Here is a 66,560-nt window from a genome sequence, read left to right as displayed (position 1 = left end):
TGGCTCGCCGAGCACGGCCGGGCCTACAACGCGCTCGGCGAGCACGACCGCCGCTTCCGCGTCTTCTGGGACAACCTCCGCTTCGTCGACGCGCACAACGCCCGCGCTGCCGACCACGGGTACCGCCTCGGCATGAACCAGTTCGCCGATCTGACCAACGACGAGTTCCGCGCCGCCTACCTCGGCGCCAGGCTCCCCGCCCGGAGCGACCGCGTGGTCGGGGAGAGGTACCGCCACGACGGCGTCGAGGCGCTGCCGGAGGCCGTCGACTGGAGGACCGAGGGGGCCGTTGCTCCCGTCAAGAACCAGGAACAATGCGGTGAGAAATTTTCATCATCCTTGTTCGGCTTATGTTGTTTGATCCATCTCACTGTTACCAACTAGATGCGATTCCTTAGTTTTTGGACGGTAACTTCGGATCTGTGCACGCCAATTGCATCTTGATCTCCTAGGATCTATATTAATCTGGCAAGTGCTGAACTTGGTGTTGGCCTTTTAATCGTTACAAAGCTGCTCACATATCAGACCGATGCTTTAGTTATTTTCCTAAGCACACTATTTTTGGTGAAAAGGATGGATTTTTAGGTAGTTGGTCTGAAAAACTCAAGTAAAGTCCGATATTTCCTTTTAGTATTTATGAGGTTTAGGCAACATATTAGTTGCTCGGAATATGATGATTGAGATTTTAGTAGCAGATCCACCTTTGTGCTTAAGAATTTTTTTCAACGGGGTAAGATGAACTGTACAGAAGAAGGTGCCTTTTTCCCCTTCATTCCTTGCTTCTGGACGAAGCAAGGGCCATGAGTCGTGCTGTATAGAATTTGGACGGAACTGTCCCCACCGTTTCTTGGACTTGCCCTCCGGGCTGTGCTTTCCCTATTTTGAGGGTTACAGTTCAGCTATCTTCCAAATTGTTGTTCTGGTTTAAACTCTTTTACGTTATTTTTGTTGTGGTTTTCAATGGAAGGTCCTGTTGGTTGTGTTTACCAGTCTGCTGGGGACATGTTGACCACCGTGTCTTGAACCATCAACCAACGTTAGCCAAATTTCCTTTTCGAGGGATACATTAATTAGATGTTGCATCACACCTAGCCTGTTCTGTTTGACCATAGTGGGAATGTTTTTTTTTTTTTGCACTTCTCCGATTCTGGCCTGTTAGAAACCTTGTATGATATTTTTCTCTTGCAAGAAGAAAAATAACTATGATTGCCTGTAAAATTGCCCCACACGGAGAGAGAAAAAGAAAGGCAAACACGATATTTGACTGCAAATCACAGTTTATGTATATTATCCTTGAAGAGTATAATTAGGGTTGCAACTCTCATACAAGTCAGTACCCTTCGTTTGTAATTTGTTGTTATTGAATGATGGCATGCAGGAAGTTGCTGGGCTTTCTCTGCAGTAAGCACAGTTGAAAGCATTAACAAACTTGTTACTGGCGAGCTGATCACATTGTCAGAGCAAGAACTTGTGGAGTGCTCGACCAATGGAGGGAACAGTGGTTGCAATGGTGGCCTTATGGATTCCGCCTTTGAGTTCATCATAAAGAACGGAGGTATTGACACTGAAGCTGACTACCCTTACAAAGCTGTGGATGGCCAATGCGACATGAACAGGGTACATCTTCTAATCCCCTTCATATGCTTCCCCTCTTTCTGGTGATGTTGGTTACTCATGAAGATTGGTACATTGATCATTGCAGAAAAATGCAAAGGTTGTGAGCATCGATGGCTATGAAGATGTGCCGAAAAATGATGAGAAATCACTGCAGAAGGCTGTTGCTCACCAGCCAGTCAGCGTTGCTATTGAGGCTGGTGGCCGCGAGTTCCAGCTCTACAAATCGGTAAACACGCCTGATGCATCAAGCAGCCTATGTTTATCCAACAAATTTGCTGTCTGTCTAAACTTTCCCTTTGATCATTCTTACAGGGTGTCTTTAGCGGAAGGTGCACCACAAACCTTGACCATGGTGTGGTCGCGGTCGGTTATGGCACCGAGAATGGCAAGGACTTCTGGATCGTCCGCAACTCATGGGGTCCTAAGTGGGGTGAGGCTGGGTACATCCGCATGGAGCGCAACATCGATGCCACCTCTGGGAAGTGTGGAATTGCTATGATGGCATCTTACCCCACGAAGAAGGGACCCAATCCTCCCAAGCCATCTCCAACCCCTCCAACACCGCCTCCCCCTGTCGCCCCTGAAAATGTGTGTGACGAGAACTACTCCTGCTCAGCAGGCAGCACCTGCTGCTGTGCTTTCGGCTTCAGGAGTGTGTGCTTGGTCTGGGGTTGCTGCCCGATTCAAGGTGCTACCTGCTGCAAGGATCATGCCAGCTGCTGCCCGCCGAACTACCCTGTGTGCAACATCAGGGCTCGGACTTGCTCAGCGGTAATTATTCTTCCCTCTCTTTAGTGTCTTCACAATCTAGGGCCTTGTTTAATTTGCCCTGATCCTGTTAGCTCATGCAAAGCAGGCATGCAGTACACTTAGGGTTATTGGCTTCTGGCGTATTAGGGTTTGACCCTAGCAGTAACTGACATGCTTCTTTGTTTGAATCGAGCAGAGCAAGAACAGCCCACTGAGCGTGCCGGCCTTGAAGCGCACCCTCGCGACGCTCAACACCGCCTGAACTCGGCAATATGGTCAGGATTGATCTGGAGCCCGCAGCTTGAAGATTTGGCTTTCATAGATCGTCATTGTATCTTCATGAATTTGCTATTCGCTGTAAATAACTGCTAGCTATCATTTGTACTCTGATTCCTCAAGGATATTATGCACCATTAATGGAGTGTTTTACAATCCAAATTCAAGGTTCAAGTTTATGCTCCCTTCATCTTGGGACTTCTACTTTGCTGTTTGTTTGGGTGGGAACTCGAATCTGTCCATAGTAGAGGGAAATTAATCGGACCAAAATCTGTTCCCATTTGGATGGAAGTGGTTGTAATAATGAATGGTTGATGCAGCTGCAGGGGTAGTTTTATTCTGTTATCGGGCTGCTGTGCCGTTCCTAATGAATGGTTCATTGCTGAAGCTAATTGGTACGCGCGCGCACTTTAGTAGGCACCAGTTATTTGACTTTGTGTCACAGAACAACGCAACACCACTATCATCTCAAGAATGCGCGGCGCACGCACGACGCAATCTAATCATGACAGCGGCAAAAGCGCTGGCAAATCGAACCCATCAGTTTCCACCACCTTGGGGATGGCCATGGCCACGCGCCGCCGCTGAGGCCGGCAGCGCGGCCTTGGCAGGCGGATGGTGGTAGCCGGGCAGGTCGCAGGGGATGTGCGGGATGAAGGGGCAGTGCTTGGACGGGTCGGCGTAGAAGGCGGCGCACTCGAGCGGCGGCCGCTGGTCGGGGAAGCCCAGGATGCAGTTGCGGCGCACGTCCAGGACCCGGCTGCGCACCAGCTCCAGGCAGTGGTACCCCACCGAGTGGAAGAAGTTGTCCGACAGGGACAGGTTCCGCAGCTTCCCCGTCTTGGCCAGCAGGCACACCACGTCGGGGACCTGCCCGTACAGCTGGTTCCCGGCGAGGTTGAGCTCCTCCACGTCGCGCAGGCACCCGAACGACAGCGGGATGGGGCCGGCGATCTCGTTGCCGCCGGCGTCGAACACGGCCAGCCCCTCCACCAGCCCGATCTCGTAGGGGAGGCACCCCGACAGCCGGTTGTTGAGGAACAGCACCTCCGACAGCGTCGCCGACGTGTTGTAGATGGAGCGCGGGATCGGGCCGGTGAACTGGTTGTTGGCCACGACCAGGTACTTGGCACCCGTGCTCCCGAAGCTGTCCGGGATGCGCCCGTCGAAGCCGTTGTTGTTGAGGAAGAGCGCCTCCACGGTGAGCGCGAACACGGGCGGCGGCACCGCGCCGGCGTACCGGTTGAAGCGGAGGTCCAGGAAGAGGAGCCCGCCGAGGGGCACCACGGCGTCCGGGAACGGGCCGGAGAAGTTGTTGTTGGAGAGGTCGAGCTCGTAGAAGAAGGGCAGGTGGGTGAGGTCCGGGACGTCGCCGGACAAGTTGTTGGAGTTGGCGTGGAACAGGGCCAGGTCCGGGAACTGGTCCACGAACCCGGCCAGCGACGGCGCGCACAGCCCGAAGCCGTTGAAGTCGATGGACGCCACGGTGAGCGTGGTGTTGGCGTCCGGCGGGAAGTCGCAGTAGAAGCCCTTGTACTTGGTGCCGTTGAAGTAGCTGCTGCAGAGGTCGGGGCCCTCCCACGTCGCCGTCACGCCCAGCGGGTCGCACGTGATCGTCTTCTTGAACGCCTGGATCACCGGCCACAGCGCCGCCAGCTTCTGGTTCAGGAACTGCCACGGTGCCGGCCGCGGCGCGCACCCGCACCCTTCCAGCGACCCCGACGGCGCCGGCGCCGGCGCTGGGCCATCATCCGCGCCCGTGCCGTTCGCGGGGGGCGCACGCAGCGACGGCGCATTGCCGCCGCGCTCGACGGCCCCGGCGGTGAGCTCGACATGGCTCGAGCTGCAGAGCGCGCCGTGCGCAGCGGCGAGCACGAGCACGACTACCACCGCGGCATGTCTCGACACGGGGACGGGCATCGACGCCCCCACCATTTGTCTCGGAAGCAGTGGTGTTGTTTGTTGTTGCAGAGGAAGTTGGCGGATACGGTGTGAAGACGCTGGGATATAAAGAGGAGAGGAGATGAAGACGCCGATCGAGATGGGGTCCATGCCATGCTTCCATGGAGGGAGGGACGCAGCAGCAGGGGCCAGGCACACTGACACAAGTGGAGCACAAGCGCGGCCGCTTTTGGAGTGGAAAGAGGTGGGAATCGGAGAAGAAGCTCTTTGTGTGGGGGCGCGGGATTGAATGGAGCGGAGTGGTGAGATGGCGCGCACGCAGAGCATGAGCAGGGTAGTGGGGTTGGCAGTTAGTTAGTCCCCGTCGGCGGTAGGAGAGAGACGACGACGACGGAGGAGGAAGACGAGAGAAGCCGCAGAGCGAGCGGGCGTGGCAGTGCAGAGTGCACCACCGCAAATGGCTAGCGAGCTACTCGTGCGGCTTTGGTCAAGGCTTTCCGGTACGGCTGATGAGTTCTTGAGGCTGCTGTGCCCAGTGGGGAAGACGACGGAATGATCGGAACAGCGCTGGGAGTGTCGGCTTTCCTCGACAGAAGGGCAGGTACATGCCTTTTGCTTTGAAAACTCCTGCGGCTCAAGGCATTATCTTGTTGTGCTCACTTGCACGTTGCCCATAAACCCATAACATAATTGGAGTCACTAACCGGAAGTGTTTATGGCCAAGAAAACTATAGTGTTTTCAGAGTCGGGGATATCGTCATCTTCTGATCATGCTTCGAGCCTCTGACGACACCCAGATACGGAGTCACGGCCGGACGAGTGGCCCTGCATTTCTGCGAACCAAGCCGTCCACAGTTAAACTTGCTGGTCGTTGTTCTAATGTGTTTACCGCGACGAACTCGATCAGAGATGCAAAATTTAGGCTCCAGCCTCTGATTACTGAACCTGTGTTTGGTACAGACTACAGATTGGAGTGCATCACCTAGTGACGACGGCTTTCAGGGGTGTGCTACCTTCGCTTTTGCCTGATCGACGCTTATTTCATCGACAGCTTTGGCAAAAGAAGGAACACCATGCCACATTGCCAGCTTTAGCTGAACAGCAAAATAAAGAAGCTCCTAATCCAAAGCCCAAAGGTATGCGTACAGTAGCCTGTACGATAAAGGGGAGCAAGCCGCAGCACAAGCAAAGAGATGTACTAATGTGCCCTGGCTCACCAAACGAAGTGTTATCCAGGATTTCTTTTCTTGAACAATTTGTCACGAGTTCTATGAATTTCATAAAAAAAATAGTGTAGCGACAGAAAAAACAAGTGTCGGGAATGGGTATCAATGTATCATAATGCTACCAAACTTGAATTACCCTTTTGCAAAGGCCGAACCCATTAGTACCTATAATTGCATTGCCTCTGCAGAGGCTTTTTAACAATAAAGCTTGGTTGAATCAGTTTGTTTGAGTTCAGACTTTGAACTAAACTACGCTTTAGGACCCCATCCCCCACGGATATGCTTTCAGTTCTGTCGCTCAACCATTTCTTTTCTTTTCTTTTAATTTGCCCCGCCTTATTGTCCGGTCGAATTTTTGAGAATGCAACTTCACATTTTTACTGCATTCCAAGAGCTATACCCCCAATGAATACAAGTCGCAGTAATCAGTACGCTTGTCTAGTAATATTCCGTGGATTCATTTTTTTACAAATCCTTTAATACAATATCGATTTTTGTAGGAGTAAATGAAATATTGCAGTAAATTTAATGGTCAAATTATACTTCTAAAGATCTTCCCTTGTAAAAAGAAAAGGGATGGAGTAATACAAAGTACAGGTACAGCCAAACAGAACCGTGAACAAAGATAATCAGCCATTCACACGACACAACTGGCCAACTACCCATGTCAAATAGGTGTGGTTCTTATTAGGTCTTTCATAATACGACCTACCAGCAGTTGGGCATAGCCGCATAGAGCGAGCTCCACAAAGTTCCTCAGGGGGAGTTTAAAATTAAAATCAGTGACGACAAGATCGTATGGTTAACTGCGCAAGCAGCCGGCATTCTTGTATGTACGAGTTTGCAATATCCAATATCATTGCGAGTACGATATGCGCCCATAGTAAACCTCATGTTCAGAAAGAAAAATACACAAGCCACCTCATTTCTCAGCTTGAAAACAATGCGCATCAAAACCTCAGATCAGCATATCGAAAATTAATTTTAGTGGAGATCATAGATATGGATAGTCAAAGATGAAAGGCTCACGTCAACTCCACTAGAGAACCGGAGATGTTCCTGACAAGACAAAATTAATAATTAATATGAGAAGCTGCAATTATCAGGAACACATACGACTTAACCTCCAGCAATTAAAAAACCATCACAACTATAGCAATAAGTTGTATATCAGAATGAAACTACATAGGGCAAAACAGTTGCTGTTGAACCTTAGTCCAAATAGCAGTAATTTTGAGGAGTTGAGTCCTGACTTACACTCTGGGCGAAGCAACAAGCTCTGGAAATTCATTAGACTTTGTTCATGTAATAGTTTGTACAGTCAGTTCTAGAACACAAGTCATCTTATTCAAAATTTGGTGTCACGAACCAGGGTTGGTAGGTTCAAAGTGATCGTGAGACTATTCAAAACATGTTTACAGCCAACACACACGGTTCTGTAAAATATTATAATAGTCTGACAGGAGCTCTTCGGATTATTATTACTTAAAATATTTTGATTTAAGAAGGGTTTGTGGTAGGTTGCACCTACAATACTTGGTAGCAGTGCCTCTAGTTTGATATCCTCTCACTGCTGATGTCTGTTGTTCCTAGAATGCAAGATAAGCTCTTATGCTATCGTATTTTACAACATTTTTCTTTTGCTTTCTAGAATTTTCACATACGCTTGAAACCTTAATTTCTCACAATCAAATTATAACCAAACACTATATGCTACTTCAACAATTAAATAAACACACATATATCATGTAAAAATTAATTTAGCTCAGGACAACCCGCAATATCATGTTAACAGCATGAGTAATACACTACGAGACATAACATGGAAGCTGTTCGATTGAATTTGTTTCATACCACGAACAAGGAATATATTTCACGTCAGGTAATGTTAAAACTCACCAGAATACAGCCAAAACATTTCTTTTACTCAGTTTTCTTCTGCTTGGCTTGCCCCGCCCTGGTAATGATGGTATCTATGTGCCTTGATAGTACACTGTGTGCTACACCGAGCTTTTCATCAACATGATCCTGGTACTTCTCATACAGTGGTGGAACCAACAGAGAAAGCATTACCCCTAGAAAAAAATCCAAAACAACAAGCTTAGTATGCACATTGTGCAATAATAAGAGAACAGTATATCCATGAACCAACAATTCACAAAACTAACCAATGTAAATGAGCGTAAGGAAGTTGAAGAGCATTCCAACATACGAAACCACCCAGAGTATTAATATCACCTTTTGAACCAAGGAGAACAGGAAACAGGATGAGCACACATAATTAGGTACAGACACAAAATAGAGCGTGTGTGAGAGAGTAACTGAGAATCTCAGAGAAAGAGACAGACCCTTATAAAAGTTTTCCTATCTCTCTTGATGGCAATATCATGGCCAACAGCAAGCACTCTATTGATCCATACAAGAGCACGATCTGCAGCTTTCTCAACAACCACATCTGAAACCTCTAGATTAGGAAGAGGTGGAAGAGGCCTGCAGAGAAGCCAAAAAAACTTGTTTAGTGTATCACTATGAACGAACAACATTAATAGTGCAATTACAATGGAAATACAATGTGCATTGCTTATCCCAACACATCACGTGAAGTCACACAAATCTAAATATCAAGTACTAGTAGGGACATTGCAAAAAAGAAGTATAACTCGATTCCTGGCAATAAGGAAATTGTTAGATTGCTTAATAAAAATTTAAAATGCAACCAACTTTATCAAGTTAACAGATAATGTGCAATGACTTAGTGCTATGAGTTCTTGAAGCAGAATATGAACCGCATACAAATAGAGGCACAGAGCACCCAGTATAGAGTGGTGACGGAAACATCTAGGCTTACAACATAACTACAGGCTATGGATAAAAATACCACATGCTAGCGGAATAAACATGATTATGTTACCTTGTGAAGTAAAGCCAAGTCGTTCCTTTGCAGAGAAGGGATGATGTACTAATTGATACACATGATTACTAATGTGATAAAGGCGCGATAAAATCCCCTGCCTACTTAGAAGATAGATCAAGCCTTGATTACCATTGAACTGAGCTTAAGGATTAGCTCCAGAGTAAGTCTTGAAAATGCAGCATACACTGAAATCGTTGAAATCACTAAGCCATATGCCCATACACTATTTTGGTTGGCAGTGACCTACTCGAAGAAAGTAATGTACTACATCCAAATTACAGAGAATTGTCCAATTTTGTGATAATCCATTACAACCTAAAGCAAACAACTATCCATTAGAGGCCAATCAGCACGCCAACAACTAAGGCAAACTCCATATCAGATCTCAAGATATATTTGCTCCAGGGGAGAAGCGACCAGGTCAGATTAACCGAGTAACCCACCTGTTGAGCAGCGACGCGGACTTGGCCCAGAAGAAGAGGATGGCGACGAGGAGGAGCAGGGCGTTGGCCAGGACCGAGGGGAGGCTGTAGCCCGCGCGCTCGAAGACGAACCAGACCGCCGTGGCGCCCACCACGGCCGCCGCCGAGGCGTTCCTCCGCCGCCACAGCAGCACGTCGGCGACTGGAGCGGGACTCGCGGGGAGGTCAGGAGCGGTCAGAGATCGGCGGAATTCCAAGGGACGGCGTTGCGGAACAGAGGAGGGAGGGAGTGCGTGTGGGCGCGCGTACCTGCGCCGCCGCCGAGCCGGGCGTGGAGAGATCGCGGGTGGGTGGCCATGCGAGATCGCCGGGGCTAGGGTTCGGCGACGGTTTGGCTGATTCGAAATGGGGAGGAATTTGGTGGCGCTCCGGTCAGTGGCGGAGCACGCGCGGGGCGGCGGCACCACACGCGAGATCTGTGTCTACCACTCCGGCACTCCGTGGCTTTTGCCTTTGCTGCATCGGGATTGACGAACAGCGCGAACCATCGGTCATTGACATGTGGGCCACAAGCGTGCGCCCCTAGCTACCGCCTCACGTCGTACATCACGCGTGATCCACGCGGCTGTGGCCTGTGGGAGAGGATCGCCACGCAAAGACCAGTAGTTTCATAGCACAGTTAAAAATTTAGATAACTTAAGTCCAGTTTAGATGCAAAATTCAAATTCTAAAACCACCACATCAACTATTAAATTTAGACGAAATAAAAAAAACCAACTATATAGTTTGCTTGTAAATCACGAGACAAATTTAATTAATCTAATTAGACCATGATTAGATATTAGATTGCTACAGTAAACATGTGCTAATGATAATTAGTTTTGTGTTTAATCTATATTTAATACTTCAAATATGAAAAGATTTTTTTCCAAAAGCTTTACACCTTGCATCTAAACAAGGCTTTAGAATGAAACTTCTTTCTTATCTTACAAAACCTTATGTTACTTTTTTTCTCTCGTTATATCAGCAAAATTGATGGTGTGTATAAAATTTAATATAATAGAACTTTCATTGCTAGTCTAAAGATAATCATCGTGCGAAAGAGACAGCAGCAACCAAGGTCTGTTTCTTGCTGCTTTCTTCAAGTGCTCACCACTTTCGTGCTGATCGTTGTAGGCTACGGACCTCTTCCATGTTGTTCGCGAATGACGTGAGGATTAGCTGGGGCGTGATGGGAGCCCTGATCTTAATCTCTGAAGAAAAATTAGACCTGGGGCTGCTGGGGCCTTGGATATCTCTGAACGCCACGGGCATCTGCAGCACTGAATGTTCTGTTCTTCGGTCACAAGATGAGGGCCCCGCCCGCGGAATCATGTCTCTTCTTATCGAGAAGAATAGCGTGCAGCTAAGTCATGGGTCGATCATATTCCACCTTATCGACTCGTTGAATTTGTAAACTTGTGCTCTCAAAAATTGTGATCAACCGTAATAAGGACAAATCATGCACCAGAGAATATGGACTGTTCCCTTTTACCTTTAGAGTTTGCAAGGCTAACATAAAACACCCTCTGTTTGATGAGTGATTTTTTTTTGAGGGCAAAACTTTTGGGGAGTTCCCCACAGCACAAAGGAAATATATTAAACAGGGGGAGTTCGAAACTTACAGAGCTAGAAACAAGAAGAAAGTGGGAAGGAGAAAAGCTGAAAGAGAAAAACTGGAATCTGACAGAGCTATAAACAAGAAGAAAGTGGGAAAGTGAAAGAGAAACTTACACCCTCTGTTTGATGAGTGAATTGATCAGTAAGAGTAGACTACACCTGTCACTCTTACAAAAACGTGGACATATTTTCATCAAAGATCACTTTTGCTGATAATGTGCTACTCTACACATCCGCAAGCTTTGCATTTACCTGCTGCTAACTTGTTTAACCATGTCCCATTTGCACTGATTTTTTTGGAGTTCATTTTCATTGGTGCCGAAGTCTGCGAGCAAGTCTTTGCCTGATGTCAATTCAGTTCGACACTTCAACTGTTGGAATTTGGAAAGCAGGCAAGAATCCGGCGTGCCCACCCAAAGGCCAAAGCTACTCTGGTCGTCCAGGTTCAGTGAACGGAACCGGCTCACATAAACCCCCAACCCGAGACAGAGGATTCCCACCGCGCTCTCCCTGGCCTGTCCGTCCACTCCCCTCCTCCGCATCTTTCGGCCGGCGCCCGCATCGCCCCAGTCGCCGCGGCTTCAGGCATGGCCGCGGAGGCGGAGCAGGGCTTCCGCCCGCTCGACGAGGCGTCCCTGGTCACCTACATCAAGGCCACGCCCGCGCTCGCCTCCCGCCTCGGCGGCGGCGGCTCCGTCGAGATCAAGGAGGTCGGCGACGGCAACCTCAACTTCGTCTACATCGTCAAGTCCAGCTCCGGCGCCATCGTCGTCAAGCAGGTCCGGCTTCTCACCTCACCTCAGCTCACCATCGCAGCTCCTGATTTAGTTAGTCCTCGCGGCCTCGCCTCACACCTGACGGCCTCCGCGCGGGCGAAATGGAACGCAGGCGCTCCCGTACGTGCGCTGCGTGGGGGACTCGTGGCCCATGACGCGGGAGCGCGCCTACTTCGAGGCCTCCACGCTGCGGGAGCACGGCCGCCTGAGCCCGGAGCACACCCCCGAGGTCTACCACTTCGACCGGGCCATGTCGCTGATGGGGATGCGCTACATCGAGCCCCCGCACATCATCCTCCGCAAGGGCCTCATCGCCGGCGTCGAGTACCCGCTGCTCGCCGACCACATGTCAAATTACATGGCCAAGACGCTCTTCTTCACTTCCCTCCTCTATAACAACACCACGGATCATAAGAAGGGAGGTGAGCTGCTTCATTGCTTGCGCGTTGTCTTTAGCCCCGAATTGGGACGTGATTATGCCTGGACTGTACGGGGGAGATGTGTATTAACTTGACGGCGTTTGCAATGGGATGTGCTGTCCGTGTCTGCAGTTGCTGAGTACTGTGCGAATGTGGAGATGTGTAGGCTCACGGAGCAAGTTGTGTTCTCAGACCCATACCGGGTCTCCAAATTTAATCGGTGGACCTCGCCGTATCTTGACAAAGATGCTGAGGCGGTTCGAGAGGACGATGAGCTGAAGTTAGAAATAGCTGAGTTGAAGTCAATGTAATTAGCTTACTTAATAGGCACTATTGCCACCTATGGTTCGTTTCTTTACATGGGAATGTGACTTATTCAATTTACAACTGCAGGTTTATCGAGAGAGCTCAGGCTCTGATTCATGGAGATCTCCACACTGGTTCTATCATGGTGACCCCCAATTCAACTCAAGTCATTGATCCAGAGTTTGGGTTCTATGGGCCAATGGGTTTTGACATTGGAGCCTTCCTAGGAAACCTGATTTTGGCATACTATGCACAGAACGGACATGCTGATCAAACAAATGATCGCAAAGTATGTATGAATCTGTTACCTTTTTATTTTTGCACCCTTTATAACTCATATAGTAGTATGCCTATTGATGGTTTTTGTGGCTACTAGATTCTCCATTTTTTTTCTATGGTTTTTTTGGTGTCAGATGTAGGTGGGTTGTTTTGTGTGGTTTAGCTCGTTTCCAAACTACTAAGGTAATGACAGCCACATGTCCTTTGGTCTACTATTTATGGTGGATGTGGAATATGATGCTTATATCTTTTATCTGATATCTGGGGGTAATCAAGTTCATTTTTAGCGTAAAGAGGACACTGCTTGGCAGAGACAGACAAAAGTTTACCAGCCCAAAACATGCCTTGCATTGAATAGATTTAATACTTGATTGCATTGTCAGTAGTAGTATTACTTAATGGCAGTGGCAGAATTGTCAGGATATTATAGAGCACGATGCATGTTCACCATGCCACATTCAGAACCTATTTTCATGATGTTCCTGGTATGAACTAAGTGTACCCTGTCTTTTGCAGGCTTACAAGAAATGGATCTTGAAGACAATTGAAGAGTCGTGGAATTTGTTCCAAAAGAAGTTTGTTGAACTATGGAATAAACACAAAGAAGGGAATGGGGAGGCGTACCTACCTGATGTATACAACAACTCAAACCTGTTGAGCCTTGCGCAGAAGAAGTACATGACAAACTTATTTCATGATAGCCTTGGGTTTGGTTCAGCCAAAATGATCAGGTAACTACAGAGTAAATTTGTAAATAATACTTTTTTATCTTAAAAGAGAAGATTTCAGGATAAATTCACTCTCTCTTACTTTCTCGTGGACTGCTATGAGATATGATAATGCCTTTCGAACTGACATAAAACCATGCGTAGGCCAACTAAAAGGTTGTGGCTTTCAGTTTTGATGTAGCAATTAGCCAATTAGCATCTCTTTTTTGCAACTATGCATCATAAGACAAAAGTTTCTGAAGGCAGCTTTGATGAAAGCCAACTGAGAAGTAAAAAATGGTTATATTTGGGGCAGTTTAGCCATGTTGTGCTGTGATTGAAATATATAGAATTTAAAATGTTTACCACCTACTTTTCCCAATGAATGACGCCCAAAAGAACTATAAATCGCATTTTAACATCAGTTTCGTAAACTTCATTCTTTTGTATGTAGGAGAATAGTCGGAATTGCCCACGTTGAGGATCTGGAGTCAATTAAGGATGCCAGCAAGAGAGCAGAGTGCGAGCGTGCTGCCCTCAATTGTGCAAAGACGATCCTGAAGGGTAGGCGCCAATTTGAGACCATCGAGCAAGTCATTGAGCATATTCAATCGTTTGATCGGGACTGAGAAGATATCAATCTATTCGGCGTTCAACGAGACGGATTTTCGTTGTTAACCTATGCACACCTGAGTATTGATGAATTGTTTGTTCTGAAGCATATCCATTTCTGGCCCCTTTTAGTTTGAACTGTGTACACTACTAGAGTAAAGATCTTATTAAAGGATATTAGCCAGGAGCCGAATAATCAAATGTACGACATTTCTCCAAGCTTATCTCAGTACATATAGACGTGTGTATTAGCAAATAAAGTTAATTCTGATGTTTTTTTTTGCCAACTACTGCCTTGTTATTTTCTTCATAATCTAGATCCTTGGAAATATGGCCTGTGGACGTTCATGTGGCCCGTGGAGAGTTTCCGGTTGGAAAAGCCTTTTGCATCCGACTGTGTTAGCGTTGTTCTTGGGATGGAAGCGATGGAATTCAGTAGCAGAACATTGGCTATCGCATATCAAAGCAAGCGAACAGACGAACAAGACGAACCGAGAGTAATTTTCTCCCTGGCGCCAACTCCGCCGCCCCTATCCTTCGTAACCCAAAACCCATTGGCATTGCGCATGGCTATCCAAGCGCCACCTCACGGGCGGCCGACGGGGGCCACGCACGCGACGGTCACACAGCGCGCGCCAATGGCTGCGTCCCTCCGCTCGCTGCCCCCGGTCCCCGCCGCCTTCCGCCGCTCCCGCGCCTCCTCCTCGCCATCGTCGTCGTCCTCGTCCGCCCCCAAGGCGCGGTTCGTCGCCCGCCGCTCCGAGTCCGTCTCCGTTCAGCAGCTATCCCGGCCCCTCGCCCTTGGTACCGCCTTCTTCCCCAGCTCTCCCCAAACTTCTTGCTCGCCGTGAGGGGAAGCTCGAGATATAATGTCTGCTTACTCCTGCAGCGGAGTACGTGAGCTTGCCGACAAGCCAGTGCTCGGTGCATAAAGGCGGCCTCTTCTGCCCCGTTCCTTTGCGTCCATGGCGTGGGGAGGGCAGCCGCGGCCGGCGGCGATATGCAGGTCGGCGAGCGACCGGACGCGCCGAGGAGCCAATGTCAGCTCCCGCCGCGGCGCCCGCCGCGCAGCCGACAGGCGCCTCGCCCGGCAAGGCTGTCGTCCCGGACGACGAGTTCTCCCTCGCCAAGGTGCGCGGCCCCGTCTATCTCTGCTTCTCGGAACATGGTCGCGGCAGGCGGGCACCTTGGCCATTGTCGCACCGAGCGATCGTGTCCCCTAGTGCTGAATCGCTTGTCCTTTGCAGGTGTCCTTCGGTGTCATCGGGCTGGGGGTTGGGATCTCGCTCCTTTCGTGAGTTCTGAATTTTTTCCAGTCTTGTCAGTCTAAGAGATTCAGAATGCTCTGTCGCGGTGATCATGTGTTGTTGCATCTCAGGTACGGATTCGGGTCGTATTTCAACCTGCTTCCCGGCTCGGAGTGGTCAGCTCTGCTGCTAACCTACGGGTTTCCTCTCACAATCATTGGCATGGCCTTGAAGGCAAGAACTCTCTGCCTATGTACATGTACTACAGTACTAGACATTACCCAAAGACGTCTTTACGGATGATCCTATTACTTCCATACTGAGTGACCTCTAACAGTCCCGACTCTTGAGATGCACTTTGCTGCGGTATGTTTTTGTTCTGAATTTTCTATATGCAGTATGCAGAACTGAAACCAGTGCCCTGCACGACCTACGCTGATGCTTTTGCTATAAGAGAAAAGTGTGCCACCCCTATTCTGAAGCAGGTAATATTTATTCATACGATCAAATTATGACGTGGTGAACTGTTTATATTCTGTTATATTTTCGTTTAAGGTTAAATTGAGCTATATAACCAGCAGTTAGCTGAAACTTGAAGGCAGAGCTCCAATGGATTTGAAATTTGTATGAAAAGAAGTATTCTACATAGTGTGGACATGGGAACCACATCTGCTGTTTACTATCATAATACAGCATGATGGCACATGTTCCCATCTTGAGGATTAAAATAGAAATGCTTAACACTGAGATTCTTACTTAAGTTCCAGCAATCGACATGGGGGATCTTACAAAGGTGGACAAATAACTCCTTGATTGATTTTTAAGTGATATCAATCACCACTATTTAGCTACAACAAATTTTGACATCACAAATATCGCTTAAATTTACCTCCTAACAATCACAATCCCGGATAGCTAATACAACCAAAGCTTGATGACTATTTGATTCTGATGCATCACACACTGGTAGCTTAGAACACTGATTAATTTGTCATATTTATAGCAATCCCACAATGGTTCAACACATGTTTTTGAGCTAATAGCGCATTACTTATTGAGCTCTTGCACTGGACTGAACTTGGCCTTTTGGTCAAAATAATAGTGTCATGCATTTGCAAGAAAAGAAGTCAAATTTTGTATTCTGAGCTGACAATATAACTTATAAAGATCAAGCACACAATCAAATAGTAGCACATTTCTTCAGTGACATTTGGTAATCTGATATCTTTGCTTATCTCTAGGTTAGGAGTGATGTTACACGTTATAGATATGGTGATGAGCAACATCTGGATGAAGCACTACAGAGAATCTTTCAATATGGTTTGGTAATTTCTCATTTTGACTATTTTCAGGAAATGAATATTGATTTACTTTATTCATATCGATAATTTTCAAGTTCATATAATGGTCATTGGTAATATGTGTCTTACAAAATGTCTCTCTATCATTGTAAGGACTTCTATTGTTTTATCTTATGCCTTCCTTTTCCCCTAAATGACAGGGTGGTGGCGTTCCTAGACGTAATGCACCTATATTACAAAATATTCGAGAAGAAGTAAGTTCGCTGTCTGTTTCTTTTATTCTTTGAAGTAGTATTCTCCATATTGCAAATTATGAATCACATATTTCATTTTGAATTTTGTATTATGTACTGATTTTTAGGAGTTTAGTAAAATTCATAAAAGTTCAGGGATTTACAAGTACATAGTACAAGATAACTTCAGACTGTTCACACTACTTGTGTGGTGCAAGTCATTGTGGATTTGACACTGGTATCATTATAGGATGTACACAAAATTTAGCCAGTCTCATCCCTATGCCTTTTGGATATTGCAATGGATTGCTTTTCTGATTGGACATCTTCAGTTCTTTCAGTCCAAATATTATTTAACCTACAAATTATCTGCATGAATTACCAAATGTTTAGCTCAATTCCCTTGGCGTTTTTTCTGTATTACAGGATTCACAGTGTCATTTTGAATGTAGGTAACTGAAGATGGGAAATACAGTTTAGTACTCGTATTTGAAGCCAAAGCATTGGAGCTGTCTGATTTTGAGAGGAGACAGGTGAAATTACCTCTTTTGTTTACCTTTATTGGTCTGAATCGTGAAACAATACTGATCTTGTGTTATAAGTATAGAAAATATTACAAGCAGTTTGGGTCTGAAATAGATGAGTTTTTTTTGGATAATCAACTGCTTCAATAAATCATACCTTAGAACCAGGTTTTTTAAATAAAAACAAGGTGATAGTGTAAGTATGAAGAAATACGCACCCAAACTTGAGTTGAAGACTCGAATATGGTGGCAGGGGTGTACATCCACAGCCCTGCCACCCTACTTAGCCTAGCTCAGTTACTTAAACCAAGTAGGGAGTTATTTCCCCAACCAGGACAGTGGCCACCCAAGTTTAGCTGAAAATTATAGGATGTTGTAGAATAAAACTTGCTGCACAAATAGCACAACAACTCAAGATATTGGACCTGCTGATAAATAAAACTCTTCAAATTTAACAGCAGAACCATCAACAGCTCAGGATACTTCATCTTTGTGGGGATGCTGCTTGATATTACTTGTTGGCATGTAGTGTCTTGGATAGCTAGGCTGTGAAAAATATGTCTTGCATTTTCACCCAAAATCCAGAGAAGAATTTGGTAGGTAAGATTATCTGAGTATTTATTCCTTGCACATATTTGTCTGCAGGCAAAATTCACCTCGTTTTTTGGTCCTGGGATTAAGGCGGAAATTGGTGAGTTTTGTTAATTTTTGTATTGCTCCAGAATAATTTCAGGTCCATACTCTTATCTCAACCATTGTCCCAACATTATTGTACGGATGCAGGAAAAGGTGGCGATGATCTATATGAAGTTCGTCTTATCTCGGAGACTGCATAGAAACAAACTTTGGGAATTTTCGCTAATGCAAAATTAAGATAATTTCTTCTTTTTCTTTGACCCACCGATTTTGCATATATGATGTTAATAGTGTCAGATTTTACCCTTATTTTTTTGTTTTGCCTTCTGAGCTTTGATATGTATTGGTTGTTGACTCTTGACTACAACCTAGCACTTTCGTACATTCCATGGGCATGTGCAAAGAAAAAGCTGTTGTGACATAGATGTAAATGGAATGGGAACGCTATCCATATATTTTGAAAGGCATGTACCTTTTTTTTTTTGCATGGAGCTCTTGAGGCTATGCACCATTGCCCCCCCCCCCCCCCCCCTCTTTTTTTTTTTGGGTTCATATGAGAAAACTAGTGCCACTATCAGTATCACACAGTTCACTTGTGCGGAAGGCAGTAACAGAGCATTTAGACATATTCAGTTCTGACATTGTTTCTTGACCGTGGAGTTTGTAAAGTTCTTCACTGGTGCAGGCGTCAGGCGATGCAAACGCGCCAAGAGTCCAAGACCTCCATTTCAGCTCACAAGGAGAACCTGATGGTGTGATCACTCATGCGGTTGGAGGTTGCATGACGCGTCCTTGTCCCACACCACTTCCTCAAAGGCACATCATCAAACACTGAGTCTCAAATTGTTAGAGGATATTGTTTGCCCACATTGGGCTGTGCTTGGTTCGGCCCCTTTGAGCCCATGGCGCCTGGTCTCCATCCTTCCTGGATGTGAGCCGGCCCTAGGTTAGGTGCTATCATGTGTACATGGCAAGAATTCCTTGATTGATGTTGGGTTCCTTGCCTATATATGTAACCGGCTATTGCCTCTTGGAATGTATCTACAATTCCTAGCCATATTCTCTTTCATGGTATCACGAGTCCCGGTTTTCTCTCCGATTCAACTTCCGCTGCCCTAGCGCGCCGGCCCTTGCCGTGCAGCGCTCACGCGCCGGCGTCTCACCGTGCCGCATCCACCCTCCCCTCCTGTGCGCCTGCGCGCCGGCTCCTTGCTGTGTCGTGCCGCGCCGCCACCCTATACCCATGGCCGGATCTCCTACCCCCTCTGCCGCCGCCGCCGCCGAAGCAGAGGCCGCCAAGGCTGCTGCCGCCGTTGCCGAGGCCAAGGAGCAGCGCCGGGCGGCGCGCGTGGCTGCCCTAGTCTGCGCCGCCGAGGGTGAGGCCCAAGCCGCCGCCGCGGCCAGGGAGCATGACGCCGCCGCTGCTCGCGCGCGCGACGCCCTAGCGCGCGTCGAGCGCGAGCGCGATGCCGCCCTTCCCTCCGACGACGAGGATGCTGACAGGGACGCCCACGACGCCCCTCCTCCTGATGCGCGCGATCTCCACCATGCCCTGCTGCTCCACGAGGCTGCGGCCATCGTCAATTTTCACGCGCAGGCAGTGGCAGTCCAGAACATCCGAAGCCTGATCCCCGTCGTCCTTGACGTCTCCGGCAACTATGCTCGCTGGAGGGATCAATTCCTCCTCGTCGTCGGCAAGTTCTCGCTGCGCGACCACGTCCTCTCCGACGCTCCCCTCGCTGCTGCCCAACCTGACTGGGCGCGCATGGACTTTGTCGTGAAGTCCTAGATCCTTGGATCCATCTCCGATGATCTCACCGACACGATCTCCGCAGGCGCCATCTCCGCGCGCGATGCCTGGCTCGCTGTGGAAACTCAGTTCCTCGGCAACCGCGAGACGCGCGCCCTCTACCTCGACACCGAGTTCCGCGGCTTCTCTCAAGGTGATCTGTCTATTACAGATTACTGCAGGCGGCTCCAGCGGATGGCCTCTGACCTTGGTGCCCTCGGCGAGGTCGTCTCGGATCGGACCCTCATCCTCAACCTCATCCGCGGCCTCAACGAGCGCTTCGCCAACATCGGCCTCCACTTTTGGCAAAGTCAGCCCTTTCCCTCCTTCCTGGAGGCCAAGGAATCCCTGCGCCTAGAGGAGCTCACCTTCGCGCATCAGACGACAACACCGACAGCCCTTGTCGCCACACAGCCAACCGCGCCCCTCCTGCTGGCGGCACAAGCAAGTGCAGCGGCGGCTCTGGCTCCGTGTAACAGCCCAGGGCTTGATGGGCTGGGGCAAACTGGTCTGTTACTGTAGCAGCAAGGGGATTCGGGTACTGTAGCAGCCCGGGGGGGCACTGTAGTTATGCGGGATTGATCCAATACTGGTTACGGAAGGGAGTGCTGCCCAACTTAAATACCAGCCCAGGGAGAGTTAGTTAATTCCGGATCGATCCTTTTGTGCGAAGCGAGGACGAAAGCGCAAGAGAATTAATTAGCAGGTGTGGTTTACTCAAAATATAGAGTAAATCTTAGCTGTTCTCCCGGGCCGGGTCGTTACAGTGGTATCAGAGCCGACTCTCGCGGTTTCACGCCACATACAGGCAGAAGTGCGCGGGCATGAGCACGGGCGCGTGGTCGCAAATGCCACTGGCATATGGACGAGCGCGTGTGGGCACAGATGCGCAGGCATCGAGGATGCGCGGGCATCGAGGATGCGCCGGCATTGGACGCACGGACGTGGCACAGGGACCGTTGGCACTGGACGCACGGACGTTGTACATGGGACCGTTAGCACTAGACGTATGGGACGTGGTCAAGAGAGGAGATCCTGGTATTTATGTTGGTCTAGTAGTCGACGGGGACGTCGAGTCCTAAGGGGGGTTGATTGTAACAGCCCAGGGCTTGTTGGGTTGGGCCAATTTGGTCTATTACTATAGCAGCAAGGGGTTTCGGGTACTGTAGCAGCCCGGGCACTGTAGCTATGCAGGATTTATCCCATACTGGTTACGGAAGGAAGTGCTGCCCAACTTAAATACCAGCCCAGGGAGAGTTAGTTAATTCCGGATCGATCCTTTTGCGCAAAGCGAGGACGAAAGCGCAAGAGAATTAATTAGCAGGTGTGGTTTACTCAACATGTAGAGTAAATCTTAGCCGTTCTCCCGGGCCGAGTCGTTACACTCCGGGGGTGCTCAGGCGAAGCCCTCCAAGAGTCGCCGCAGCAAACGCAGCGGCGGCGGCGGGAACAAGAAGGACACCGCCTCTTCCTCTTCCTCTCAGCAGTCTGCCGGTGGCGCTAAAGGGGGGCAGCGGCCTGCGCTTTGGCCAACATACTGGAACCCTTGGGTAGGGTCTCTCTAGATGTGGCCAGGCAACCACCCTCCCCAGGCCCGACCTCCGCAGCAGGCGCAGCAGCACCAGCAGGCCCTGCTGACCGCGCAACCCTCGGCTCCATCGACTCCTACTGCTCCCTCCGGCCAGTGGTCTGCTCCAGCACCGGGTTATTACAACCCTCTCGCCAGTCTTCCTTCTTGGGACCAGCAGTCGCTCGCTTCGACGTTCAACACCATGACGCTCAACCCGCCACAGAACAGCGAGTGATATTTTGATTCAGGTGCCTCATCTCATATGACACCTCATGTGACAGCCATGTCTCATTCCCTACCACCCCAGTCTTTCACTCCCCCCTCTATTGTTGTCGGCAATGGTTCTCATTTACCTGTTACAGCAACCGGCTCCACTGACCTACACAGATCCTTACATCTTAATAATGTTTTGGTTTCACCTTCACTTATTAAGAATCTTATTTCTGTTCGTCAGTTCACTTCCGATAACAACTGTTCTATGGAGTTTGACCCTTCTGGTTGTTCTGTGAAGGATCTCCTATCCAGGAAAGTGATCGTCAGGTGCAATAGCTCCGAGCCGCTCTACCCGTTGCACCTTCCGGCTGCTGCTCACTCCATGCTCGCCACCTCCACCGCCTCCCTCTGGCACCGTCACCTCGGTCATTCAGGTCGCGACGCCTTCAGCAAGCTCGCTTCCATCCTCCCGGCGTGTTCCAGTGATGGCGGGTCCTCCATTTGTCATGCGTGTCAGCTTGGGCGCCATGTTCGCCTCCCATTTAGTGCATCATCGTCTCGTGCAGTTAATAATTTTGATCTAATACACTGTGATTTATGGACCTCTCCAGTTGTCAGTGTGTCCGGTTTTAAATATTATCTTGTCATTCTCGATGATCGCTCGCACTATCTGTGGACTTTTCCTTTACGTCTCAAGTCTGACACGTATGCCACCCTCACTCACTTTTCGCTTATGTGCAAACCCAGTTCGGCGTCACCGTCAAGGCAGTCCAGTGCGACAACGGCAAAGAATTTGACAACTCCAGCGCCCGCACGTTCTTCTTGACCCACGGCGTCCACTTGCGCATGTCCTGCCCCTACACCTCCGCCCAGAATGGTAAAGCTGAACACATTATTCGCTCTACTAATAATGTTGTTCGCTCCCTTCTATTCCAGGCGTCTGTACCTCCATCCTTCTGGGTGGAAGCTTTCTCCACAGCTACCCACCTCCTCAACCTGCTACCCACCAAAACACTCAACTCTGAAACACCGCACTTCGTCCTTTTCGGCAATACGCCGACCTACGATCACCTGCGTGTTTTCGGATGTACGTGTTATCCCAATCTCTCCACCACCGCTCCTCACAAGCTAGCTCCTTGCTCAGCCTTGTGCGTCTTTCTGGGATATTCTGCTCATCACAAAGGCTATCGTTGCCTTGACCTTGCCACGAACAAGGTCATCATCTCTCGCCATGTCATCTTCGACGAGGCCTCCTTCCCTTTCGCTGAGCAGCACCCCCAGCCTGTCTCCCCGGCGGCTTTTGAGTTCTTGGATAGCACTGACTCTGTGCCGGCTCCTGTTGGACCGTCACAACCCCCTGTGGTTGCAGGTACACCTCCCCGCTGTGCTGGCTCGAGCCCGTTGCTCGCCGAGCGCGCAGACACGCGCGCACCTGATGCTGCGTCGCCCCGCGCGGCCTCCGGCGACTCGACTCTGTCCCATGCAGCTGGGGGCGCCTAGGTGCCCCCCTCGCGGGACATTCAGCACGTCTACACCAGACGTGCCCCCCGTGTTCCGCCTGGCTTCGCGCCCCTGCCGAGCGCCTCATCCTCGCCGTCCTTACCCAAGGGCGCTGCTCCAACGACACCGGTGGTCAACGACCACGCCATGCGCACCCGCACGAAGAGTGGCTTCCGGATGCCACCACGACCGCTTCTTCATGCTGCCCCACTGTCACCAGTTCCGAAGACCTACCGCAGCGCCCTTGCCGACCCAAATTGGCGGGCTGCTATGGAGGAGGAGTTCTGTGCTTTGCAGCAGAACTCCACTTGGGAGCTGGTCCCGCGCCCGCCACAGGCCAACATCGTCACTGGTAAATGGATCTTCAAACACAAGTTTCAGGCTGATGGCTCTCTCGAGTGTTACAAGGCCAGATGGGTTCTTCGTGGTTTTTCCCAGCGCCACGGTATTGATTTTGATGAGATTCTCAGTCCAGTTGTGAAGCCTGCCACTGTTCGCACAGTTCTGTCGCTGGCTCTCTCCCATCACTGGCCTATCCATCAGCTCGACGTGAAGAATGCTTTTCTCCATGGGACTCTGTCTGAGACTGTGTACTACACTCAGCCCACTGGTTTTGAGGATCCTGATCACCCAGAGTTTGTCTGCCGCCTGAACAAGTCATTGTATGGACTTAAGCAGGCGCCCCGTGCCTGGTACAGCCGCTTCGCCACACACCTCCTCAGTTTGGGATTCGTTGAAGCTAAGGCAGATACTTCACTGTTCAACTATCGGCATGGGACAGATACTGTCTACCTACTCCTTTATGTGGATGATATTGTCCTGACGGCGTCTTCTGCTGAGTTACTTCGCCGCACCATTGGAGCCCTTCAGCAAGAGTTTGCAATGAAGGACCTGGGTAAGCTTCATCACTTCTTGGGCATGGAGGTTCAGCGTTGCAGTGATGGTCTGTTTCTCTCACAGCGCCAGTGCATGTTTGATATCCTCAATCGCGCGGGCATAGCTGACTGCAAGCCTGTTTGTACTCCGGTCGACTGCAACCCGAAGCTTTCTGCTGATGGCGTTCCTGTTCAGAATGCGACTGACTTCAGGAGTCTTGCTGGAGCATTACAGTACCTGACTTTCACCAAACCGGACATTGCATATGCTGTTTAGCAGGTCTGCTTGTATATGCATGATCTCAGAGAGACTCACCTTGCAGCGCTCAAGCGGATCTTTCGCTACATACGGGGCACTCTTCACCTTGGGCTACTTCACCGGCCTTCTTCGTCGACTGAGCTGGTTGTCTACTCTAATGCTGACTGGGCTGGTTGTCCTGATACGCGCAAGTCTACCACGGGCTTTGCTATGTTCCTCGGTGACAATATGGTCTCGTGGTCTTCTAAGAGGCAGCAGACTGTTTCTCGCTCTAGTGCAGAAGCCGAGTATCGTGCTGTTGGCAATGCTGTTGCAGAGGCTTCCTGGTTGCGACAGCTTCTCCAGGAACTTCACGCTCCTCTCTGTGGCAGTACCACCCAAATTAATCCGACTCAAGTGCGCTAACCATCACCATAAAGATAATCCCGGCTAACTCACACTTCAAACGGAGTAATCCGGCAGTCCAGTCGGGTAAAGTCCCGATAAAACCACCTGAGCTGCATTCGGAACCCAAAGCTTACATGCAACTCACACGAAGGTGAGTCCAGAGAGTACAACATTTCACAGATATATTATATTACAGAGTCTTAACTTAATTATTACAAACCGAGTTCGAAATCTCCGAAAGGTACTTGAAGTTCGAATTTAAAGTAGTTCAGAGTTCATTGCAGCAGAAATAAATCGAGTCCTAAACGACGATACATGATGTCATGATGAAGCCCGTACATGACATCACTCAGCATTGCCATCGCTGGCCGGAGTCGTATCCCACTCCACCGACCAACCAGGAGGTAAAACACACGGCCAAGTCAAACTAGCTATCTGATCTTCAAATGTATCACCTGAAACAAAGTGGAGCCACAAGCAAGGCTGAGTATACTAATACTCCGCAAGGCTTACCCGACTAGGATATTTCTAACCCTCTAACTAGACATGCAAGGCTTTTGGCTTGAGGGGTTTGTTTTTGCCGCAAGCAATAAAGAGTAAGTCCTTATTTCCTGATTTTAGCTTTCAAGTTCTAGTTTGATTAACCATTCTACATTAGCATCTATCCAATAGCATACATGGTGGACAAACAATTATTTTTCATCATTCAACCCTATTTCTCATCATCATTGTTCCACTTCTTACTCTATGTGGCAAAAGGGTTAAGCAGTCTCAATATCCGTGAGAGACGGACGATTCGAATCGAATTTGTTAACCTGGCCAGGCAGACCTAAACACACGCATGGGGAATGCAATCACCCACGCGACTTTTCCCCTTTTTCCCCGGGCACGAAACAGGCCCACCATCCTAGGGTGCCCTGCACCCGTGCGTGACCATAGACCAGACAGTGGGGAGTATATTCCATGGCCGGTTCCATCAGGTACTTAAGCTTGCCGATTACCATATTCTCGGCATGTGGTTAGTACGTTCAAACACTTAACCACCACTACCACACACCGCGGCCTTATCCATTTTGACTAAACGGACGGGGTATCACAAGTACAACAACCCCGCCCGTAAACCTTATATTGCAGTGTATAGTAAGCATTCAACTCCTATGAGCTCGCGAGTGACAGGAAATCACTCGACTTCTACCGAACCATTAGCGTAGCCAACTAGCGACCTACACATACTAGTGTTCAAGCATAGGTACCTAGGATCATGCAACTAAGGTTCCAAACAATTCCTACAACTTAAATGCACAATAAACAGGAATACAAATAGTTGCATAAATTAAAATAGGTAGGACATGCTCCGGGGCTTGCCTTCCTGAGCGGAGCTAGCCTTGGGCTCTTCTGAACTCTGGTTCAGGTCCTCAGTGGCTTCAGTTAGATTCACTTGAGCTTCACGCTGCTCACTCTCGGACTCCGGACCAACTCGTACGTACCGTCAGGGAGAGTAGTCGAATCTATATGAAATGCATATGTGTGAGTTATATCAGTGATACGAATTAATCAATTCTTTACTATAGAGTTGTAATCCAACACAAACTCAAGATGATTGGCAAAAGATTATGTTACATCATTTTGGACAATCCTTTATAGAGTAATAATCATTATAACTGACTCCACAAAGTAACTAGGGTGGATTGTACCCTTTTATTCTTATGCAGCAAAAGAAAGGATTTTTCTCATTTATTACTAGGTTACGCATGTCCTTATCACAAATAATGTTAAACAGAGATTCTGGGTTTGAAATTTTTATGCAAGATACACCTCTGAGTAAAATGCCTACTGTGAAATTTTTAGCCTATTTCATGCAGCCCACTAACCATGAAAAATAAAATAACCAGCTACTGCTAGAAGCAAAAATGAATTTTACAGGTCAAACTATGCAAGTACTGGTAATGAAATTTTAACTGAGTCTTGTCTACCTAAAGATGAGCCTGAAATAAATTTTTCACAATTAAACAAGCATTGCACAGGGTAAGAAAAATAGAGCAATGTATAGCTGCATGGATCAAAATTAATTTCTACAGACTGTTCTAGCAAGTTACAGAGTCTCATCTTTTACCAGAACGGTTATATACTCAAAATTAACCCCTAGAAAAATTATTAGAATTTTTCATGTACAGAACTATTTTTAATGATTTAATGTAGCTATCCTCACCAAAAATCATTTGGTCCAGATTGAAATAACTAAAAATTCTCAAACTTTTTCTGTAGACTCTTGGAACTAAAATACCAGTATTGTAAAAGTTTGAACCCAAGAAACATATCATAACAACTTGGATAAATAAAACTATTTATACTAGGCATACAAGAAGAGTTAAATAAAATGATAGCTAGGCATGTAAAATGCCCACGAAACTTTTACACAAGGTTAAACATCTAACATGTAACCTACTGACCAAAAATGGCTAAGAGCTCATGCTTGTAACTTGAGATCTAACAAAAGGTACATTTTCTTTGCATTTTAAAAGAAGTAGAAACTATTGAGAAATTGAAAAAATGCATGTAACAAAAGTTGTAGATCTCTTTGCAAGGATTCCAGAACAGTTGAGTTTGCATTTTTCTGATTTTTGTACAATTTTTAAACGAATTTACAAGTTCACTGGAAAAATCTAGAAAACATAAACTCAGATTTGCAAAGGGGCCCCTGGATCTTTCACAAAGCCCCCTAGAAACCTAAAACTATTTGCGCAGAGGTCCTTGGCCGGCGTTGGGGACAGAGGAGGCGGCGGCGGGGTTTTTCCGGCGAGGAGGAGGCTCGCCGGCGGCGGGGATGGGGTCCAGGGTGAGAGCTCACCGAGCTCTACCTAGGGGTGGGTGATGTGGTCGACGGGGATGGTCGGAGCAGGGTCGGCGGCGGCGCCCAGGGAGCGGCGGCGGCGGCTGCAGCGGGCGGCGGCGCTCCGGTGCGGGAGGAGGGGCAAGGGCAGGCCGGGGAGCTTCACAGATCCCTGAGGAAGCTAGCTCGGGGCTTGATTGGAGGCGGGGAGGGGCGGAGCAGGGAGGTCCGCGGCGGGCGGGCGGCCGGCGGTGTTCACGACGGCGGCGGCGGTGTTCCGCGGCGCTGGGAGGCTCCGGGGGAAATTGGGCGGGCCTGGGAGTTGCCTGGGGGTGAAATGGAGCTCGCTGCGTGCTCGGTGGGGGTGGAGGGGCGCTGAGCTTGGCCCTCCACGGGAGCCGTGGCTCGGCGGGCGGGAATGGGGGCGCGGCGGCGCTGCGCAGTGGCGCGGCGGCGCTGGCCGTTCTGGGCGAAGGGGTGGGGCGTGGGCGTGGGGAATGGGGTGCGGGCGAGCGGGCACACGCGCGGCGCGAGCTAAATGGGGGAGTGAGGGCGTGAGGAGGGGCTGGGCGCAGAAGAAGGGAGCGGCGGCGGTGCGGTGGCGTGCTTCGCCGAGCGGCCTTGATGGCGGTCAGGGCGCAGCGAGGGGAGGTCGGTGGCGTCGGTAGCGCGCGGCAATGAAGGCTGGCCGCGGTCAGCGGCTCGGCAGGGCACGGCCGGTCCGTTTGGGCTCCACGGCGGCGAGGCGGCGCGTCGCCGTGCGCTTGTCGCGGCGTGCGCGTCAACGGGCAGGGCGCGGCGAGGACGGCGTGCGCGCTCAAGTGGGTGGGGCGTCAGCGGCGCGCGGCCAGGCAGCAAGGCAGCGAGCGGGGGCAGGCAGCGGCGCAGCGCGGCAGCGGGCGCACGCGCGGCGTGCCTGAACGCCTGCGCGCGCAGAGAGGGGAGAGTCAGCGAGGGAGAGAGAGGAGAGAGAAAAGAGAGTGGAGAGAGAGAAGGGAAAGTCAGCGGTTTGACTCAGTCAAAACTCAAAATTTTTAATTAAAACTCGAAAAATTTCGAACACGAAAGTTGTTCAAAATTAAATTTCCTACAACTTTCCTTTTAGGCAAAAATTCAATTGAGCGATGGTTTGATGGTTTCAAATTTGAATTCATGTTTACTGATCCTGCTTGTTTTTTGGGGTTAACTCGAATTTTCATGTTAGAACTTGAAAAACTTTGAATGTGAAAGTTGTTTAACTAGTCAAACTCTACGACTTTCATGTTGGGCGAAAGTTCATTTGAGCGAATATGTGAGAGTTGACTTTTTGTCAAACGGAAATTCGGCTTTTACGCGATCACCAAAACAGGGTTTACTGTGTCATTTGATGTTAATGGCATTGTTTAAGTAGTGCTAAACACCGGAGGTGTTACAACGAGCCGTCCTGGTCTATTGTGACAACATCAGCTCTGTGTGCATGTCCTCCAACCATATTCAACATCAACGCACCAAGCACATCGAGATCGACCTCCACTTCGTTCGCGAGCAGGTTGCCACTGGTGATGTTCGTGTTCTTCATGTGCCGACCACGTCACGGTATGCCGACATCTTCACCGAGGGCCTCCCTTCATCGATCTTCGCTGAGTTCAGGTCCAGTCTGAACGTTTGCGGTGCGGCCGATCAGACTGCGGGGCGTGTTAGAGGATATTGCTTGCCCACATTGGGCTGTGCTTGGTTCGGCCCCTTTGGGCCCATGGCGCCTGGTCTCCATCCTTCCTGGATGTGAGCCGGCCCTAGGTTAGGTGCTATCCTGTGTACATGGCAAGGATCTCTTGATTGATGTTGGATTCCTTGCCTATATATGTAACCGGCTATTGCCTCTTGGAATGCATCTACAATTCCTAGTCATATTCTCTTTCACAAATGACCAAGTCTTAGCATCACCTTGCTCATTATCTGTGCTATCCCACTTACTGATCTGGTGAGGCATTAGACCGAACACGAACAGATGGTGGGCAGGATGCATATGGCATGTCTCTGCAAGTCTGTTGCACCGTGGTGATGCTGCCATCTCCATCTGTGTGGTAACAGTGTATCCTGTGTAGGACAAGAACACTTCACCCGTACATGATCTGCGAGACCGTTGCTGCCATCCGCGTGCTCATGAGTTTCCACTGGTTTTGCTGCTCCTCCCATGAACAGAAACTTCAGGCTTCCTTCGTCGTCGCTCAACACTCTCCCATCACGCCCGACATTTCCACAACCATTCCGGTGCTCCTCCTCTTCTCCTCCGCCAATCATATCTGCTCCGCTTACTCCTCCCTTCTCCGCTCCGGCGGCGGCTGGGTGCTCCCGCACGGAGTCTCAACTCTCAACTGGGCTGGAGGGGGCGAGAGCCCTCCCCGCCGGCAGTTCCCGCATCCCGGCCGTAAATGTTGGCCTCCTCCGACCCGGGCCACCCTACCCCGAGAGCCCCCTCATCAAGCAGTACAGCGCCGAGTACTGGCTCCTGGCCTCCCTCCACACGCAGCGACGGCCGCCGTGAGGGTCGTCACAGACGGAGGAAGCCGATGTCGTCTTAGAGCTCGGGAGGGGAACCAAGCAAGGCCGGCAAAGTCTCACCTCAAAGTCAAGTCAATGTCGCAAGTCAATACGCGCCATGGAAATTCAGTGGAACATGGCTATCGAATATCAATGGAGGCGACCAGACGATGATGCTGTTAGCTCAGCCAGCCTTACGGGGAGGACGAGAAGACGAACAAAACAGCAGCTTCCTCCCTGGCGCCATCTCCTCCTCCCGCCGTCGTCTCCCAGTTCAGATGGAGGAGGAGCGCGCGCCCGCCGCCGGGGCCGGGAGCGGGAGGGCGCGGCGCTGCGGCTTCGTGGTGTGGCTGCACGGCCTGGGCGACTGCGGCCGCGCCAACGAGTTCATCGCCGAGCACTTCTCCGCCGCCGCCTTCCGCGACACCCGCTGGGCCTTCCCTACCGCGCCCACCGCCGCCGTCACATGCAACCGTAGGTGCTACCAGTGTCGCAACGCCGACGGCTTGGTGTCGCTCGCGCTTCTTGCTCGTCGCCGCTGATCGCGATCCCGTGTGTGTTGTTGATTTGCAGGCGGCGCGCTCATGCCCTCGTGGTTCGACATCCACGACGCGCCCATCACTTCGGTAAGACAAATCTGTACAAAATCGAGTGCATCCGTCTTGCCCCTTGTTTCGTTGCTTGTTTGATCGTCGGTTTTGGATGCTCATGGGTCTACTGTCCGCGTGCGCAGAAATCCGTCAGGGATGAGGAGGATGTGCTGCGAGCTGTCCAGATCGTGCACACCATGATCGACAGGGAAATAGCTGCTGGAACAAACCCGGAAGACGTACTCGTTTTTGGCCTGAGCCAAGGAGGTAGAGCAACCGTCCTTTGTTCCTTTTCCCCCCTATTTTCTTATTCTTACTACTTCTTAGATTGAGGTTACAGTTACACATATATTGCAAGTTTGCAACACATTTCTTTAGGTGCCTTGAGCATAGCAAGCGTGCTGACGTACCCCAGAACACTGGGCGGTTGCGCAGTCTTCAGTGGCTTCCTCCCCTTCGACTCTTCTTCATTCGCAGCGAGAGTAACAGACGACGCAAAGAAGGTAGTACTGAATTCTACTCTGTGTGATCACTGCAGATAAGTTGCTCCTTAGTGCTCCCTGCTGATATCTGTTTGTTGCTCCTCGATAGAGCGGCAACCGATAGGTCACCCAATCGGCGTCGTTGTCTGACAGATGAATAGCTTCTGAATTTGCCGAATTCTGATTCAGCGATAACCATCTTATTGACTTGCAGACACCGGTTTTGTGGATCCATGGGGACGCTGACTCGCTGATCCCGATCCAGGAAGGGCGAGACGGAGTGAAATTCCTGCAGGGGCTCGGCATGGCCTGCGAATTCAAGGTACGAGATGTGGCGAAACTCTGAATATTGGCATCGTTTGAGCTTGTCCAAAGCTGCGTGTCTTTAGAGTTTTGACCAATTGACCTTGTCGCGAGCGCAGGTGTACGACAGGCTCGGGCACACGCTGGCGCCGTACGAGCTGGAGTACTGCGAGCGATGGGCGTCAGAGAACATCCTCAGCGAGCACGGAGAAGAAGGCCTGAAGCTGAAGAAGGGTGGTCTTCCGGGGAGCAAGTTCCTGGGCGGAGTGTTCAGCTGCTTCTCCAAATAGCCGCTGTTTCAGTTTGCATCAAGCCATCAAGTGATGTAGAAACTGACGCGAGTGCCTCATCTTGTCTCTGCGATTGTAATTTCTTCGTCCTTTTGTATGTGACCGAATGATTCTCTCTCTTTTTTTTCCCCACGGGTTAAAAGCATGATCGATTGGGTATCAAAAATTGGACATTCATAATTTAGTATTGGCAAAATAGGCAAAGTCATCCCTCAACTCTTGCCAAAAGGTCAACTTCGTCCTTGTACTTTCCTGCAGGTCAAATTAGTCCCTCAACTATTGATTTTTGACTCAGTTACGTCCTTGAACCAATTTTTCCGTCGACGCCGTCAGTTAAGGGGCAATGGGTCACATGAAAAGACCAGTATGCCCTCATTTTAGTCCAGCCTCCCCCGTACCCTTCCGTTTCGCCTGGGCGCATCTCATCCCGCTGCTCTGCTCGCCGACAGCCGCCGCCCACAGCTCTTCCCGCCGCCTTTCCTGGGTACCGCCAGCAGGTCCTCCCGCCGATCCTGGTGGCCAAGCCGAAATCACACCGGTGCTCCATCCTCGCCGAAAGCCGCCGCCCAGAGCTCCTCCCGCCAGTCTCCTCGTCAACGGCCACCCCGGATCTCGTCCGCCTCTCCCCTTCGCCTTCGGCAAGCTCTGTTGATGGCGCGTGGCAGCAGGCCCAGGTTGGGGAGGGAAGGAAGGACGAGCCACGACCCTGAATCGGATCCCAGGCGTGGAGAGATGGATGTGAAGCATCCATGGCGATTTTGTGGTAGAAATCCATTTGTTTTCTGCTTGGCATGCCTTCCTGCTGTGATCTTCTGATGAATTCATTTGGTTTCAGCAGCTAGAAAGGTTGCTCGAAGAACACAAAGAATGGAATGGTAGTCCGGACGGGGATTACTTGCCGCCATCAAATTCAGCAAAATAAAAACACTGAACACAGCATCCACGAATTAAAATGCATTGCAATGTGCATACCTTCTTCAGGCCGATGGGAACAGGGAGATCTGGAGCAGCTCTTGGGCGGATGGGAACAGGCGGAGGCGATCTGGAGCAGCTCTTGGGCGGATGGGAACAAGCGGAGGCGGATGGGAACAGGGAGAGCTGGAGCAGTCGATTTGGCCGATGGCCCCCTCCTGGGCGACGCGGATGGTTGGAGGGGAGGGGTGCGGGCCACCACCTTCAGGCGCCGCCGAGGTTGGGATGGGATGGCGCGGTCTCGCCTCCTTGCGCGCGGATGCGGAGGGGACGACGTGGTCTGGCCGATGGCTGCGGGCCGGCGACCAAGAGACGGGGGGTGGGCGGCTGGTCAAAAACAGGGGCATATTAGTATTTTCATGTGACCCGTCGCCCCTAAACTGACGGTGTGGACGGAAAAATGGGTTGGAGGACGTAACTGAGTCGAAAATCAATAGTTGAGGGACTAATTTGGCCTGTGGGAAAGTACGAGGACGAAGTTGACCCTTTGTCAAGAGTTGAGGGACGACTTTGACTATTTTGCCTTTAGCATTTGTTTGGAAGTGTTAGAGTATATTAGGCAACTCCAGATATATTTAGTTTATGATTGATTGTAATTCTGAGATAATATTCCTTATCTCCATAAGAGTCTATTTGCCCTCCAAGCAGCAATGTATTATATAATGAGCCCAAGCACCTCAAACAATATATCCCACACATTATACCTAATTTTACAGGAAGAAATTTAAAAATAGCCCACCTAATCAAATATTACTCTAAAATTACTTAAATTTTGGTAAAAAGAATGGAATATCCGCGTTTTAGCACGTTTGCATTTTGGAATTTTGGTACCTAAAATCGGTACGCTATGTGTGACCACGGTGAGCCGGACAGTTTTTTTTTTTGAAATATTTGAGCCGGACAGTTGAGTTGAGCCGTCCCTTCACCATGCGACGCACGCGGGGCCGCAACCGTCAGTCCGTCAGCGCGCAGGCGGCAGTTCCCACGCCTCATGATCCGCTGGTCGTCAGAAGGTTCTGATTTCTGATCTCCCAAACGCACCAACAGAACCGGCAGCAGGCGCCGGCCGCACTCCCAATCCCGATCGATTCGCTCGCTGGCACCAAAGACCAATCCGGTGGCACCGGATGGCGGCGGCGGCGCCTCCGCGGCCGGGCGGCTTCGTGCTGTTTCTGCACGGCTCCGGCGGGTCGGGCGACGAGAGCCGCGCCGAGGTCGCGCCCTACTTCGCCGCGCCGGAGCTCGCCGCCTCCGTCCGCCTCTCCTTCCCCACCGCGCCCACGGCCCCCATCGCCTGCTACGGTGAGTTGTTACCACCTACCTACCGCTACCTGCTCGCCCCCGGAGCCCCGAAGAACCGAACCAATCTGACCATCTGATCGTGGCTTTTGGCGATCCATCGTCCTCATGATGGCGCCGCGTGTTCCGCCCTCCATTCTCGCGGTGGATGAAGGATGCAACCTGCTTTGCTGTTTCGCCTTTTGGATGCTTTGCAAGGCTCGTAAGTGGAGAAATCACGCGCTCTCTTTCTCTGACCCCGTTGCTCAATGTTGATGCTGCTGTAGGTGGTGCGGTGATCACTGCTTGGTTCGGCGTCACGGAGGTTCCTATAACCGCGGTAATTGACCAATGCTAGTTACTCTACAAAATATGCTACTATTAACTGTACTTTCCACTTCAATGTATTTGGCACTCAGTATTACTATGCTCAGTGTGCTTCTCTTCTTTGAGTGATGACATTTGCCGTAGAGTGCACAGTTAAGCATGCTGCAGAAATCAAATCAACCGTGCTTCAGAAAGCAAATCAACCGTGCTTCGCACATCTGATTCTGCTAGTGCTTAGCTTAAAAGAATAGTGCTAGTGCTGTTTAGAATTTAATTTTAAGAAATATTACACATCTCATTCTGCTAGTGCTTCCCTTCCTTGAGTGATGACATTTGCCGTAGACTACGCAGTTACGTGTTCTTCAGAAATCAATTTTGCTTCACACATTTGATTCTCCTAGTGTTTAGCTTGAAAGAATAGTGCTACTGTTCTAGTGCTATTTGGAGTTTAACTTTGACGAAGTATTACAAAGCTCATGTTTAAAGGAAAGTAAGACAATAGTGGAAAGTTATCTATTTGTTGGACGCTGTCACCATATTCTCACACTTTTTAAACCCAAAGGCCAAAGCCCATGGCTTCCTGAAAATTTTCATGACCCTGAATCGTTTATGCTGATCGGCGGGGTAACCTGATAGTTTCTGCCGCTTGGATATACTCAACAAAGTGGATTTCTGATACGCTCTGTCATTATATTGAGTATTGACTATGGTTTCAATTTTTATATTTAAGAAAGGCAAAAGAAGCACATTTTCAATCAACGTTCTATCCAGCTAATTGCTTTCTATTTCTACTACACTACTAACACTGCAGTTTTAGCTACTCATTTCATAATCCCAGTGTTATTCAACATTCTGTCGACCTAATTTTTTATATTGCTACTACAAATACTGCAGCTTTAATTAATTACTCCAATGATCGTTTTAGAAAACTGTCAGAGATGAGAAAGAAGTCCTTAAAGCTGTTGATTATGTGCATGCATTGTTAGACGAAGAAATAGCTTCCGGAACAAGTCCGTCAGACATATTTGTTTGTGGGTTGAGCCAAGGAGGTAAACTGCTGAGCTTTTAATCTGCATTTACATTCGAGGTCATAAGATAGTAACTAATACAGTTTCTGTTTTCATCTTCGCAGGTGCTCTAGCCATAGCAAGTGTTCTTCTCTACCCAAAAACTTTAGGTGGTTGTGCTGTTTTCAGTGGTTCAGTTCCGCTGAGTAAATCATTCGCTGACAAGGTGTCGCCTGAAGCTAGAAAGGTAACGCCCAGAAGCTTCCCTTATGCTGAACACATCAGAACAATACTTTCTTAATTTAAACAATGACTTCTTAATAATCTGCAGACACTGGTATTATGGTTTCATGGAATGGCTGATGGGCTGGTTCTATTTGAAGCGGGGCATGCTGGGTGTGCATTTTTAGAAGAGCTTGGCATGACCTGTGAATTCAAGGTAAAAATAGAAGTATATGCAAAGCCCTAGTGAAAGTTCACTTCTTTTAAATTCTTTCACCACTTAAACATGTGGGTTCTGCAACATTGGGGCTCATTTCTCCAACTTGCTGACTTCAATGGTTTCTATCTCTTTTTCCCAATCAAAATAATCAGGCTTATCCTACCCTTGGACATTCAATGATTGATGAAGAGCTCCAGTATTTTCAGCAATGGATCCTGAATCGTCTAGGGATCTGTGGAGCAACTGAAACTGCAAGGTCATCATCGTCATCTCAGCACAAGGATCTCCAGTAGCTGCTGTTGCTTGTGAATGAATAGTTTATATTAAAATTCATGGCTGCATTTTTAGACGGTACAACATTTCTAAACTGGAAATTATTTCACATACAAATGCTCAATGTACAATTCATTTACACGACTCTGTAAAGACCACATGATTCGAGCAGTTTGGTCCATAAATGAGCTACCACTGAAGCGATTTGAGCCACACGATCTATATAGGTCATAAAGCAGTTGTACAATCAGATTGTGTAGTACTGTTTGTATGGCTACATGAACAATTTTTATATGATTCCAAATGAAGGAATCGAATGCCTTGCGAGTTGTACCGTGATCCAATGAAGGTTTATCATTGCAGCAGTGGTTGACTTGCATCGTAATCTGTGTCTTTGCAATGTGATTCTTTTGGGTTGATGCATAGTATCACAGACGTTCTCATAGAAATCACAAAGTCAAGATGAGTTTCTTTCTATTTTTTATAGATTAGAATTAGAGGATGGTATAATTTTTTTTATAAAGAGGATGGTATAATTTGGTACAACTAACCACTTCCCATCAACAACCACCAAGGCAGCTATCATCGCACTCAGCCAAACCGATCTCAGCGGCGCTTTTCGGCCCGGCCCGGCCCATGACCCATGGGTAGCCTGGTCCGCTTCCTCTTCACCCTCGCCGCGGCCGTTGGCGCAGCCGCCCTCCTCGCCGCTTCCCTCCGCCGCCGCGCGCCGCCGTCCGGCCTTCCTGCCCAGCTCGTCCCCTCCTCCCACATGGCGGGAAGGAACCGGAGCTTCGTGCTGTGGCTGCACGGCCTCGGCGACTCCGGCCCGGCCAACGAGCCCATCCGCAACTTTTTCTCCGCCCCGGAGTTCCGCCTTACCAAGTGGTCCTTCCCCTCCGCCCCCCGCTCCCCCGTTTCCTGCAACAGTGAGCTTCCTTCACTCCCTCCTCTTATTTATGCCCTATAGACTGCGCCAAGTTAACATCAGCTGATCCCTTGAGCAATTTCCCTCCCTGCAGATGGTTTTGTGATGCCGTCGTGGTTCGATATCCACGAGCTACCCATGAGCGCTGTGAGTTCACTAGCTATCACTTGTAAACAGATACCTAAATGCGGCGTTAGATGTTGATCTGGGTGAAATATTGAACGAGTAGGGTTCTCCGCAAGATGAGAGTGGGGTTCTGAAGGCTGTGGAAAATGTGCACGCCATGATAGATAAAGAAGTAGCCAATGGCATCCACCCTGACAACATCTTTGTTTGTGGTTTTAGCCAAGGAGGTAAGTAGGGCATTGATAGATGGATTTGAAGCTTTTCTGTGAGGCTAAAATTTTGGAAGTGTTGTGAACTAAATCGTTAAATGTCAATTTTGGCTCTGCAGGTGCTCTGACATTAGCTAGTGTGTTGCTGTATCCGAAGAAACTAGGTGGAGGAGCAGTCTTCAGCGGGTGGGTGCCTTTTGGTTCATCAGTCACCGAGAGGATTTCACCTGAAGCAAGAAAGGTGATCAATATTTTTGTCGGTACCCCAGGACTGGGGTACCCCCTCTTGCTGTGTCTAGGCAAGAGCCTTAGTAGTCATCCTTGACTACAACCAAACAGCCGGACCCCTGCGGTCCGAAGTCCTGTCCTCCGACAATGGTCCGAACCCGTTCCACGGCCGGGGAAGGTCCGGGGACGCCACGTGTCCCAGGAGAGACAGGCGCTCAAGCGCAAGCAGCCAGGGCTCCGGACCTCCCAAGGAGTCCGGACCCCCGCGGGGTCCCGGACCCCTCATAGGGTCCCGGACCCCCCGCATAGCAATCGGACCCCTCTCTAAGGGAAGGTTTCGACGCCCCGCCTCAGGATGGTCCGGGGTCGACACGTGTATGAGGCCCTTGGTCTCCATATTGAGGTCCACCTACCTTCGCATTTATTGCGGTAGGTGGACGTCCGCATTGATATAGCAGAAGCCGAGGCGTTTGACTAGCCAGGGACACTATTGATCGCGTATTAACAAGGAAGTGAGGGCACTGGCGCCGCCCACGCCGCGTCTGCCAGTCTGCCGTAACAGTTGGATACGACGGCTCGGCTTCGCCCTTTATGACGCTACATAATAGCCTCAGCAGGCCACGCCGCAAGCTACGCTACTCCAACGGGCACCTAGCTGACGGGACAAGAGAAGACCCCCCTGTGTTAGAGGAGCAGCAGTACGCATATCGGAGGAAAGATTCGCTACCACTGTAGCCACAGTCACGTTGGGCCCACCTGTCGGGGCATCAACGTTCTATGTATCCGCTCCCCCTTGATCTATAAAAGGAGGGGGCGCCGCTAGAAAACCTCAGGCTGGGCAATAACCAAGGCCAGCAGAGGAGAGGTTCATACACACCACCGAGAATAATACATCTCCCAGTGGACGTAGGGTATTACGCTCCGGCGGCCCGAACCACTCTAAATCGTGTGTTCTTGAGTCCTTGTCTCAGGATAGATCCAGCCCCATCGCCTAGTACTTCCCCGAGTACTCCCTCACTGGGAATAGGCGGGTGCGTTCCGCCACCCGGCTGTGGGTACCCCTAGAACCCCCACAACATTTTGGCGCCGTCCGTGGGGACGACAGGCGTTGGCTGGATCTTCGGGCTTCTGGGCCGTGTTCATCCTCTGCAACGACGAGCGAGAAGATGAAGGAAGGCAGGGCCACACTCACTCCACCTGTCTTGGCACCGGCGCGGCAACGCCCTCGGTGCGGCGGCGCACGACAGCGACGCCTGCTGTGCGTCGCCACTGCGACACCTCGGAGCCGGCGTAGCGGCGCACAGTGGAGGCGCCGCTGGGCGCTGCTGCCCCTACGTCGACTCAAGGTTTTCTCTCAAGCAACGGCCACACCTCCTCTGCGGTGGCATGGTGTCGGCTCAAGGCTTCCTCTCAACATGGAGCCTGGAGCCGACGGCCATCCCGGAGGAAGCGGACCGTGTCGTCCTGCCGTCTCCAGCACCGGAGATCCACCTCAGCGTTGCTCGGTGCTGCTGCAGACAGGACCCCGCCACCTCGCGCGGGGGCCCCTGGCGCTAGCACCAAGGACAAGCCGGCGAACGACCGCACTTCTCCACGCGTCGCACCGGTCCATCTGCTGCGCAAGGGCTCTGGTTTCCATCGGCAACGGCGACGGCAGGGGGAGGGGGCCTCTTCCATTCAAAGCCAAAGAATTTGTCTCATGCCATGTAAGCATGTGACAGCTCTTAGGCAAGGAGGGGTCCCCCCGAGCTCCCGAGGTGATGCTGGATGATGCGGTTCAGGCACATCCAGGGCGCCTTCACGCGCTGCACAGCATGCAGCCGTAGGTTACTCCTAAGAAAGGAATGAGAGATTTTCTCCTTTGTAATAGCGTGGCGTCTACGTGTGTGTCCAGAGCGGTCAAGGTCCGACCTTGTAAACCCGACCTCTGGCCCTATCACACAAACAGGCAAAAGCGGTCCGGAGCGGTGGAGGTCCGACCTCGTAATCCCGACCTCCGATGTATACCGTGACAACCACAATAATAAAGGAGATTTTCTTTCTCAGTTTTACCTAGGCTCCACCCTGATTACGTTTATTCGCCTTGGTTTAACTACTCTTTCCTCTTGACCAGAGTTTCCCTTATTGCTAACAATCCAAGTTAAGTTGCTGGCTTGTGGTCAGGAGAAGACACCCCTTCTAGCTCGAAGGCAGTCCGGACCCCTAAGGACCTGCTCTGGAGAAGTGGTATTTGTATCCTGGGGTAGAGAAGCTCCGCGTGGCTTAGCCTGGTAATGTACCCTAAGTTTACGTACTTCACTACCCTGTTACAAGTACTCTAGTATCCAGGACTGCTGTCTTTAGAGGTCCCGGGCTCTCTTCTAGTATAAGGCTTGGTTTCTTTGCACCTTACTATGAGGCCCGGTAACATGCTTCATCGGATTGTCAGCAACGGTCGCTCCAAGTCCACTCCGGTGGCCCGCTCCGGCGGAGACCGCTCGCCACGGTCGCTCCAAGTCCACTCCGGTGGCCCGCTCCGGCGGAGACCGCTCGCCACGGTCGCTCCAAGTCCACTCCGGTGGCCCGCTCCGGCGGAGACCGCTCGCCACGGTCGCTCCAAGTCCACTCCGGTGGCCCGCTCCGGCGGAGACCGCTCGCCACGGTCGACAAAAGCCGGGTCCGGGAAGTAGTGCTTGCTCCCTGAGCGATCCGAAGTCTGTGTAGCCGCTTAGCTTGGTTCCGTACTCTAAGCCTACACCTTCGTCGCCCCGTGGAGAGCGCTCTAGTACATAAACCTGGCAACAGGCATACCGGCCTCAGGGGTCCGGGATGCCCGCACTCTCCAAGAGCACACCAACGCAATCAAGTTGCGTAGGAACACATCACGGTGGTGGCCCCACCCGCGGGTTCGTACCTCTCCCGAGGTGGGCCCGGGGGCCACTGTCGGTACCCCAGGACTGGGGTACCCCCTCTTGCTGTGTCTAGGCAAGAGCCTTAGTAGTCATCCTTGACTACAACCAAACAGCCGGACCCCTGCGGTCCGAAGTCCTGTCCTCCGACAATGGTCCGAACCCGTTCCACGGCCGGGGAAGGTCCGGGGACGCCACGTGTCCCAGGAGAGACAGGCGCTCAAGCGCAACCAGCCAGGGCTCCGGACCTCCCAAGGAGTCCGGACCCCCGCGGGGTCCCGGACCCCTCATAGGGTCCCGGACCCCCCGCATAGCAATCGGACCCCTCTCCAAGGGAATGTTTTGACGCCCCGCCTCAGGATGGTCCGGGGCCGACACGTGTATGAGGCCCTTGGTCTCCATATTGAGGTCCACCTACCTTCGCATTTATTGCGGTAGGTGGACGTCCGCATTGATATAGCAGAAGCCGAGGCGTTTGACTAGCCAGGGACACTATTGATCGCGTATTAACAAGGTAGTGGGGGCACTGGTGCCGCCCACGCCGCGTCTGCCAGTCTGCCGTAACAGTTGGATACGACGGCTCGGCTTCGCCCTTTATGACGCTACATAATAGCCTCAGCAGGCCACGCCGCAAGCTACGCTACTCCAACGGGCACCTAGCTGACGGGACAAGAGAAGACTCCCCTGTGTCAGAGGAGCAGCAGTACGCATATCGGAGGAAAGATTCGCTACCACTGTAGCCACAGTCACGTTGGGCCCACCTGTCGGGGCATCAACGTTCTATGTATCCGCTCCCCCTTGATCTATAAAAGGAGGGGGCGCCGCTAGAAAACCTCAGGCTGGGCAATAACCAAGGCCAGCAGAGGAGAGGTTCATACACACCACCGAGAACAATACATCTCCCAGTGGACGTAGGGTATTACGCTCCGGCGGCCCGAACCACTCTAAATCGTGTGTTCTTGAGTCCTTGTCTCAGGATAGATCCAGCCCCATCGCCTAGTACTTCCCCGAGTACTCCCTCACTGGGAATAGGCGGGTGCGTTCCGCCACCCGGCTGTGGGTACCCCTAGAACCCCCACAACAATTTTCATCCCTTTGTCCCTTCTATTTAGCTTAATGCACCATCACAAGATGCAAGGAAGCTTAGATATATGGGTTGGTAAAAATTGCTGGATGACAAGACTGATGATGTTTGATCTTTGGTACCTTGTCGTTACCCTTTGATTTGAAATAACTGCACTTACTTATGGAACACTGCTGCAAGCCTGCAACCTCTACCTACAATGGTGCGGCCTTTCCCAGGAACCATCATCTATTTAAGATTCTTTCAAGCAGCTAGTGCATGTAGTTCTGTGGGCAAACTAGAGACATATGAACGATGCAGAATTGTAATTTGTTAAACTGAGCAACTAAATGTTTCTCATGTAAGTGGTCAAAATGAAAAGATCATCGACTTCAGATGGAAATCACTGTGTCTGAACTTAAAACTGTTTCTGAATTGGTGCTTAAGATTTAATATTCAGAGTTTTCTCCTGAACACAAAAATATGTCAATATATAAATCTTGCATATCAAGGTGCAAGTAGGCTCAAGTTGATGCAAAGGAATATATGCCACATCTTAGGACTTTGGAGGTAGGGAGTAGGATAGAGGGAAAAAAGGTACACCAAAATAAATATAATAGATTAAATATTGGGAGAGAAGAATAGTACGGGACCTGATCTTGTGCTGAAGGAGACAGCTTCAAAGGAATTTCCATCTCATCTTTGCGATCCTTGGTCTTGTACTCTTCTTGACCCTGGGTATTATGATTGTTGTAGGTGCTTCCCTACTGCTCCCCTTAAGAGTGGATCGAGTGCTGCACTATGAAAATTAGATTACACAGATGATTTTATATTTCAGCAGCTCATGAGTATGTTTATTTGCACAGAATGATAGTAGCATAAGTCATTATGGATCTCGTATTTAATTTTACTCTTGATTTGTTTCTTCATAACAATCATAAACCTGTGAATGATATGTCTTACATCAACTCAAGAATCGAGGAATGCCAATGACCATTGGGATAATATTGGATAGCATTGACTTTTTCATAATGAAAATTTTGAATGAAATCAGGCGACTGCAGACGCTTGTTTGGCTCGCCTAAAAACAATCATGCACTTACATCATTCATTCAACATTGAAAATAGTTGTTGGACTGTTGCTGCAGGAATATAGGTTTAAATTCTAATGTGCTCATTACTTTATGTTGCTATTATACTCAAACCCTTTCAACTTTTCAGACCCCAATTCTTTGGTCGCATGGAATGGCTGACAGAACAGTATTGTTTGAAGCTGGTCAAGCTGGTCCACCGTTTTTGCAAAGCATCAGTGTTACCTGTGAATTCAAGGTAGATTCATATATGGTCCTTTTTCTCTCACTTCAAAGGATCTTTGATGTCTGTGAGCTCTGAATACTGAGTATCCAAATCGTGTGCATTTTACAGGCATATCCAGATCTTGGCCATTCGCTTTCCAAAGAAGAGCTACTTCATCTTGAGTCGTGGATCAAGAGTCGTCTAAATGCCTCTCCAGAAAAGGACAGTTAACATTTTTTTCGTTCAAGACACCACCACTTCCCCCATCATACTGTGTGGCTGATGCCGTCATGTTTAAGTTGGATTCGGTCTTCCTGACTTCGCCTCATGCAACTTATTATTTGAGACTTCTCATGTATATCATTGTGTCAACTAATGAATTTGTTGTGATATGCACCTGGCGTTAAAGCTACTGTGTCTATTCAAACGATGTACCATGTACGCTTGGTCCACATCCATAAGTTTCTATTCGATCATCTGGCTTTTTTTTCCCGCATGTTTGTGGTAGAATAGCTGATCGTCTAGCTTCACTCGGTGCCAGCTCAGTGTATTCGGACCCTGTCGTGATTCTAGTCAACGGCGATTTTCCAGGTGTATCCGTTTAACGGAAGGTCCTTTCCTTTCCATGTAACAAAAATTCTGAACGTGTCATACTGGACTGTTGTGTCTGTCAGCCAGAAGGTATTTCTCTTTCCACAGATTCGATTATAAAGCCTGATGCGCCTGGTCAACTAAGCTGGCTTGACCCTCCAGCGGCATGTTACCTTTCAAAGATCAAGATGGGCAACATCAGTTTTACCACAAAAGTCGAGGTGACCATTTCTTGATTCTGACCAGCGACCATTTCAAGGCGCTGGAACAGTGACTTATGAGTGATTGCAAGACACTTGGACTCCGCTGGGTGCTGTGCGCCTGTGCTGCTGACCCTGATCGTGTTTTCACTAGCTGATTTCTCAGAGAAAGCGACCACGATGCGCCTTCCATTCATGCCCTTGTACGCGTAAGAAAACAGAGGTCCAGATTGCGATCTCGAAAGCTTAGTGGCACGAAGCGTTTGGGACTACCTGAGGCGTGGGGATTCTTCACTGAAATTTCGTAAAAGACGCTATTTGGGACGCGAAAGGTGGATCTTTTTTTTTTCCATCCTCAAATGCTCATGGGTATTGTACTCTTGTAACCAAAAATCATGTGAAATGGACACTATTCGAACAGATCAGGTTACTGGTGCAGGATCCAAATCCGTTCTGAACTGCGTGCTGGATTTTGCAGAGTATCACTGCTCCTCGAGATTCAGGCTAGCGGCCGCGCTGCCGTGGTCGCCGGGCGCACGGTCACGGCACGGGCGATGGGGTCCCCCGGTCAGGCCACCGGTCTCCACCTGCTCGCTACGATGTGTCGTGCCATTGACTACTGCTCGGTGCTCTCCTGCCCTAGAAAACTGCGGTGCGGCCGGACCCGGGTCGGGAGGCAGCAACCAGCAACGGATGCGGCTTCGGGTTGGGAGAAGGAACGAACGGGGGAGTAAGAAACGGAGAAGCGACCCATTCCCCCAGCCTTTCGAGGATACCAACGCGAGCAAAAGCCAGAGGTCCCCGAGCCCCCGCGCCTCGTGCTCGCCGCCCCCCCATCCGGCAGTGGCGGCCACATCCCTCTCGTTCCGTACTCCCGTGCCACCCCCTTCGCCACGCCCACGACTGTTTGTTCTGATTCCTTTTTCTTTCTCCTTTTTGTTTTTTTTAACCATTCGTGTCTCAACCTTAAAACACCTCTCGCCGTCAAATTCTGGGATGACGATCGCAGCAGCATGCTAGTGCAGATTTGTTATATAAAATACTACAAAAACACAGAGTAGTACGTTGGTGGTACTGTACTTGTGTTGGAGTACGTAGTGTTGACTATGCTGGCCGTGGTTGGAGGCTGCGAGACCTAGGGTTTGTTTGGCTCCGGGACTTTTGAAAAAAAATCCCATCACATCAAAAGGAATCTTACTATTTTATAGTATTAAATAAAATCTGTTTATAAATGTTTTTTGACAGCTGAGTGCTTTTTCGCGAGACGAATCTAATGAACCTAATTAATCGATGATTGGCTACAGTGATGCTACAGTAACCATTCGCTAATTATAGATTAAGATACCTCATTAGATTCGTCTCGCAGTTTAGCCCCAGAGTTCTGCAATTAGTTTTATAATTAATATTTATTTAATACTTCTAAATACTAAAAAGTTCCAGGGACTTAAAAAAAATCCCTGAAACCAAACAACACCCTAGAACGGCTACAATGGCGTCTCATCGGTGTGTTCGAAATGCCCTCTCTCCTTTTGTAATCTAATCCAACAAGACGGGCATTTTTTTTTTGAAAGGAACAAGACGGAGAATCTTTCCTTCTTTGTCGACCAACAATTGTGACGGTTTGGAGCAGTGTAGGACCGCGGCCAGTACCGTGTTCTTGCACAAGGTGGTCAAGTATACGCTGTCCTGCCAGTACTGCAGAGCGGTTTACTACGAGCAAACGACTGGTTAACATTTTTTTTTTGAAAAGTGACTGGTTAACAATTTGACAGCCAGTCTCGCAGCACGCCTGCATAGCATTGCATTGCCTACTGTATTTGCCTGCCAAGAGTCCACGCCGGTCCGCCGGCTTTTCTTCTGCCGCTGCGTCCGTATGTATTGTCGCTGTTGCTGCTGACTGGACTGGGCCCGCCGCTGCCGCCGGCAAGGCACGGGCAAGCCACAAGCACCAGGCTGTACCAGGCAGAGGCAGCCAGGCCACACCATGGCCTTGTTTGGTTTTGTAGCGCTAGTGAATAATAACAATTTTGACTGTTAATTACGGTGTCAAATAAAGCTAGTTTATAAAACCAACTTCAGAACCCCGCGCTAGTGACCCTGAAGAATCTAATGAGGTCTTTGACCGCGCGATTAGAGGATGGTACTGTAGCATCACTGTAGCTAATCATCGATTAATTAATGTCATTAGATTCGTCGCGAAAAGTTACACCCATTTCTAAAAAAATTTTACAAATAGACTTCATTCAGCCTTTCATGCGGGAGAGATTTTCCTCTAGCGCTAGAATTCTAGCGCGCTGCCAAACAAGGCCATGGCTGCTCACGCCATGGCCAGGGGGTCCCCGCGCCGCAGCAAGAGCGACCGGCCAGGACAGGAAGAGGGCCCCCGTAGCCCGCACCGTACCCTTCGCGAACGCGCCGCCACGCCACCTTCTCATCTCTGAAACCTGAAACTCTGATGCTCTCAAGTCAAGCATCTCCGGCTGTGTTTAGTTAAAAAAAATACGAAAAGTGTTTGCGAAAAGTACTATAGCATGTTTCGTTTGTATGTGGTAAATATTGTCCTACCATAGGCTAACTAGGCTCAAAAGATTCGTCTCGCAACGTACATCAAAACTATGCAATTAGTTTTTCTATTTACCTATATTTAGTACTCTATGCATAAGTCATTTGTTATATTTAATATTTCGATGTAATTTCGATGTGATGGAAAATTTAGAAAATTTGGAGGAGTTGGGGGAACTAAACACAGCCCCCAAAACGAATGGGGAGCCGGAGCAGCCGTTCCCAGCAACAAAGGAGAGGGGGGAACGCAATAACGGAGGCGAGGGGGCACCGATGCCCAGAGCCAATTTGCATCTGCATTTGCCCTAGCCTGCGTCATAAAGCCTCCTCCCCTGCAGGGTTCACCAAACCGTCGGTGACCGGACCAGTCAAACCGGTCCGGACCGGTTCCGGTTTGGTCCGATATGAAACCGGTTCAAATTCAAAATTTAAATTTAAATTCAAAAAAATAAAAAATTCCTAAAAATACTTTAAGGTGTGACAAATCTAATGGTGTCAAATTTTCTCAAAAATTCGTTCATTTAGTATAGTTTGCGGGGATTTGAAGTTAAACAAAAAAAGCGTGCATACAAAAATACAATGTAAAAGTAGTAAAAAAAAGTTGGAGGGTTCATTTAAACTAAAATATGTTATACAAATATTTATTTAATATATTTTGCGGGCATTTGAATTTAAACAAAAAAAATGAATTTGACCGGTATACCAGCCAAACCGGCCGGTATACCGGTTGAACGACGAAGTTTGAATTCCACCGGTTCCGACCGGTAACCGATTAAATCGGACCGGTATACCGGAACCGTAGGCCAGCATTTACCGGTTAGCGATCGGATAGTTTAACCCTGCTCCCCTGCGGGCTGCGGCAGCGCCAGCGCCAGCGCCAGCGCCACCTCATTCCTTCGCTTTCGCATCGCCTGCCGCCGCCCAGCGCAAGGCCAAATGCCCGTCGCTCTCCTCTCTCGTCATCAAGCCCAGCAGCTGCAGCTCTGCCCTGCCCGTAAACCCTGCGGCTAATCACTCGACTTGTTTGTCCTTGAGCCGCGGCGATCAAAGGTTTCGCTGTCAAAGGCCCAGCACGGCAGCACCAGCAGCTGCAGCGACTTGTGCAGTTGTGTTTCCCTTGTAGAGTAGCTGAGCGGCTACAGTGACACCAGTTGTGTTACCCAATGGAGGCGAGCCTGCTTACGTGCCACTACAGGGCTATGCAATTTACTACTCGTACTGCACCTGCATAACCACTGGATCAGTATTGAAAGTGCCAGAGACTTTGCCATGAATTTGCACAAGGACGGGGTTGGGGGGCCGGTCTGTTTGTGGAGTCCACGTCCTTGCCAAGTCAGTGTGGGGTGAAAACCAGTGTTGCCCACGGCTGGCTTTCGCTTAGCCTTCCTCCAACGGTTCACGCTATATGGCCCCCACCCCAAGTAGGGGGGCTTTGGGGGGGAAATCTAATCATTCCCCCCAAAGCTCTCTATATACGAGGGGAGTTGAAACTCCCTCTATATATAGAGGGAGTTTCAACTCCCCTATATCTCTAATCACACCGTTTCTTTATGATATTAATCTCGTTTGAGTCCCGTAACATGATGATAATGCGTATTATGATAGTACAAATATTGTATGTTTTTTTAAATTAAAAAATGATAAATAAATAGTTAGTTAATGAGTGATAGTATATAGATGGAATAGATATGGGGAAATGGTTGGAGAGAAAGAGTTATAGGGGAGGAATTTTTTGGAGGGAGGTAGTAAAATATAGTAAATAGTACGTTTGGGGGGAGTTGGATGGGAGGAATGGTTAGAGATAGCCTTAGCAATTGCAAGCAAGTTAATGGCAGTTCTTTCTTCCGCTTTACTACTTTCAACAGGGGTGCACCTACGCGGTGCGGCGCAAGAGGAAAGCTCCAATGGAGCCTTTCGCGCCGTCCGATGGAGAGAGCCGATTGATTGGTCCAAAAGGCGCCCCAATGAAAGCTACTAATAGTACTGTTTCAAAAGGGCAGCCAATACCCAAAAAAAAGAAAAAAACTCTTTTTTGAGGGGCAAAGGAACTCAGCATGAACATGATGCTCTTCAACATGAGGAAAGCAACCAATATTGATCGCACCGGCTCCAATTTAACGCCCACCAATATCAATGTGCATCATATTTTTGGTGGGGGGGGGGGGGGGGGGGGCGAAACATGCTGTTCTTCAACGCGAGGGAAGAAATGTTGATCAGAATGGCTCCTAGTTAGCCACCACCAATATCACTGTGCATCATATTTTTAATAAAACAGAAAGTTCGTTGGTGGGGAAGGAGAGATGCACAACTGACGAAATCAAAGATGCTACTCCTAATGATTCGATTATTCAGGGAGATGGAACCCCACTAATGCAGGCAAGGCAACACGCTTAACGAACTTGGAAAAAAACAGTGGCTTTGCACAGATGCTTCCCTTTCCATGGTACTAGAGGAGAAGTGGCCAACGAGGCAGGCATAACTTGATGCCACCACCAATTGCAGACATGCCAAGCTTTATGCAAACTTTTGCTAAACAAACATCATCCCTAATTACCTAATCACGAGCACACAACAACAGTGCTGGTAAAAGTCAGTACCCAAACAGTTGACACCATGCAGAAATGGAAAGGAAACTTGTTCTCTTGCAAGAAGTTCATTGTTGAACCAAAGGAGCAAAAATATGGTACAGAGGAGGAAGAAGGCGGGGACTGGGGAGCTGAAATTGGATGAGATAGTGCTGATTTTACCCCCACTCCAATCCTCACATGCTCACCAGAGTGCAAGAAATTGAACAAAAGAAAGAAGAGGAAAAGGGCGTAGAGCAGAGGTGCTCTTGATCAAAACAGCTACTACTGGTACTGACCTTGACGAGACCCTCCTCCTTGGTGGTCTGGTCTCCTTCCTTCCCCTAATCTACAAGAACAGGCGAGCGGGCAGCCGGCTTAGTTCCAGGCGCCCCAGACCTTCTCCCCGATGAAGCGCACCAGCCTCCCCACCGTGCTCTTCTCGGCGCTGCCGCCGGTGCAGTCGCCCTCGCTGGCCACCGACGCGTCATCCTCGTCGCCGTCCATGCTGCTGGCCACTTCTTCCTCCTCGTCATCGCCGTCGCCCTCGTACTCGCCGTGGTGGTCCCTCCCGCCGTCGCAGCCCGGGTGGTGCTGGTGGTGGTCCGCGCTGGCGTCCACCTCCCCGGTGTCCTCGTAGTCGGCCGCGTCGCTGCCGCGACGCCCGCGGCGGCGGCGGCGTGAAGGGCCGCGGCGCGGAGGGCCCCCGCTCCCGCCGCCGCCGCCGCCCTCCTCGACGGCGTCGATGATGTGGTGGATGAGGTGGCGGTTGGGGGACGCGTCCCAGCGCGCCCAGAAGCTCTTGTAGCAGCCGAAGCAGCCGCAGCCCATCTCGGGCGGGTGGGGCCCGCGGCGGCGGCGCGGGCGGCCCCCCGCCGCGCCGCCGCAGGACAGCAGGTAGGCCAGCACCTCCTGCTCCTCCGCGGTCAGCGCGGACGCCAGGGCCAGCACGGCGGCCGGCAGCGCCGCGTCGGCCGGCGCCGGGTGCACCCGCCGCCCCTTCCCCTGGTAGAGCTTCTTCATCTCACTCACTCAAGCTCGCTCGCTCGCTCCCCAGTCCGCCTTAGGCAGCCGGGATTAGGTGCCCACCAACTGCTCGACGAAAAGCCGAACGGGGAGAGGCGACGGGCGGAGTTGGTGGTTAGGTGGCGACGGCTGCCGTCGGCTGAGACGTTGCTGTTCGGAGTAGCTGCGGGATGGCAGCAGCGCAGCTCGTGCCGCTTCCCCTCCTGCGGGTTTGCTGAGCTGAGCGAGGGTTTGCTGGGGGGGCTCTTGCCTTCTGGGGCTCAACAAGGAAGGAGAAAGGCAAGGGGGAGAAGGGGAGGGAGGTTGTGGAGTTGGGTTTGGTGGGGGGGGGGGGGGGGGGGGGGGGGCGGGGGGGACTGCCTCTAGCCTCTAGTACTTGGGATGGGGGATGGCGGATGGGTGGGAGGACCCACCGGATGGGAATCATCTGAGACGGGGAGAGGTTTCGCTTGGCTTGGCCTTCCCCTCCTCTTACCTTGGCTTGCCGTCCAATGGGGGCAGAGGAGGAGGATGTCCTGTTCCCGTGGTGGCGACGGCGCCGGCGACGGAGGTCATCCCTACGACCATGTAAACGGAGACGGTCCTCGTCTCACGTCAGGACCAGGGTTTCCAAATCCGACTAGTCCGGTCAAACTGCCGCCCTCCGGTAGCGGTTTACTGGACCGGTTTGATCGGAAACCGATAGAAACCAGTTGAATTCAAATCTAAATTTAAAATCGCATGTGCAATTGGTTAACCGGTTTACCGACCAGTATGACCTATTTGGGAATTTTTTATTTTTTTGAATTAAAATTTGAATTTTGAATTGGGGTCAGTAGACCGGTTTACCGGCCGGTATGACCGGTTCGGGAATTTTTATTTTTATTTTTTAAAATTTAAATTTAAATTTTGAATTGGAACCGATTTGATATCAGCCCAAACCGTAATCAAGTCAGACCGGTTCCCACCGGTTTCCTTAACCTGCTCAGGACAGAGCAGCGGCACGCCACACGGCTGTCTGCCTCTCTGGTGTGCATGTGTGCTCCTGCAGCAGACCGTGTGAGGGTCGATTTTTGTTTTTTTTCCCTCGAGTTCCAAGGACAACGCCCCACTCTTTGTAGTACACTATGCCCCGTTTAGTTGAGCGCCGTAAAGTTTTTAAAAAACTATCTTTTTATGTTTGAAGTATTAAACATAAATTAATCACAAAATAAATAACAGAACTCATCTGTAAATCGCGAGACGAATGTAATGAGTCTAATTAATCCGTCATTAGAGGTGTGTTACTATAGCATTACTGTAGCAATTTAGCGTCTGATTACGGACTAATTAGGTTCATTAGATTCGTCTCGCGATTTACAGGCAGTAATCGCAATGCGTTTTTTATTTCGTCTAGATTTAAGTCCAGATGGCGGAAAAAATTTGGAATTTTGATTTTTATAACTAAACAGGGCCTAGTACTCTACGTTGCAAAAGGACGTACGCCCCACTCTTTTCCTGCATGAGGCAGGTTCCCTGGCCCTGCACTGCACCTCAAGAACAGGAACGAAGATGACAGACACTGGCTGCTACCCGCAGGTGCCACACGCTGTGACAGTGTCAGTCGCTGATGCAGGCATGGCGCATGGCATGGGGAGCTCATGAGCCCAGAAGCAGCCGCCGGAGCTGTGAACCGATTTAAGGCCTCTCACGCGTTCCATTTAACGCCTTGTTCGGTTTCCCGTAGTTTCCCATAAAATTTAAGAGGTGGATTTTTTCCATATTTAAAATATTAAATATAAACTAATTATAAACTAATTACAGAACTAGTCCGTAAACTTCGAGACGAATTTTTTAGACTAAGTAATCGATAAGGTTACTGTATCAATTTAGTGTCTAATTATGGCCTAATTAGGCTCATTAGATTCATCTCATGATTTACAAGCAAACCATACAATTAGTTTTTTATTTCATCTATATTTAACACTCTATACATATAAGATTTATTTCAATGTGATATTTTTGGGTGTAAAATTTTTGGAACCGAGGCCTAAGGCCGCTGGAGCTGTGAACCTGGTCTACGTCCTTTTGCAATGTAGAGTACTAGTGTACTACAAAGAGTGGGGCGTTGTCCTTGGAACTCGAGGAAAAAAAAACAAAAATCTACCCTCAAACAGTCTGCTGCAGGAGCACACATGCACACGGCAAGAGCAAGGCAGCCGTCAGCAGCGTGGACAGGCCAGAAGCTGGCCCGTGGCCCAAGGCAAGCAGGCAGCCTGCACACAGGAGCCCGTCGCCCGGTTGAAGGGCGACAGGCCTCACCTATCGCCCGCCACTCCTCCAAGCACCTATTTTTAAATTTTTTTTTACAAATAGGTCCTGTCGCCGGCCACGGGTGCGACAGGCACGCTGTCGCCTCGTGGCCCCATTTCTGTAATTTTTCCAAATCGGTATATATTTTTGAATTTTTTTATTTTTAAATATAAAAAAGAAAAAAGCGCATGAAAAATGGTAGGTGTGGCCTTGGAGGCCCAGCCCAACGCAGATAGGTGAGACCTTGGAGGCCCAAGTCGGATCAACCTCATCTTCTTCTCTGAGATCATTCACCACACAAAAAACTGTGATGGGAGGAAAATCACCAGGAAAGATGAGTTTGGCAGTCCAGGATGGCTACAATGTGAATTTTTGCCGTCTCGAACAGTTGAACTTCCAGAAACAGACGGTTTTGACTAGGCCATTGCAGCTGCGCCACCTCGGGAGATTCCTCCTTCAGTCGTAGGGGTTCCTGAACTTCTTCAGGAGCTCCGGAATGTCGTAGGCCAGCATGTCATCGACGCCCTGAACCATCTTCGGCCTCAGCTTCTCGAACTTGTCGAAGTTGTACGAGCTCAGAAGCTCCCTGTACTCCTCCACGCTGGGGAAGTCCCCTGGCGGCAGGTGCAGCTCCTTCTGGACCTGCACGCCACGCCAGAAGCAAAAGTTCCAGATTCAGCTTCGGAGACAGTGTACATGGATGGATGGTTGCATACAGGCGTAGGGAATGAGAAGTGGGTCAGCTGTAACCTTGGCGAACTGTTCATCGAGGCTGTCGAGCAGCTTCTGCTGAGCCTTGGCCTTGCCCATCAGCGCAGGCATTTCTTTCTTCAGATGACTGACTATGTGTGCATGAACTTTGGCAGCCCTCGCGCGCTTCACAAATTCGTTGATCTGGCATTCCAAACGTCAAAAGATCGTTATTACAGGGCTTAGCACAAGCAAAAAAAAGCTGAAATAGAGAAAATGATTTCTGAATATGGTGATGTTTCTCACCCGGCGATCACAAGCTTTCTTGGGGATGTCGTTCAGGTCGGAGAGCAAGTCATCTTGTTCTTTCTGGAACAGCTCCATGCCCAGTGGGCCAGCAGCTGTCTCCCTGATCGACTTGTCGTTGAATGAACTAGAAGAGGCAATTAGTTTAGTGTTTCCAGTGACACCAATGCAGTCTTAGTAATACCTGATTGATAATTTGCCAAATGTTAGGTCTCTAGTGAGGATGGCCATACCCTATGTAGACACGCATAACTTCTGGTGTGTTCAGGACTTTCCCGAGAGACCATAATAGTGCTCCATACACTCTCATCAGCTGAAAAATATCCCGTCAGAAAACTGCGAATCGCTTAGAAGGGTTAACTGTTGAAATACAAAGTTCCAAAATAATAAGATATGTAGCTGTATGTTGTCGTATATTTCAAGACTATACGAATAGGAGCAAGAAAATAGAATATGCTGACGTGTTGAGGGAAAGGGAAAGGGAAAGGGAAAGGGCATGGGGCTAAGCAGGAATATTCACCTGTTGTGCATCAACTTGGTCGGCTTTGTTGAGAACTATGCGTATTTTGTCATCATGCCCACGGAGTGACCCAATCACACGCTTGAACTCATCGCTGATGTCAAGCTTATGTGGATCAAACAGGAGAAGAATAAGATCACATTTGGCCGCAAACCATGATGTAACTCCAGTGAAATCATAGCTGCGCTGTGTTCGCTGCTTTTCCCCTGATAAAACTCCAGGAGTATCCACGAAGGTTACATGTTCTAATAACTTCACAAGTAAATGGAAATGTCAGTTCTTGCCACAAAGAAGTCAAAGAAAGTGAAATAAAATACTCCGTGCAAGAGAAAGATTATACCGGATGAGGCATCTGAGAACACTCAAACTTTGACAAAAATGCTGTTCCGAAAGATGACAGGCCACTGTATGGCATGTCAGCTTGGACAGCAATTGTGTTTCCAGGAATGCATCTTTCATCAGGTCCAGACTGCGTGGGTGGAAACATTTGTTATAGGAATGAGAAGATGCTGGAGAAGAACCGTACTGAACGAAGCAAATTAGGATCGCTGTCTGAGAGAATTTACAGTGATGACAACAAATCTGTCTGTTGTAGGCTCTGGTCCAATATGAGCACCTGTCCAAGGAATATTGCAGATATTGTTAAGTATAAAATCAAAATATCATGTGAATAATGAACAATGGGTATATGATATATCTTTGTCACCTGGATAACTTGTCTTTAGTAAGTGCTTTATGAATGTTGTTTTTCCCGTGGAATATTGACCCAACAGCATGACCATTGGCTTCGCATCAAAATCACTGCTAGTCTACAAATACGAAACTTAAAAAAAACATGATTTGGAAACCACTAAAAAATAGATTTTGTAAACCATCGGATATTATTTTTTGCCATGCAATACTCTTACTAAAGCTGTAGAAATGTGCAATAAAAGAATGATATGGAAATGGTTTTAACGAAAAATTTGAAATACATTGTGTGCACAAGGGATCTCCCCTTTGACATCACACACGTCAAGAGGGTTTTTGGGTAATATCTGATAGATATCATTTTCTGCTAGTCTTTTGTTTATTTGCTATTATCCAACTATTTGTATGCTCAAATTGTGATCTTCTTAAATTTTGGCCGGAGATTATTTGTTTTTTCAAAAAATATGAAGAATACAGCTCAATACTTTACAGAAGATGTAGCTTTGTTGTCAAACAGAACTGGAGCGAGCAAAAAAGGGGTGATAATTACCAGCAAGGGAGATACAAAGTCTTGGAACTGGTAAGTTTTTTCCAGAGGCCTCAACTTCTCAATGTACGATTTCTTTAGCCCATCGACAATTGAAGTAACTGATTTTAAAGGAATCTGTAGAATTAATAAGTATAGTCATTGAGTACAATGTAAACACTGAAAAATAATACGTTTGAATCATTTCCGCACATCTAATTATTGCCGCACCTTCTTTCCTGACTTGGAGTTAAACCAGCTGGCTGGTATAGGTGATTCTGCTGGATGACATGCTGCATAATGAGTGAGAATGCCAGTAAGATCACAGAAACAATTTACAGAAGAGACAAAAAAAAGGTTATGTCATCCATTAGGTTTTAAGGTAACATCACGTACCAACAATAGCAGACTCGCCCTTGCTCCCAGAGTGCTTTTTCTTCAAGAAGAATCGTAAAGGAATAGAAAAGAGAGAAATAAATGAGGCTGTGTGCTATTTCTGCATTTTGATTCGAGTTAACTAAAAGGTAGCGTTGACATACTAGTTTTTTAGCCAGACCTTCCATTGTGGGGGGCTGCAACCTTTCCAAATCTGAAGGAAAAGAAAACAGTCAGCAAGGGCGAGTTAAATCTCCATTAGTAGTTAAATCTCCTTTGAATCTGCTGCACCTGCATTTGAAATGGTGTCTTGACTGATCTCATTCCCTGCTTGTGCGAGAGAAACCAGCTGCACGTTGCTCTCAGTTTAATATACCGTAGAAAAACAAGTCCATAATATGCAGAGATCAGATTAAAGCAGGCCAGATGTCAATGTAAGGTGTACAAAACCTGCATTGCAGTCATAAACTCGTAGAATCCAAGATACCCCTGACGTTTGGAGTCAGCGATTGCCCAAACCTAAAGATCCGAAGGAAACGTTTTAGTGACAGTGGTAAACAGAAAACAAGCCAGGGAACGCCCGAGCTGTAACGTTTGATCGTGTCGTGTTACAATGCACGCAGAATTGCGGATCATTTCTGTAATCTGTGCTGTGTGACTGAGGGATTATGCGTATTGAACACGCCAGCTCACCTGTTTCAGCTCGGGCTTGGAGAGATTGGACATGGCGAAGAACTTGAGCGCATCGTTCCCCGTCAGGCGCCCATCCCCGTCTTCGATCGCGCAACCATAACAGCGCCAATCAGATTTAGCAGCATTCATTGATCCGCAAGAAAGAGCAAAAGAATTCGACAGAGGGCGGCGCGATGGATCGCGGAGCAAACCTTCGTCGGCGAGGGAGAACCACCGGAGGTAGGTGTTGCGCTGCTCCTTGAGGTTCCATTTCTTGGGCGACGAGTCCGATCCCATCTCTCCCCCGGCTCGTTCACCTTCCTCTCGAGCCTGGTCCGGAGAGGAGAGGAGAGACGAGGAGAGGGAGGTGGCCCGGAGAGGCAGGCAGGCAACTGGTGCGTGGAGGAGAACGCCGCACGGGCAGAGGCGCGCGCGGGGGAGCGCCTTCCCGCGGGTTAATGGGGCTCGCCGCGGCGTTGCCCATCGGCTGCGCCGGGCGTTGGGCAGGTGGCGCCTTGAATGACCTGGCACCACAGTGGGCTGCAGCAGCAGGCCCGGGTTTTTGACATGAACGGCCCGGCCCAAAAGAACTCGGCGGGTTCGGCCCAAACCGTCCCGCGCTGGCGCCGTGGCACGACCCGGTCGGTCTCGCGGGGTTGCGGCGCGTTTGGGGGCGGTCAAAAGCGGGCCCGCCGCCATCGCCTCGTTTCACTCCCACCGCATGATCCCAGCGCGTCGCATCAAAAGGCGGTGCCCTCTCTCTCGGGCGGCGCGCGACTTGCGAGTGCGGGACCGAGACCACGCGCCGCGGTTCCTCTGGTCCCGCGCCCCGCGTGCGTGGCGGCGGCGGCCGCTCCCGCTGATCTGCGGGGCCGCGGCGGTTGCGGGGCCCACCGCCCCGGATGGCGATGGCCGATGGGTCGGCGCCTCGACGGCGGCTATGGTGCGCGGCCGGTGGGGAGCCCGTCGAGCCTGGGGTGGAGTGAGCCCTACGCGGCCGCCAATTGCCGATTTCTGCAGCTGGGCCGACGCACCGCACGGCACGGCAGGCGGCGGGGTTGCCCTGACCCTGAGCCACTCAGCCGTCGCCGTGACAAGTGGATCATTAGATTATTGATGGCCAGTTAGGGCTATACACCAATTAACCATGAATCGTTAGAACCCAACTTCATCCTGGATTGGGATGATTTCTGCCGTTGCAAATGCAAACCGAGCGTGAAGCCGTTCAGAGTAAAATCTGTGCCTTGAGACATGCCGATTCAACAGATGTCTTGTTTACCGCCACTCCACCTTCATCGGCATCGCTGCGGACGGTCGTATCCGAATCCCGCGTCAGATCAGACGGTGCCGCGGCATGGTTAATACGAGCGAGGAGCGACCCTTTTGCTTAGTGCGGCCGGCGTCTGGTCCACGTAGTAGTGGACAGCACAGCGACCCTGCAATACAAGTGGTAGTAGTAGTAGATGGCATGGCACACGATAGGGAGAGGCCGGGCCGAAAACAAATCGAAACGTGCTATTGCTGCTCGGGCGGCAACGAGACGCGGAGGAAGAGATCAAATCGGAAAAAGAAATCTATAATGGCGAGGCCAAGAGGGAGCGGGGGAAGGTGGGAGGCGGCTGCCCAAAGCGAGCCGCGCTGCGTCTCCTCCCACCACCACCACCACGCCTTCTTCTAATCCCACCCCCGCCTCTCCCCGACCGGACCAGACCACACCACACCACACCGCGTCCACATCCTCCCGCGCTTCTCCGCTCAGCCCGCGCGTTTCCGCTGAGGAGGGATAGCCGCGCGGCGCGTCGAGGGGTTTGTCTTTGATCGGGTAGCTGAGGCTGAGCGGGCGGGGCAGGATGATGCGCGACACGGCGGCCGTGGCCGTGGCGGCGCCGCGGTACAGGGGCGTGCGGAAGCGGCCGTGGGGCCGGTTCGCGGCGGAGATCCGCGACCCGGCGAAGCGCGCGCGCGTCTGGCTCGGCACCTTCGACTCCGCCGAGGCCGCGGCGCGCGCCTACGACGTCGCCGCGCGGACCCTGCGCGGCCCGCTCGCCAGGACCAACTTCCCCTGCGCCTCCTCCCGCCTCCCGCTGCCCTCCCGCCACCAAGGCGGCTGTGGCGGCGGCCTCGTCGCGCCGCCGCCCGCCGCGCCGACGTGCAGCTCCAGCTCCACCGTCGAGTCCTCCAGCGGACCCCGAGGGGCGCCCAGGGCTGCGGCGGCGGCGGCGCCTCGAATTCGGAGGCGTTCGGTGAAAAAGCCGCGGCCGGCAGCGCCCGACACCGACTGCCACAGCGACTGCGCCTCGTCGGCCTCCGTCGTGGACGACGGCGACGACGCCTCCACGGTCCGGTCGCGCGCGCCGTTCGACCTCAACGTCCCGGCGCCGGTGGACGGTGACCACGCCCTCGACCTCTGCACGGAGCTGCGGCTCTGAGCAATATGATCCTCGAACAACAACAACAGCAAAACATCGAAGGCGATTTTGCCCCGGTCTTCTTTCCTGACTAAATTCTGATATGATTGACTCGTGCTCGAGAGTTCTCGTTTTCTTTAACGCCTCTTGTATTTGGATCTGCTACCATCTTCTCTGCCCATTCTATTTGTACACCAGATAACATGTAAGATGTTCACGAATTAACACATATCTTTTCTTAAAAAATGAATTAACACGGATGTTGCTATAATTCTTGGAGTATTTTTGGAGATTTATTGTCTTGTGATTGAGGGCAGAAGCGATGTGGTTCGTGCATGTCATTTTCACTCCGCTCACTCATTGTTCTACGCCTCAAGCCAGAAGTAGAAGGTAAAATAGCTATTTTGACAGCCCATCTCGGATGATGGGAGTCAAGCCTCAAGCGGGATAGTGGAGTAGCACCAGGGCATGGAAGATACGAGCTAGAATAGAAGCAATTCCCGACGCCTCCTTTTCCCAGCACCCCTGACCCATTGCATTGCGTTGCGTTGGTGTCAACTAGAGGAAGAAAGCTACGATTGTGTTGTGTGATAAGAGAACCAGCTACACCGAGATCGTTTGGATAAGTATCGACTAGTAGGCCGTGTTACACAATGTGCCATTCTTATAAGAGGCAGTCTGAGTCGATCGATCAGTAAGTGGTTGGGTGTAGTACTGGTGCATTTGCATCTCAATTACATAGTACACTCTACCGTGATGCCCATTATTTGCTTCTTTGCCTACCTCTGATGCCTCTGCGTAACTACGGCCTATTCGCTTTTACGTTTATAGTCTCCTCTCCTATAAGCTATGAGCAAGACAATTCGCATCCGTATAAAAATATACAAAATAGCCATGGACACATGATGAGTGATACGTTTGTTTGATCGTATTCGAATTACTAAAGTTAAGCACGATTCTTGTGCGACTACATATGTTGCAAATTAAAAGTTGTTTTAATTTTTCTATTACATAATTTTATTTTATTATTAGTAGTGTTCGGTACTAATTGTTGCGGCAGCTGCAGCTACGGTACATCCTGCTTGCATTGGCTGGGCTTTGAATCTTTGCAGCAGCCGAACGACTACTTGGCTGGACTGTGCAGCTGCAGCCCGCTACGATAATCTGAAGTGAACCGGCCTATTATTTAGACATAGTTTATCTCTTGATGTGTAGCAGAAATTATTAATCTAAAAAGGTCAAAACGATTTATTTGGTCGCATGTTCAAGCAAGTACGAATACAGAGAAGGCGATTTTGCTCCATTCTTCTTTTCCTGACCATACTCTGATGTGATTGACTCGTGCTAGAGAGAGGCAGTGCTACTACGATTCTGTACGCGATATGAATGGCGATAGATGGATGATTTCTGCAAAGCTATGCAGTGTTCAGGTCAGATCGTCGAGAGTTTTTTTTTTCGCCCATTCTTCTCCGCCCATTCTGTTTCTACACCACACCGGAAATAATATCTAAGATGCTCATGAATTAACACGGATCTTTTCTGCAAAAAAAAACTAACACAAATGTTGCTATAATTCTTGAAGAATTATTGATGTAGTTCATGCATGATGTCGTTTTCGCTCCATGATTTCTTGTTTGCATATCAAAAATTTAACATGCTCCATCATTGTTTTATGCCGCCCTGTTTGGGATTTCGGTTGATTATTACGAGCATTTTATCATAACCTACTTACAGCATAACCATATGCATTTCAACCTTTCGATTTGAAAAAATCGATAATGGTTGGAACCTTTTCCAAGAACAACGAGTAACCAGGAGGAGGAAAGTAGATGATGTACCATGGCCAGGTCAGTGGCTCGTGTGGTGCAAGCACCCCTTGTTCACTTGCTTGGCCCTTTTCTTAGCCTAGCTTAGATGATGGAAAACTGGCGGCTAAGTGGGATGGATGTGTTCATCCGCGTTTTCACGGTGCTTGGTTTTTCAGCTTAACTAGAGCGTGACTATGCGAACTAGGATGCCTCATTCGGGAAACCAATGAGGCCCAACGCATGAGCGCCTCCTCCCACGACAGCCAAACAAAAGTAGTTCCCGACGCCTCCTCTTTCCAGTAGGCCAGCACCCCGGACTCCCCATCCCATTACGTTGCGTGTCGTTGGTGTTAACTGGGTGAAGAAGAAGCTATGTGATGTGTGATATGAAAACCAGCTACACAAGCCTTTGGATAACTATGGACTAGTAGGTTGTGTGTACATGATGTGCCTTTTCTTATAAAATCCAGTTTCAGTTGATCAGCAAGTGGTTGGGTGTAGTATAGGTGCATTTGCATCTCAATTACACTAGGCAATGATGCCATTATTTGTTCCTTTATCTTTCCTCCGATGCATGTGCATAACTACAGCCGATCCTCTTTCAACTTTGTAGTTTCCTCTCATGTGACCAATGACCATTCACATCCGAATGTACGAAATATCCATGGACACATGAGAATGATGCGTTTGATCAAATTCAAATTACCAAACTTTGGCAGCATTTTTGTATTACTGCATCATTTTAGCTTTTTCAGATACATGATATTCTGAACATCAGCCGAACGACTACTTGGCAGGGCTGCGCAGGTGCAGCTACAGCTCGCCATGATATTCTGAAGTGAACCGTCCTATTATTTAGACATAGTTTATATCTTGATATGTAGCAGAAATTATGAATCTAAAAAGATCAAAACGATTTATTTGGCGACAAGTTCAAGCAAGTACGAATACAGAGATGGTGATTTTGCTCCATTCTTCTTTTCCTGACCAAACTCTGATATGATTGACTCGTGCTCGAGAGAGAGCCGGTACTACTATTGTTGTACGCGTTATGAATGGCGATAGATGGATGATTTCTGCAAAGCTTTGCAGTGTTCAGGTCAGATCGTCGAGAGTTTTCGTTTTTTTTTTCAGGCCTCATGTATTTGGATTTGCTACCATCTTCTCTGCCCATTCTATTTGTACACCAGATAACATGTAAGATGTTCACGAATTAACATAGAGACCTTTCATGCAAAAATTAACACGAATGTTGCTATAATTCTTGAAGTGTTTTTGGGGATTTATTGTCTTGTAATGGAGGGCAGAAGCGATGTGGTTCTTATATGTCGTTTTCACTCCATGATTTCTTCTTTGCGGTCCGAAACCGAAAATCCAACGTGCTCACTCATTGTTTTACGCCGCCGCGTTTGGGATTTCGGTTGATTATTACGAGCATTTCAACCTTTCGAGATGAAGTGATTTTTGGGTCAAATCGGGTCGCTACAATGACCTACAACGAAGCAGCAAGAATGAGGCTGAGCCAGGCTCCCAAGATGTTGCATAGCTCTCTTGACAGCCTATCTCAGATGATGTAAAACGAGCAGTCCTCGGAGCTTGCTCCTTCAGCTCAACCACCACGAGATGACCATGCGACAGCTCAACCAATAAGGCCCAACGCACGAGCGCCTCCTCCCACGACAGCCAAACAGAAACAGTTCCTGACGCCTCCTCTTCCCAGCACCCGCTTCATCCCATCGCGTTGTGTGTCGTTGGTGTTAACAGAAGGGAGAAGAAGCTATGTGATATGTGACATGAGGACCAGCTACATGATCGTTCGGATAAGTATCGACTAGCAGGCTATACTACACGATGTGCCATTTTTATAAAGAGAGTCGATCGGCAAGTGGTTGGGTGCAGTACAGGTGCATTTGCATCTCAATCACACTAGGCGATGATGCCATTATTTGCTTCTGTGCCTTCCTCCGATGTCTCTGCATATAAGGCCGGTCCGCTTCCAAGTTTGCAGTTTCCTTTCTTAGTGTAACCGGTGTATTGTATATCTTGGTGACTTGGTGCGTAATAAATAATATATATTATAAATCTAAAAAACCAAAACGATAGGAGCATGTTAGAGCGAGAGTACGAACATTAACATAGCGATTCAGAATTCAAATACGAACCCTTCTTCTTTTTCTTCTTTCTACTAGTGAAAATGCACGTGCCGCATGCACGTGTTAAAATTAAATTGTTTAAAAATACTTGGAATGCATAGAACTACTATAAAAGATATCGTCAATAAATAACTTATGATGCCATATAAATACTTTCATTTTCTAAATAGATGCACTAATTATATTATATTATGGTGAATCAGGTGAAATGAAACAATAATCATCTGATTTGGTAACTTATGATGCCATATATATATATATATACACACTTTCATTTTCTAATGATCAATATGCTAGATATTCTTTTAAAATCAAACTTAGATAGCCATCCAAATATTATTCTTTTGTTTTCTTTCCGCATAACATAATAAAATGCAACGACATTTGCTTTCCAATCACGACGCCTCCACACGAATTATGGATTCTGATTGAAAGGATTACCTTAGCACACTGCATGCATCCTTATATCCATATTACTCCCTTTGTCCTAGAATATAGTTATGTTTAAGTTTTACTTCCCAAATTAAAACTTTTAAACTTTAATTATGGATAGTAAAAAAGTCATAAAGATTGATAACATAAAAGTTGTGAAGGTTTGAATGGACTGAGATCTTCTAGTTGCTAGTTTATCAGATTTGAAGATTCACGAGTTTTCATTGCAAATTTCTATGGAGTCGCGGCTCTGTCTAGAACGCTAGAATTTTCTAGACTCCTGTAGCGAATAACCAACTTCTTGTAAGTTTTCTATTTATTTGTGAACTATGAAGACAATGAAATGATTTTGTTGAGCAATATCAGCGCGAGCTGGGCTGGCAGTCGCTGCAAGGTGCCAAAGGGTCATTGCGCTCTATTCGGCTCGCTGTGGCTGGTGTTAATTTGTTATAAGAGAGTACTGAACCAAGGCATCTTGAGTTGTATTTCCATGATGATGATCCTTCGCTCGAGCTTCGTTATCGAAGATGTCGAGAGGAATGCCTAAGGAAAGACAAGGAAGTCATCGACAGGTTGGTTGCGATCATGCATGGCAACCCATACTCAGAGCATCTTAGGACTATGGGTACAGTTGATTATCTGGATGATTATCGTGTGGAATTGAATCTTGACCAACGGTTGGACCAGCGAACCTACAATGTACCTCTCACGTCAGAGGTTGCTGCGGTTTGGATAGAGGGTAGCGAGCGACATGGGCAGTTCGAGAATAGTGTTGTACTCCAGGGGAAGGATAGATCTATTCACGGCATTCGATCGTATCATGGTTGTTATGATGCGCTGTCGTACCCAGTATTCTTCCCTAGGGGTGAGCTTGGGTGGCACAATTACATCCCAAAGGTGGGAGTCTCAATGGAGCAAGTAAATGCTGCTCTTGAAGACCGTAAGGCACGTGCAGGCGGCGAGGATCTAGGTACATTATCGAACACATTTATTTATTATTTATTTTGAAGACTTTTTTGGATGGTTTACTAATTACAGTTACATTCTCCATTCGTGTAGGGAGTCCTGGGAATTTATGCGTATCAGTGCGGGACTACTACTGCTATAAATTTCAAATGCGTCCTGGCATTTTTAACCCAATACTTTCGGCAAGCGATTTTCCAACAATTTGCTGTTGATACATATGTTAAGATTGAAAGCTCTCAATTAGATTACATCAGAAACAATCAGGACAGTATCAGAGCCGATCAGTACTAGGGTCTTGTCGATAGTTTGAACACTGGTGAGGGCCGAGGCGATGCTGTTGGAAGACGTACTGTTCTTTCTACGTCGTTCATCGGAGGTCCTCATGACATGAGGCGTCGGTACATGGATGCAACGGCCTTGGTACGCAGGTACGGTAAACCAGATATCTTCCTGACAATGACCTGCAATCCTAATTGGAATGAGATCAGGAATGAGCTGTACCCAGGCCAATCAGCCCAGGATCGGCCAGATCTTGTAACTCGTGTGTTCAGGGCGAAGTTGGAGGCTATGAAAAAGAAGTTGTTGAAGAATGATATACTTGGAAAGGTTCGGGCATACGTGTATGTTGTGGAGTTTCAAAAGAGGGGTCTACCACATGCTCACTTTTTGCTCATAATGAAAAGGAAATGGAAACTCACATGTCCGGAGCAGTACGATCGACTTATATCTGCTGAGCTGCCAAACAAGAAAAAAATATCCAGAGCTATACAAGATGGTGGCTAAGCATATGATGCATGGGCCGTGCGGTGTGCTAAACCCAAATTGCCCATGTACTAAGGGACGTTCTTCATGCAAGAATCACTATCCACGTCCCTTCGCGGAGTCCACCTCACAGGGGAAAGATTCTTATCCTATATATCATCGTCGTGATAATAGGTGTAAAGAAAAGATTCGAGGTTATGAACTGGACAATCGGTGGGTTGTGCCTTATAACCCGCACCTACTGCGTGCGTTCGATTGTCACATAAATGTTGAGGCATGTAGCAGCATTAAATCAGTAAAGTATCTATTCAAGTATGTATACAAAGGTCACGATCGGGCTTCCATAGTAGTTAGGGAGTCAGGCCAGGCTGACAAAGAAGGGAACATAGATGAGATCAAGGCATATAGAGATGCTCGATGGGTGACCCCTCCAGAGGCGTTGTGGAGGATATATGGTTTTGATATTAGTAAGAATTATCCGCCCGTACAACAACTTCAGCTGCTTCTTCCAGACATGCACATGGTGTCATTTCACAATCGACAAAAGATTGAACATATTGTTAATAAACCAGGCACCGATGAATCCATGCTGACAGCTTATTTTAAAGCAAACAGAGAGCATGAGTTTGCTCGCAACATTTTGTACATTGATTTCCCAGAATTTTTCACATGGCAGTCTGATGGAAAATTTTGGCGCCCAAGGGAACGAGCTAATACTGGGCAAGTTGGGAGGATCGTATCAGCTCATCCAGCTGAAGGTGAACGCTACTATCTTCGAATTCTCCTAAACCATGTGGCTGGAGCAACTTCATATGAAGATTTGAGAACTGTTCATGGTGTAATTCAGCCTTCTTTTTGTGAAGCTACCGAGAAAAGAGGATTAATGGAGGAAGACAACTCACTTGATGAGTGTCTTTCTGAAGCTGCGACATATCAGATGCCATCATCACTACGAAGGCTTTTTGCAACAATATTGGTATTTTGTGAACCGAGCGATGTATTCGCACTCTGGCAAAAACACCTGGATGCAATGTCTGAAGATTATCGTCGCAACAATCCTTCAGATGCTATCGTTGGGCAGATGGTCCTAATTGATATTAGAAACATGCTGCAATCAATGGGGAAGGAAATAAAACCATTCCCTCTCCCTGAGATTGATAACACTTATGATGACGCTTGTGGTGTTCCACGTGAGATATTCGAGGAATCAAATATAGAGAGCATCGAGGATGATGTGGTCTTACCAGACTCCCTTAATAACGAGCAGAGGGCTGCTTATGATGAGATATTGTCATCTATTGATTCCAAAGATGGCGGGTTGGTTTTTGTGGATGGCCCGGGTGGCACCGGAAAAACATTCTTGTATAGGGCTTTGCTTGCCAAAGTCCGCAGTCAAAACAAGATTGCTGTTGCGACTGCTACATCTGGGATTGCTGCGTCCATAATGCCCGGTGGGAGAACAGCACATTCACATTTCAAGATCCCACTTACCATTGAAAGTGGAGGATATTGTAGTTTCACTAAACAAAGTGGTACAACGACTCTTCTACGCACTGCATTTTTGATTATTTGGGATGAGGTTTCTATAACCAAGAAACAGGCAGTGGAGGCGTTGGACAATAGCATGCGCGATATAATGGATAGGCCGGATTTGCCTTTTTGGTGGGAAGACTGTTGTATTTGGGGGAGATTTTAGGCAGGTCCTACCGGTTGTCAGGAAGGGGTCGAGGGCTCAGATAGTGGATGCTTCGTTACGCAGATCATACCTGTGGGGTTACACGCATCACCTAAAGCTTGTGCACAACATGAGAGCTCATAGTGACCCGTGGTTTGCTGAATATCTTTTGCGCATTGGCAACGGAATAGAGGAGAGCAATGCTGATGGTGAAGTTCATCTCCCAGACGAAATTTGCGTACCGTATACTAGAGATGACAATGATCTTGATAGATTAATTCAATATATCTTCCCTAACTTTAATGAGAACATGGCAGACAGGGACTACATCACTTTGAGAGCTATTTTGTCCACACGCAATGATTGGGTTGATAATATTAATATTAATATGAAGATGATTGGATCTTTCCAAGGTGGGGAGGTGGAGTATTATAGTTTTGATTTTGCTGTGGATGATCCACACAACTACTATCCATCGGAGTTTCTTAACACGCTCACACCTAATAGATTGCCTCCACATGCGTTAAAGCTAACGGTAGGTTGTCCAATAATATTGCTTCGGAACATTGATCCTGCTAATGGTTTATGTAATGGTACGAGGTTGGTTGTCCATGGTTTCCAAAGAAATACTATCGATGCTGAAATCGTGTTGGGCCAGCATGCTGGAAAACGAGTTTTCCTCCCTCGGATACCCTTATGCCCCTCTGATGATGAGATGTTCCCGTTTCAATTCAAAAGAAAACAGTTTCCTATCCGACTCAGTTTTGCCATGACAATTAACAAGTCACAGGTTCAGACTATCCCTAATGTCGTTGTTTACCTTCCTGACCCCGTTTTCTCGCATGGGCAATTGTATGTCGCAATGTCAAGGGCAACTGCTAGAACAAACATCAAGATTCTGGCGCTTCCACC

At 49.1% G+C, this 66,560-nt stretch overlaps 11 protein-coding genes across 14 annotated transcripts in view; 7 read left to right on the top strand and 4 right to left on the bottom strand.

The window, feature by feature from the left end:
- LOC120683818 (oryzain beta chain-like) overlaps positions 1–2,845 on the top strand; it is a 3,107-nt gene extending 262 nt beyond the window's left edge. Inside the window, exons 1-5 of the mRNA XM_039965909.1 lie at positions 1–319; positions 1,379–1,617; positions 1,703–1,843; positions 1,930–2,388; positions 2,564–2,845. The exon at positions 1–319 is cut by the window's left edge and continues 262 nt beyond it. Coding sequence (XP_039821843.1) covers positions 1–319; positions 1,379–1,617; positions 1,703–1,843; positions 1,930–2,388; positions 2,564–2,629 — 1,224 coding nt within the window. The 3' untranslated portion in view covers positions 2,630–2,845. The remainder of the gene's footprint in view (positions 320–1,378; positions 1,618–1,702; positions 1,844–1,929; positions 2,389–2,563) is intronic.
- Positions 2,846–3,004: 159 nt separating this feature from the next.
- Positions 3,005–5,171, bottom strand: LOC120683817 (uncharacterized protein At4g06744-like). The gene has a single exon (XM_039965908.1). The coding sequence runs from the start codon at positions 4,870–4,872 to the stop codon at positions 3,184–3,186; it is 1,689 nt and encodes a 562-aa protein (XP_039821842.1). The 5' UTR covers positions 4,873–5,171; the 3' UTR covers positions 3,005–3,183.
- A 1,130-nt stretch (positions 5,172–6,301) lies between these two features.
- Positions 6,302–9,607, bottom strand: LOC120683825 (reticulon-like protein B11). Its single transcript, XM_039965920.1, has 6 exons — positions 9,417–9,607; positions 9,129–9,309; positions 8,120–8,261; positions 7,940–8,009; positions 7,671–7,846; positions 6,302–6,830 (listed from the first exon to the last, which is right to left on the bottom strand). Exons 1-5 carry the CDS (start codon positions 9,463–9,465, stop codon positions 7,695–7,697), a joined length of 594 nt encoding a protein of 197 aa, XP_039821854.1. The 5' UTR covers positions 9,466–9,607; the 3' UTR covers positions 6,302–6,830; positions 7,671–7,694.
- Positions 9,608–11,210: 1,603 nt separating this feature from the next.
- Positions 11,211–14,152, top strand: LOC120683819 (methylthioribose kinase 1-like). The gene is made up of 6 exons (XM_039965910.1): positions 11,211–11,545; positions 11,655–11,964; positions 12,094–12,268; positions 12,355–12,556; positions 13,063–13,277; positions 13,708–14,152. Exons 1-6 carry the CDS (start codon positions 11,354–11,356, stop codon positions 13,880–13,882), a joined length of 1,269 nt encoding a protein of 422 aa, XP_039821844.1. The 5' UTR covers positions 11,211–11,353; the 3' UTR covers positions 13,883–14,152.
- Positions 14,153–14,387: 235 nt separating this feature from the next.
- LOC120683820 (thylakoid membrane protein slr0575-like) lies at positions 14,388–18,289 on the top strand. The gene is made up of 10 exons (XM_039965911.1): positions 14,388–14,669; positions 14,755–14,996; positions 15,113–15,159; positions 15,244–15,346; positions 15,511–15,597; positions 16,354–16,437; positions 16,614–16,667; positions 17,099–17,179; positions 17,816–17,861; positions 17,954–18,289. The coding sequence occupies exons 1-10, from the start codon at positions 14,432–14,434 to the stop codon at positions 18,004–18,006; spliced, it is 1,035 nt and encodes a 344-aa protein (XP_039821845.1). The 5' UTR covers positions 14,388–14,431; the 3' UTR covers positions 18,007–18,289.
- An 11,083-nt stretch (positions 18,290–29,372) lies between these two features.
- Positions 29,373–31,630, top strand: LOC120683821 (probable inactive carboxylesterase Os04g0669700). 2 transcript variants are annotated; one of them, XM_039965914.1, is made up of 6 exons: positions 29,373–30,223; positions 30,323–30,375; positions 30,483–30,606; positions 30,775–30,842; positions 31,036–31,143; positions 31,244–31,630. In XM_039965914.1, exons 1-6 carry the CDS (start codon positions 29,920–29,922, stop codon positions 31,412–31,414), a joined length of 828 nt encoding a protein of 275 aa, XP_039821848.1. In that variant the 5' UTR covers positions 29,373–29,919; the 3' UTR covers positions 31,415–31,630. The 2 variants fall into 2 exon arrangements, with proteins under 2 accessions (XP_039821848.1, XP_039821847.1); XM_039965913.1 differs by having other exon boundaries at positions 29,380–30,223; positions 30,718–30,842.
- A 1,715-nt stretch (positions 31,631–33,345) lies between these two features.
- Positions 33,346–36,078, top strand: LOC120683823 (probable carboxylesterase Os04g0669600). 3 transcript variants are annotated; one of them, XM_039965918.1, is made up of 7 exons: positions 33,346–33,688; positions 33,840–33,887; positions 33,952–34,004; positions 34,917–35,040; positions 35,124–35,245; positions 35,330–35,437; positions 35,580–35,625. In XM_039965918.1, exons 1-7 carry the CDS (start codon positions 33,514–33,516, stop codon positions 35,586–35,588), a joined length of 639 nt encoding a protein of 212 aa, XP_039821852.1. In that variant the 5' UTR covers positions 33,346–33,513; the 3' UTR covers positions 35,589–35,625. The 3 variants fall into 3 exon arrangements, with proteins under 3 accessions (XP_039821852.1, XP_039821850.1, XP_039821851.1); XM_039965916.1 differs by having other exon boundaries at positions 33,354–33,688; positions 35,593–36,078; XM_039965917.1 differs by lacking the exon at positions 33,840–33,887 and having other exon boundaries at positions 33,356–33,688; positions 35,593–36,078.
- A 236-nt stretch (positions 36,079–36,314) lies between these two features.
- Positions 36,315–42,927, top strand: LOC120683822 (probable carboxylesterase Os04g0669500). Its single transcript, XM_039965915.1, has 6 exons — positions 36,315–36,642; positions 36,736–36,788; positions 36,871–36,994; positions 37,096–37,217; positions 42,377–42,484; positions 42,581–42,927. Exons 1-6 carry the CDS (start codon positions 36,357–36,359, stop codon positions 42,680–42,682), a joined length of 795 nt encoding a protein of 264 aa, XP_039821849.1. The 5' UTR covers positions 36,315–36,356; the 3' UTR covers positions 42,683–42,927.
- A 5,458-nt stretch (positions 42,928–48,385) lies between these two features.
- On the bottom strand, positions 48,386–49,717 carry LOC120683824. Its single transcript, XM_039965919.1, has one exon. It carries the CDS (start codon positions 49,389–49,391, stop codon positions 48,747–48,749), a length of 645 nt encoding a protein of 214 aa, XP_039821853.1. The 5' UTR covers positions 49,392–49,717; the 3' UTR covers positions 48,386–48,746.
- Positions 49,718–51,858: 2,141 nt separating this feature from the next.
- Positions 51,859–55,934, bottom strand: LOC120683816 (EH domain-containing protein 1-like). The gene is made up of 16 exons (XM_039965907.1): positions 55,657–55,934; positions 55,466–55,545; positions 55,223–55,291; positions 55,064–55,121; positions 54,937–54,986; positions 54,794–54,833; positions 54,629–54,690; positions 54,422–54,535; positions 53,888–53,990; positions 53,748–53,797; positions 53,522–53,650; positions 53,182–53,433; positions 52,895–52,974; positions 52,662–52,788; positions 52,416–52,559; positions 51,859–52,307 (listed from the first exon to the last, which is right to left on the bottom strand). Exons 1-16 carry the CDS (start codon positions 55,739–55,741, stop codon positions 52,122–52,124), a joined length of 1,629 nt encoding a protein of 542 aa, XP_039821841.1. The 5' UTR covers positions 55,742–55,934; the 3' UTR covers positions 51,859–52,121.
- A 1,056-nt stretch (positions 55,935–56,990) lies between these two features.
- On the top strand, positions 56,991–58,134 carry LOC120683676 (ethylene-responsive transcription factor 7-like). The gene has a single exon (XM_039965768.1). The coding sequence runs from the start codon at positions 57,295–57,297 to the stop codon at positions 57,871–57,873; it is 579 nt and encodes a 192-aa protein (XP_039821702.1). The 5' UTR covers positions 56,991–57,294; the 3' UTR covers positions 57,874–58,134.
- The last annotated feature ends 8,426 nt before the right edge of the window (positions 58,135–66,560 follow it).

Source organism: Panicum virgatum, chromosome 7N, assembly GCF_016808335.1.
Source record: "Panicum virgatum strain AP13 chromosome 7N, P.virgatum_v5, whole genome shotgun sequence".
NCBI lineage: Eukaryota > Viridiplantae > Streptophyta > Magnoliopsida > Poales > Poaceae > Panicum > Panicum virgatum.
Note: the sequence above shows the minus strand (reverse complement) of the source record. Positions and strands in the feature narration are given on the sequence as shown.

Coding starts and splice junctions, on each gene's coding strand:
- LOC120683823 (XM_039965916.1), top strand. CDS start 33,514: ATGGCGGCGGCGGCGCCTCCGCGGCCGGGCGGCTTCGTGCTGTTTCTG. Junction 35,246..35,329: donor TGTCGCCTGAAGCTAGAAAG/GTAACGCCCAGA, acceptor AATAATCTGCAG/ACACTGGTATTATGGTTTCA. Junction 35,438..35,592: donor GCATGACCTGTGAATTCAAG/GTAAAAATAGAA, acceptor CAAAATAATCAG/GCTTATCCTACCCTTGGACA.
- LOC120683820 (XM_039965911.1), top strand. CDS start 14,432: ATGGCTATCCAAGCGCCACCTCACGGGCGGCCGACGGGGGCCACGCAC. Junction 14,997..15,112: donor ACGAGTTCTCCCTCGCCAAG/GTGCGCGGCCCC, acceptor TGTCCTTTGCAG/GTGTCCTTCGGTGTCATCGG. Junction 15,598..16,353: donor CCACCCCTATTCTGAAGCAG/GTAATATTTATT, acceptor GCTTATCTCTAG/GTTAGGAGTGATGTTACACG.
- LOC120683825 (XM_039965920.1), bottom strand. CDS start 9,465: ATGGCCACCCACCCGCGATCTCTCCACGCCCGGCTCGGCGGCGGCGCA. Junction 9,310..9,416: donor CCGGCTCGGCGGCGGCGCAG/GTACGCGCGCCC, acceptor GTCCCGCTCCAG/TCGCCGACGTGCTGCTGTGG. Junction 8,010..8,119: donor ATAGGAAAACTTTTATAAGG/GTCTGTCTCTTT, acceptor TTGGTTCAAAAG/GTGATATTAATACTCTGGGT.
- LOC120683819 (XM_039965910.1), top strand. CDS start 11,354: ATGGCCGCGGAGGCGGAGCAGGGCTTCCGCCCGCTCGACGAGGCGTCC. Junction 11,965..12,093: donor CACGGATCATAAGAAGGGAG/GTGAGCTGCTTC, acceptor CCGTGTCTGCAG/TTGCTGAGTACTGTGCGAAT. Junction 12,269..12,354: donor ATAGCTGAGTTGAAGTCAAT/GTAATTAGCTTA, acceptor TTACAACTGCAG/GTTTATCGAGAGAGCTCAGG.
- LOC120683676 (XM_039965768.1), top strand. CDS start 57,295: ATGATGCGCGACACGGCGGCCGTGGCCGTGGCGGCGCCGCGGTACAGG.
- LOC120683824 (XM_039965919.1), bottom strand. CDS start 49,391: ATGAAGAAGCTCTACCAGGGGAAGGGGCGGCGGGTGCACCCGGCGCCG.
- LOC120683816 (XM_039965907.1), bottom strand. CDS start 55,741: ATGGGATCGGACTCGTCGCCCAAGAAATGGAACCTCAAGGAGCAGCGC. Junction 54,987..55,063: donor AGACACCATTTCAAATGCAG/GTGCAGCAGATT, acceptor CTTTTCCTTCAG/ATTTGGAAAGGTTGCAGCCC. Junction 52,789..52,894: donor GTTATGCGTGTCTACATAGG/GTATGGCCATCC, acceptor TGCCTCTTCTAG/TTCATTCAACGACAAGTCGA.
- LOC120683822 (XM_039965915.1), top strand. CDS start 36,357: ATGGGTAGCCTGGTCCGCTTCCTCTTCACCCTCGCCGCGGCCGTTGGC. Junction 36,789..36,870: donor ACGAGCTACCCATGAGCGCT/GTGAGTTCACTA, acceptor TTGAACGAGTAG/GGTTCTCCGCAAGATGAGAG. Junction 36,995..37,095: donor TTGTGGTTTTAGCCAAGGAG/GTAAGTAGGGCA, acceptor TTGGCTCTGCAG/GTGCTCTGACATTAGCTAGT.
- LOC120683817 (XM_039965908.1), bottom strand. CDS start 4,872: ATGCTCTGCGTGCGCGCCATCTCACCACTCCGCTCCATTCAATCCCGC.
- LOC120683821 (XM_039965913.1), top strand. CDS start 29,920: ATGATGCTGTTAGCTCAGCCAGCCTTACGGGGAGGACGAGAAGACGAA. Junction 30,224..30,322: donor CGCCGCCGTCACATGCAACC/GTAGGTGCTACC, acceptor GTTGATTTGCAG/GCGGCGCGCTCATGCCCTCG. Junction 30,376..30,482: donor ACGACGCGCCCATCACTTCG/GTAAGACAAATC, acceptor CCGCGTGCGCAG/AAATCCGTCAGGGATGAGGA.